Source organism: Lepeophtheirus salmonis, chromosome 2 (assembly GCF_016086655.4).
Source record: "Lepeophtheirus salmonis chromosome 2, UVic_Lsal_1.4, whole genome shotgun sequence".
Lineage (NCBI taxonomy): Eukaryota > Metazoa > Arthropoda > Copepoda > Siphonostomatoida > Caligidae > Lepeophtheirus > Lepeophtheirus salmonis.
In genome coordinates, this window is record NC_052132.2 from 33424951 (window position 1) to 33497039 (window position 72089).

Sequence of the window (72089 nt, forward strand, 5' to 3'; positions counted from 1 at the left end):
TCAAAGATTTTATCATTGGGCTTTCAAGTGAAGGGACCCATTTCCTTTCCAACCATATTTTTGGCCCGGATGTTTTGATCTGAAATGCTCTGGAATTCTCCAGGTGACGCTGCTATAAATTTGTAGTTTCTGCGGTTCAAAACATATTCGACTGTGAAGATCTTCTTGCCTAAGGAGATCTTCACATAAGACAGATGGCTCTTCCAGTAATTGAGCACTTTTTTTGCACCTCTAATGCATTAAGGCCTTCATCCTATCGGTGAGGAGATGTCTTGAAGTCCTGATAAAGCTTTAAAGGCCGAGGTCATCATGAACATCCATCCTGATGGATCTTCCTTGATCTTTGACTCCAGGGACTTGAGAAATGTTTTATCTCGCTTCAATCCATTTCCCCCACTTCCTGTCTTCCTTTTGACTTCTTCCCATTCTCCTTGGCCGCACTTATGTTCCAGAATGTCCTTAGGGTCACACCAACAATGTCTGAAATTATTTTTGGATCAAAATACACCTGATATTAACCAAGCCCAAACTTCTGTAGAAATATGGGGATCAATCAAATTGATTGAATGAGCTACATTAAGGATGTACTTCAAACAGAGCTCAAAAAAGAAGATTGGTTGGTGGGTATGCTACTGACAACTGGAACTCACTTAAAAACAGACACACTCATAACTAATTTATAACTAAATTATACTTTATCCGGACTATGGCCCGACAATAAAGATGCCAGGACTCGAGGATTTCGTTGACAGACAGTTGATAGTACTTCTACAGTTGACTATAATATTTACAAACAATTATTTATCAAAAAAATTTAAGAAATTATCTATTCTTGGCTATGTTCAACCACAATAGTAACTTTTTTATCAGAACTCTAGCCAGCCGGTCTACCAGTTTTGTTTTCCCTCTTTTGTATGTCTTTTCGTTTCTTTTTGTCTTTTTTTTTTAATCAGTTATAGATGTATTTGATAATGGTATGTTATATTAATATTAAGTTGAATTTTTCCGTCGTGTGTTTAGTTAAAAAAAAAAAAACTAAATGGATCCCTTTTTCAACAAAAATTTTTATTGAAAAAAAATATTGTCAAATCTCTTAATAATTTATAAGGATTAATAAGTAATGAAGGGAATTAATTAGAAACAAAGATGTACAAGATTTTATACAGGTACAGTGAGTTTCTTTTTCATCAATGAAGTATCTGAAATTAGTTTTAAGTAACATTTGAAACATTCAAAATGTATTACATCTATTCCAGTGATACCTACATTTTTAGAAAACTGAATTTTGAGGAAAGTTTTTGCAAATATGTGTTATTAGTAAAAAAATAAAATAATAAACTAAAAATGTGTTGAGTAATTTTTTCAGAGTAAGCATAGATGAAGATTTTGATTTGGCAATTTGTTCTTTTTCAAAGGCAATATTTTCATATTTCAGAAGCAACAGTATGCCTACTTCAATCTGCTATATTTATTCAGTGTAAAGTAATACTACGCGAATTTAAAATCCTATCTGCAATGCAGTGTTGCATTCATTGAGATAAATTGTGACTATTTTACAATGACTATTAGCTGCAATGATTTCCAATCCATATTTTGGGCATTGGCAAGGGTGTTCCTTGCCAGGTTGGCCATAGTCTCCTTCATGGAGGTAATCAGAGAGTCCTTGATGGTATGATATGTTTTACATTGAATATAGAGGTCCAGATAAAATAATCCATCAGATTAAAATCTAGAATGCTGGATTGGGGGTGGGGGGGGGCATATTTCTCCCAAATGAAATCTTAGCGACCTGTGGTGTCATCAGTCTCCAGAAGAGCCTTAAAAATCTATTGCACGATCTGCATTGGGGTGCAGTCTCATTTCAAACCTCCAAATTTGAAATATCCATGTTGTTGTGAACAAAAATCATCGTTATAGTACAACAGAGTTCCTTCTCTATAAAATTAATTTCTTTATAACTGGAGCAGCTGTCACTATGATGCCCAAAACTTCCCTTAAGTTTGTTTATAGAACATCGTATCAGCCAACTAAAAAAGACGGCAGCAGACATCGGCATCATAACAAAATCGCCGGTGCACGCAAGTACGGATTTGATCTTAACGCCCTGTATAATATTTGAGACAAAACTAGGAAAATGAAGAAGGTATTTTCGTTGTTGAATGAGCAGCACAAAATTCAAGAAGGTAGCTCAATGTTAATTGTAGGGATGTGTTTTAGTTTATTACTCAGGAAAAATGGGTTTATTTTTTTATTCTCAATATTGGGTTGTTTAGGAACAAGAAAACTAGTTCCATCATTGTACAAGGTACACATATTTAGATCTAGGTTATTTAACTTAATGTACATTGAAAGTTAATCATTCCAAGATTTAGTTATATTCTGCTCAAAAATTAGGTTTAGAAAAAGTAATTTCGTTATTTCGCTTTATTTTAATTATTTGTAAGAAGTGTTCCAATCATGCAATTTAACCCAAGTATGCCCAGTTCTGTTAAATAACTTGTTTCCAAAGAGAGTCAAACTTCATACTGCCTTCCTTATGAAGTCTGAAAATAGTTGAAAACGATTTTATGATCGATGTTCAGCTCCTGAGCGACACTATGACTACTAAAATGATGGTCTATCTCAATATTTCCCATAAAATTATCGACATTTTCGACGATATACCTGCCATTTTGTGGTACATCATTCATTTCAACTATACCAGAAGAAAATTACTTCAGCCACTGTTGTGCAATATGAATTGAAAGAACAGCATCCCCTTTACACATCGCTAATTCGACGTGTTTTTTCCTTCAAGTACTGAAAATATAAAATATGGCGAGTTTCTTTCTTTGAGGGCTCCATACTCGACAAAAATAATTGTGACTGAACCAACCAATTGCAATAGTTTCCTAAAAGCGTTTATAGTATATATTCACATCTGTACAACACGTATCGTATGATCTGTTGAGACCAATAATGAATAAAATATACTTAGTTTAAAAAAAGGCGGGAAAGCACAAAATTACTTTTTCAACAAACTATTATTACGGGTCCAATTTTCTTCATTTCCACCTCAAATTAGAATTTTTTTACTATATAGTTATATTATTTACCATATTGTATTCAGGTTTAGTTTATGGTAAAGCTATATACTGGTATCATCTCTAAATATATTCAAATAATAGCAGAAAGATGTAGAAATTTTGATTTAAAGTGTTTATATGTTAAACCAACCCTCAGCAATTAAGAAGTGATGCTACCGCACCATATCTTCCCTTCCAACAAATGACTTGAATACATTAAAAAAAGTGAGCATGTGCATGTATATATTTGAAAGGATGGTAATAGAGATACTCAAACGAAAAGGGACTAAAATAATTGAACAACTGAGATAAAATATAATAATTAAATTCTTTCTAATATGCATACAGGGGTATCCAGAATTATAAACTCTCGAAAAAAGGCTTAATATTGTCCCATAGATAAAGGTTAATAAAAATAGAAAGTTGAAGGGGTTTTCCAGATTTTATCATCTGAACATGATTTTTTCTTAGGTTGTTGTTATAGTCCTTTAATTCTTTAGGATAGAACATCTAAGTATAAAGTAATAACAAGTGTCTATGCTGATGAAAGACGGAGAGTAATTTGTCCTTGTTTTTAAAGGGTTGGATTTGTGATTATTTCCATCCTCTAACAGCTCCTTGCAGCTGATATAACAAAATGCCATGACTGCTAACCGTTCATTTTCTGTTTCTTTTATTTTTATTTAGCAGTGATACATATATTATGTATCACCGCTAAAGGAAGGGATCTATGTAAAGAAAAACTTGAGTATACCAATTAGAAAAGGAAAAACGGTTTATACGTGAGCTCTTTCTTCTTTATTATCTCTGCCTAATAAGTTGAACAGAAGTTATGTTTTTGCCTCTGTTTGATTGTTCGTCCCGAGGATTACGGCAAATGTCACGGATTGATTTTGATCAAACTTAGTACGAAGATTACATATGGTCTCAGTAAGATGTCATTACATTATGAAAGGTCAAGGTAACACAAAACGCTCAAAAAATCATAATCGACCATAACTTTGGAACAAACTGACATACAACATTTTGACTTTAGGTGGAGGTTTTGTGATATAAAATACTTCATTCTAGTTGTTCATGATCTAATAGATCGTAGGGGTGTTAACATCTTTCTCTAAAAGAATAATTATTGCATATTCTTTTCTAAATTGATTTAAAAAGGCATAATATATAACTATACTCTTATTTCAATATAATAATGATATTTTTCCGTATACAAATTATATTTTAAATGTGGAAGGTTCTTTTCGTTTAATTAATTTTATCCCTCCAAAATTATATAAGAGGCAGCCAACCTTAACAAGGCTCTTGATTCAGTAGTAACATATGTATTGCTCCCGCCTTCTCCTCGCGCTCTTAGAATAAAAAGGGAAAAAAAATCGTATTACAACTAAGTCGTTTCCCTTCCTCTCAATCTCTTCTATTATTATAACCCCCGTTTTGAATATAAGAAGTAGTCTTTGTACTCACCTATAAATGTCCTGGCAGACGAGTTACTCTCAGTAACTATTTTCTGAGTCTCCTCCATCTGTTTTCTCTATCTCTTGGACTGATTTGGAATCCTTTAATACATGTTGTTGAACTCGGACTTGTCATGTCACAACAAAACCAGCTCTATGCACCACAGCCTATGGGCCAATATCTAATTTAATATACTTCTCCTTGTTCTGAACAACTTGGAATATGACACTCAAGCGGTTATCATCAGTGAGTCCTTGCTGAGCCTGAAAACTGATTCCCCTCCCCCCTTATTTTGTAAAGTCTACAGAGTTAAGATGAGGGGAGGGCCAAAAGTGCTTCAAATTGTCTTTGAACTATTCTTGCACACCAATTGTAGTGTGGTGGGGGTCTCATGCTGTTGTTGCAATATTTCTGACTTGAGTAATGACATCTGTATCCACAATACTCATGGCGTTAGAGTTAATGAGACTTTAATTCTGGACCACCATGTATATCGTTTCATATTTATAAGAAAAAAGAAGTGTTTTCACAATTGACTGTATAGTTGTGTTAATAGGGATCATTCAAATTCATTATTTATTGACTCCTGCGCTCATACTCTTTTGTCAGTAATAAAGCTCTCTAAAACGATAGATCTCCCCAATGTTATTATAGGGAGATTTATGATTATAGTCCTCAATATTTGAAAAAGGTGGGAAGCATAATTATATGCTTGTACATGATCAATCAAAGAAAAAGCAAACATTGAACACACTAATAATAGGGGGAAAAAATCGTCAATATAAGTAGAAAGTAGAAATTATAAACCCAAAAATACTTTTTACTCGTTTTTAAATGCCTTTCGTTACTTCCTTGACGGTGTTTACCCAACCCAGAGACTCAAATATCACGTTAATATCTTGTGTGTTGTGTGTGGGGACGTTACTAGCTTTCATACTTTGGGAGGGGTGTGGGCCTTAGTACCAAAAATTATCAACACCGCTTTATATATAGGTTTTTTTCTTTTAACACAATTCCAATTCGAGTCTCAAGTTATTGTTCAGAAGTCCTTGAATAATTCATTCGAGTCCTCGAATATTTGCATGGAATCCAATTCAAATTCTCAGGGAATAAATGATACTCTAAATAGTACTTTTTATCCAGTGATTGTGTGTTCAAATTGAGTTGCAAGCCTCATGAGTAAGTTCCACCCTCTTATACATACTTAATTGATCATATACTTACTGTGTCCCATTTTTAAGGGAGGGTGCTTCATTCATTTTTTAGTTAGGTTTCAATAAATTGTGGAATTAATTTTGAAAGTTTCAAAGAATGTATAATAATCTAAAAATAAAATCAGTGAATCCTCCTTGAGAAAGGATTATTTGAACTAATATTAGTTCTGTAAAACCTTAATTATCTTTCATATGTAATAACTACTTAGGCAGAGACAGATTTATGATGCTAGAATATCAATCATTTGCGTTAGGATTTGAAGGGAAGTAACGGAGGCTTACAGAAGGATTCTTTGTCATATCATGAAGGATTCTCCTTTCTTCTCATCATAACCTAAATTTTGTTCTTCTGATCCCTCAAGCCAGGGTACACCATTTACATAGGAATAATAAACTATTTGAAATATATATATATATATATATGTAAATTGTGCATCATTTCAACTGCCTACATACATGACGTTATGCAAGGTTTGGTACATATATTTAAGGCATAGATAGAGCATTGTTCACTAGGCTTTTGGTTGACATGATATCTCTTGAATAACTTGAATCTTTCTCGTGTTTTATTCAAGTCATAGTTTGATATGACTTAAAGGCAAGTGGAGTAAAATAACTGAGATAAAACTGGACTTAAAGCATTCAAGTATTACTCTTTATACATCATCACATCAACTTTAGCATCTAAGAGATCTGAGATGTGCTTCCTTTTTTCTTGTTGTTCGCTCATGATGATGAAATGGCTGTATGATTAGTATAGTTTGTTTATGTTAAAAGGAGAGGGAAAAATAAATTCAAAAAATGATCACTAAGGCTTTTTACAGCCAACATTAATTAAGAGTCCACGTTTTGCTGTCCTACCCTGTATATAAATATTGGTCATTATATATATTTCTATAAAGAAATATTAGCTATAATATACAAATGGGTATTGGAAAATTCCCACTTGGAGAATCCCCCCCTGCTGAATTCTCACCTATATTAATAAACCAATTTCTACTAAAAGGATAAAAAATAAAGTAAGTCGATTTTTTGCAATTTTATTTCCTATTTAGTGTATTTTATATATATTTTCTAACTTAACAGCAAATATAAACATGAGATAATAAAAAAGATGCTCGTAAATAATCAAAATTTTAACGATTCTCACAATCATGTAAAATAGTAGCAATACTTTGGTTACAATCCCGATATATTCTTCTTTGAACAAACGAAGAATTTATTGAACAAATCAACGATCATTCACGGGTTCCATTGTAAAGTGAGGCACAAGTGACCACCATTATGGCATTCAATATTTAAAAGAAAGAAACGATCTACAGCAAATTTATAAAACATTGAAATAACAGCAAATTATATTCAAAGAATTAAGAAATGTAGATGAAGATGTTGCTCCTAATCTTACCTCAATTGAAACTATTGGGAGAAATACCCAAAAGTTAGGGAAAGAAATGATCTACCCCCAAATCCATTGAATAGGTAATATGTAATTGAAATTGGTTTATTAATATAGGTGGGAATTCAGTGTGGGGAATGCATAGGTGGAGGAATTTTCCGGGAATTATAGCTACGCTTTTAATAGTATAAACTGAAAATGAAGAGATAATGGTCCCAATGTTATGTTCCATCTTTTCAAAAACTCCCTTAAATTCTTTAAAATTAAACTGTGGACCTTGACCCGTCCTCAACTTTGTAGGAATTCCAGTCTCTGAAAATATATTCCTCCACACTACAATTACATCCTTAGAATTAGGAATTCTCTTAAATTCTTCTATGTATGGCTTACATCATAAACTATATCAGGTTTATAATGAACCCTATAATAAATCTCTTTCCGGTTACCTTTTGGAATTATCAAACGATTTTTATATAACACAAGTCCTCCCTCACTGCTCAATTCAGGTAAGATTTTCATCTAAGGCTTCCCTCCATCTCCAATGACATTACTTTCAATTCTATTTACTAGGTTAATATACTCTTAAAGTCTCTTCACAAATATCTTCTACTAATGGATCAACTATTTTCTTTTCTTCTTCCGATTGACTTACTCTAATCATTGCAATGCGTATTACTTTGTCTATTCAGCTTCAAAAATTTCATTAATTTCTGCAGATGACACAGGTGCCCTTATTATGCGTCCAGGATCTCAGGACCCTTTCCTTTCCTCCATTTCGCCTTATATTGATACATGGACATCTTAAGTTTATACAGGATCAATCCCGCATTTTGAACCATATCTATAGTGTAACTATTTAAAATAGAGATAATAGGTTTATGAATAGTTATAACCATAAATGTATGTAATCCAGACAAAAATATATGGCACTTTTTAATAGCCCGTAAAATTCCAAAGCTCTTCAATTCGATTATAGCATACCTTGTCTCTGCACTAAACAAAAATCGAGATCCACAATTTATTAACTTCCATCGCTTTGTATGCTTTTGACGTAACACATATTCTAAACCATTAATTTCTTATGCATCTGTCTCAATGCCTGTTCCTAATTTCGATCCTTATGGTGCTAATACAGATGGCAAAGTCAACATTTTGGTTAATTTATCCATGGATAAGGTATGGTTAGTAGTCCATTTCAATTCAACTTTTGAGAGATAATGACTTATCTTTGATAAAAATGGACTCAATTGATTGACTAAGGCCAAGAAACTCCTTAGATCCTTCCTATTTTGGAATACCTTTTTATGATTTGTTTTTATACTTGATATCGAACTTGATTGTTATGCTAAAGCCTCCTCATGGAATTTACCCTTTTTTTCGCTTCGGTAAATGGATATAGCTTCTTAAAGTGACAACTCAGGTGATTTAGACAACATGTTTTTTTATATTGCATCACAATTTATCCTTATTATAATTGGTGTTGATATCAAGTCTTCAAATGGCATCTCCCTTAATCCAGTATTTCTTGGTTGGCAAAATAAAGCCGTTTAAAATTAATCAAATCACTCATCTTCACTCTCCGTCTTTCCCACTAAAGTGACCCGTTCGAATGCCACATTAATTTGTTTTAAAAGTTATTTTCCATAATATCCATGATTTCTTTTAAAAATATTTTGAATTCAAGAAACATTACAATTTTTCTTGCATAAATAAATTCATACAGTAGGTCTCAAAATATGGTACTTGAGGTCCCTCAAGATTTACATGAAGGGGCATTATAAATTGATTAAGCATTTGCTATTTTGTATTCAGTATGCTCATAATATTTCTACTTGGAGAAATTAAAAATGCTGAGGATTTACAATTCTAGTGATAAATACTCGAATTACTACACGAGCAAATACATAATAAACATTCATTAATTCAATTTTACAATATCAATATTTTAGTATCGGTTCTGGGATCCAAATTGTTATTGGTTTTCGATACTACATTTAATGGAGCTTCAAAGATCGGGTTCTACAAGATCTAACAGATAAGTCATAATCAAGATCAATAAGGAGGGTAATATGCTCAATGTCTACGGCCTTTATTGAACAATATAAACATGAACGTAACATTTTATTTGATTCAGCCGCAGTCACTCCTAATCACGGGTTTGGTACTGTACTTGTGGCTGGCATAGGTGTTTGTGATATTTAAGAGGATTCAGCTTCATGGCTTCACGCACGATACTGTCCTTCAGGACTTCACAGAGGGATGGGACTTGGCAAAATGGTTGCCCTCTCATTCTCCTCTAGGACAAGAAGTCTGAGGGGTTCATATCAGGGGAGCTGGTTTTGAGGTCTCGGCGGTCAAGAAAACTGGAACATTATCTCGGATAATTTTGAAACAAATTCAGGCCCCACCTAGACCATTTACATTGATGTGACGACAATATTCTTGAGGAGGTCAAAGTAGTCCTTCTTGGTGAGCCTTTGTTTTAGCGGAAATTAGAAAGGCGAAATGAACTCGCCTCACTAGAAAAACATTTTTGGAGGAAGAATTTTGCCAGTTTTCAAAAGCCTCGAGATCTTGGTGAAACACTGCAGGTGCTTATCTGTGAGGCGGCCAAGAAGAATGAGCCTAGTCATGGAAATATATCGTTGACGGCCTTATTCGCCTTCATCATTATCACAGAACAGTCCTAGACAAGCTTTGACATGGGCTTTGTTAAATTCGTCTAAATGGATACCCTCCCCTCCCCCATCCTTCTAAGAACGTTGGGGTCCTCTTTTTGTTGCTTTGAAGCTTTTGGGCTCCTGGTGACGTCGTCCGAATCTTTAAAACAGTTTCAACTTTGTAAAAGATTGTTCCGGGGTATCTAGTAAAGTCGTTGATAACCATGAAACCGTTTTCTATTTCAGCAATAGTCACTCTTCGCGTCGCTTACAAAGTTGCTGTCGATATTCTTCTGTTAAAATTATAACCAAATGGTGGCTAGGACTTTAACTTCTCATATATGGCCGTTAATTTGAGCATAATCCCTTCGTTATTCATCTTGATAAAGTCAAAATTTGCCCATATATATCTGTTAGATCGTGTATAACTATTTTATTTATATATCATGTGCAGTAACGTTTATCCTAGTTTTCTGATTTCTTGAAAGTAACTAATTGAGACACTGTACTAGGCTAGGGAAGTGCTGCCGAAGAGATTTTACAATATTGTTAGTATTACTGCCATTTACAAAACTGGAGAGTTAATAAAACATCACCCAATGAACAACTACTGATTCATTGGTAATCCGAAAATTCCTTTACGACGTATTTCTATTTTCGGTAATATTTTAAGAGAAGGAGTAGTCCTACCTGGTAATTGAAAGACAAGACTAGTTTATTCCTCATGAAATCATTTACATTTGTTTCTTTATAGCCTCACCATATCGATAAAGTATATTTTATCATTAATCAAACAAATGTAACAAGTACTCTGTAATATTTTTAGAGAGAACATCCAAACAAACAGATATATGAATAAAACGAATTGGAAGGTCCTATGTGGTGAAGTTCCTCCTCCCTAGAATAATGGTAATGATATGATTATTAATTAGTTATAATCGGAGCAATGTAAGTGAATGAAAAAGGCTTCTTATAAATTGCACATGATTTCTATGGATTCTGTACGACAAATCCTACAAAAGCAATACAAAATAATTTTGTTATACGATGAATATACATGGGTAGGTAGTAGTGTTGCTCAGTCTATACAAGTCCGTTTCACACTTGTCTGGTTCAGTCTAAAAAGTTTTTCTTGAGAATAATATTTCCATTTAAAAAAATTAAAAAAATGTCAGATGTAAAGTTTTTTTTTCCATCTTTTGTACGTAAAAACAGTCATTTTTATTTCTACAAATATATTTTCAAACAAACAAAAAAAAAAGCAGATGAGAGACGAGATAAAAATTAATTTTTTATAGACGCAATTTTACTAAAAGAACCGGTTCAGATTAGTGGAAAATATAACATCTTAGACCGATCTAAGATTTTTAGTTTGAAACACTATACTAGTATATATAGTGATTAAAATCGAGTGTATTTTGGGAATACTAAAGAAAAAGAAACTAAAAATCAACATGGTAACCCTGACAATTTCAAGATTTTTTGGAGAGAGGAGCTTAGCTATCATGACGTTTCATTAGATCAGATCCAATCAGCTGTGACGAGGGGGAGGGGGAGAAGGGAATAAACAAGGACATCGACAGGAATGATTCCTATGTTGATCCTCAGTTCTACTCTGAGTCAAACAAGGACTTATACTCATAACTCTGAAAATAATCCTCAAGGATACTCTCTGTCTTTAATGAGCGCTCACAAATGTTCAATAAGGTTTAGAATATTATTGTTGAACGTACTACCCAGGAGTTAAATAATAATGACCGCAAATGAATAATAGGAAAAAAAATCTTCAGTTTGCTTATTCCAAATAAAAAACAAGCGAGCTCAAAAATACACCAGATTTTCATTACTAAGTATATACTAGAGTCATACCGATCTACTCACGCATTTAGAACGGTACTCTACTAAATAACTATGTAAGTTGATAGTTGTAGCTTCACTAAGGTATAAAAAAATGACCTACCGGTGACGTAATACCTCAAATGTCCAACCCTTTGAACCAAATTGTCCTTTACAAAATAGGAAGATTAAAAAGTTTTATATAATAATTTTTTTTTCTAAAATTGCTCCACCATCAAACAAAAAATCTGTGGACGGTCCTGTGAATGCATGTCAATTGTCCTCCCCGACAAGAGGGAAATATATATATATTGGTGTCATGACAGCACTGATAGGTAGAGTTGTTTAAAATATGAGGGGCTGGTATGCTAAAAAGAAACCGAAAATGGACGTGATGACCCTTACAATAATTCAAAGAAGGTTTGGGAGTTTAGCTGTCATGACGTCTTATTAGATTAGCTGTGAGTAATTATGAGAGGAAGTAAATAATCCCATTCCATTATTTCCATCGAGGATATAGGGAGGGAATACTCCGATGTTAATCTTCAATTCTACTCTGAGTCCAACATTGACTTATATGTACTTATAAGCACGTAAAAAATCATGTATATTATTATCTGTTTTGAATGAGTACAGACACGGGTTTACGTATTTAACTCCTTCCAAAAGAGGAGAAAGACAAATATTGTTGGTAAATAGGCCTATACATACTCCCCAACGGTTGACCTACTCTTAAAGCACTCCTTAACAAAAAATCATTTGAGTTTAACATATCAATTTTCAGTTTTTCGGATAAAATGAATTACTGCTATAAAGAGGATACCTTTCTTCATTTAAAGTAGTTTTACTGCAGGTAAAATATCCTAATTATAAATAAATTCATATAAAGGCAGCGGGGATCAAATTGTCGCCAAAATATTTTTCCACAAAAAACAAAACAAAATATACATTTTTTAACTTTTTTATTGAAAATCAAAACTATGACGAGCATGTAGGTATAGAGTAGCCATTCATTCGATATAATCACCATTGGCATCAATACCGGCCTCAATACGGCCTCTGAACCGGCTGCAGGCTCTTCTAACCATCTCATTGTCCATGTTGCCGAATACCTCCTTGATGGAGTTCATCAGGATGGCCTTGGTGCTATGGGGATGTCTGTTGGTATGTCTCTTGACATAGTCCAAACAAAATAGTCCAAATGATTAAGGTCGGGAGAGTTAGGAGGCCACAAATCCTTGGTTACGACGTCATAACAGTTCTCGGTTAACCACTGCATGGATATTTTGGACACATGGCAGGGTGCTGAGTCCTGTTGCCACACCCAGGGCCTGTCTCCGGCCTTCATGGACCTGGTAGGGTCATCCTCAACCATCTTCTTCACCTTGTCGACAAAGTCGGTGTCCCTGACCTTCCTGTCGGCGCCCTCCTCCTTGAGTGCCTTCTTTATGGTGGCATCAACATCCCAGGTGTCCTCTAGCTTCTTACGGATACGCTGAACAGTCCGTAAATTCACTCCTAAGGTTGAAGCAATCGTTGAATTTCACCTCCATTATTAACCAATGCCATGACTACGGCGGACCTCGAAAGCTCCTCGTTACACTTATAGCTCTTTATCCCCTCATATGATGACGGCATGATGCTAACTGAACTACGTATGGTCAGCTGACGAGAATAAATTTCCTATTTGGTAACCGGTTTTTTATTTGATAATGTCGTCTTCAAGTTATCAAGGTTTAAAGTAGGCGACAATTTGATCCCCGCTCCCTGTATATTTATTTGACTGTATATTTTATATACCAAACATAAGTAAGAATTCTTAATTCAACCGAAGAAAAAAAAACCATTTCAAATATAGTCCCTTCCATTTTTAAAGTAGCACTCAATTCATTTTATGGATATGCCACAAATTTTCTTCCAAAAGAAATGAAGAATATTCGTTTCAACTTTGACCCTCAAAAATACACCGTTTTACTATTCATATTTAATTGAAAAAAATAAATTATTATTCATAATTGTAAAATGTTGATACGAAAATAAACATATGAAATGAAACAGAAAACAATAACTTATATAACTTTATTACAATTTTCAATTTTGCAAAGTGGCATCTATGCATGGTGTACATAGTTTATCACTTATTATTTTAATTTTTATTACATATAATGCATTGAAAACTTTAATTGCTATTAAAAAAGATAACCTTAAAAAAATTGTGAGTTTTTTTTCAATAGTTATTACTCCATTTTTGAATATATAATTTATACCCTTTTTCCTTTTAAATCCAATGAAATACGACCGATAAAAAGTCTATGAGCTACATTCATTTTTAGTTAAAAACTTTGGAAGTGAGAAAATTTCGTCAAAATTTCCTAAATGGGACTAAAATCTCAAACACTTTGGTTATTATGCTTAGTATTTTGTCCCCGTTTTTGTGTAATGATTCTTCTTTACTATGGCAGGACACTTTAATACCCAACAGTGACGTAGAGTCAACGTATGAATACGAAAGAAACTCTTTGATAAGTTGATTTTCCATGGATGTACATATTTGTGTCATTGATAGGTTGACATTTAATCCATATTTTTTATAATCATAGTTTTTCTTTATCAGCGTTTTTTTATGAGCTATAAATTTTTTGATATACCTCACTTTATTTCAGATTCAAAACCTTTTAATATACATATTTCAAGGCATCATAATAAATCTCCTAAAACCATTTTTATAATGTCTGTCATGTTTAAAACTCTTTTCATCTTTGTTTAGAATTATAGTACTTTATTCCTTTCGTACATAGCTCCAAGAATCGTTAATTAAATTACTAGGTATAAGAATATCTCATTTAATGGGAAAAAGTTTAAACTTTAAGATAAAATAACGGCTTCCTTCAAAAACGCCATATTGTTGTCAATTTAATATATATGGCCTGTCAATACCAATGCAACCTAGAATATATTTTTTCAATATGTAATATGAACTAAATTTGTATTCTTCCACAAATTATCGATAAATTACTTTTAAAAAATAGTTCAAATATATGCCTCACTAATCAAGGTTAAAAACTATAAATGAAATTATTTACTATCTTAACTTATACCTCAAATTTGAATACAAAAGCCTGTTATTGACTTGAATATGTCTATGAATTATTGGCCAGTTTGGATTCTCTCATTTTCTCTATTAATGTTCAAAATTGCTTTTATGTTGAGCCACAAAATATATATAGTCATTACAATATTTCATGAATAGTGTGTCTTCATAAACTAACTCATTAGAGACGAGAGGTTAATTAATTGACCACAAAATATATGTATAAATTTTTCAATCTACATAAAACATTTATTTACGTGTATCTGTCGTCCGGTGTACTTTACCTAATATTATATATAAGTCAATTATTTATAGAATACCACATCACTCAAGAGTCTAGCTGGAATCGAAACTGCTACTCATTCTAAAATTATGACATTTAAAATCAGGGATACATCAAGTAATCATAAGTTCAACATATAGAGTTCTCACTGAAAATATTTTTGTAATCTTTCATGGTCCTCAGGATCCGCTTTAAACCATTACTATTTATTTTTCAAATTTTATTTCCTATTGAAATGTGCTGATTAAAAATTTAAACCCATGCCAGTAGGGTAAACAAAGTGATTTATAGCAAGATATTGCTTTCATATGAAATATCTTACTGCTAACAAAATTACATAATGTTGTCGAAAGTGTTTGATAAACAATTAATGGGTCTTATTACATAGCTAGCAACAGTTTCAAAGACATTCTATATTCCATGGCAAGAGAATGGACTAGAGTTGAAAAGAAATATGTGAACCAGAGAGTTCCTGAAAGCATTTCTTAGTATAACAAGGGCTTAGAAGAAGGTGCTCTATTGGATGCAATTGAAGCTGTCTATCAAAAAAGAATTCATATGAACGAAAGGGCAGTGAATGGCCTATATTTAACTGGTCTGTAGTGTTCATCCGAACAACACATGAAAAGCTAGAATAAATTTATGTATTACTCATAATTCTTGTGTCATATTTTACAAAGCTAATCTTTTTGCATCTAAAATGCTACTGAAATATAACCGAATAAGTGAATCAAGCATACATCACATAGATTAAGGGCACAGTCTTTATCTATTTTTAAAAGGAATAACGAGTGAAAGCCTAAGAGACAAAATGGGCTCCACTTTATCACTTCTATCACTTAATTAAGAGGATGCAAGGCCCCAATGTGTAAGAGAAAGGCGAAATTTGAGTGCTCCACAAAAGTGGAAGCCCGTGATCTTTTGTCCCTTCGATTCTAAAGGGGACAATTGATGTTGTTTTTTCATTAGATTAACTGCCGTCAACTATCAGATGAAGGAAATAAAAACAAGGTCTACTCCGTATCAAGCAAGGCATTAATTACTTCGTTTTCGATCCTCAATTCTTCTCTGAGTCCAACAAGAACTAACACTTATTCTTCCCCCCCACAGTTCCTCAGCGATACTCTCCGTCTTTCATGAGCAGACACTTGTAGTTTAACTTTATACTTATATGTTCTCTCCTCAAGAATGAAAGAATATTGATAATATTTTTTGAAAATAAAAAGTACTTCCAAGAATGAAAGAATATTGATAATATTTTTTGAAAATAAAAAGTACTTCCCCAGTTTGCCTACAAGAAAAAAAGAAGCACACTAAAAAATAGTTTACAAGCCTTTTTTTAGGGCCGACCGTGTAGTGAACCTATGCACATAGAGGTCAAGAGTACAATTTATCCCCTGTTACCCAGTAAGCTACGCCGCTTCATCACATATTTGGAGAAAGGTTCTTTTCGTAACCTACTTTTTTTAGTTTTTGTAGTTGGCAACCCGGCAATAATCCATCACAAGTATTCCCGCATGCAAAAAGCTTGATTGTTTAAAGTCTATTCACCTTCACAAATAGTCTACCAACTATACAATACATAAATAGGTATTCATGCATGAATGTAATTAGAGTCTTTGATAGTAATGAATTATTTGTAGTACAATAAACAAGGCTTAGCTTAATAAATCACCGAAAGAATATTTTCTTTTTAATCCGTCGTTCCTACTTTTGCATATAACTTTATCCACAAAAAAACCGCTTTTGATTATTTATTGCTAACAGCTTTCAAACTACTTCCCTTTTCATTGTTAAGGATCCTACATTTAATTTATAAAAAAATGCACATTTCAATAAGAAAGAGTCCATAGAAGGGCTGCTCTTTGATGTGTTCACGCATTAGAATCTTCTTCGTGCCCGTCTAAGTTCAGTTTGGAAAAAAATATTCAAAAATGAATAGCTATGCACAGAATTTTTTTATTTTTGAAAAAAAAAATCGACAACATTAATAGAAGTAAAAGGTTATACCCTAACGTGTGTACGACAGATGTTTGACTTCCACCACGCTTTTAATATTGACGTCATAGTAGATGAGTGGTTATTTGTTTTGTCAAAATCTGTTTTTCATACCCAGCAGTCGGTACTATACATTTAATTGAAAATTCTATCATTAGTAACGTCATAGACTATGATTGGTTGCGTCTTTTGTCAAAATCTGTCTGTCTTACCTTGAGGTCAGTACAATACATTCTGTTTCTGATCTGCAAGATCGATTATATGAGGGTCTTAACTTGTATTTCTAATAATCTTGCTCTAACCCACCACTTGAGATCGCTTCTGTTCTAATACCAATTTAGAACAGTACTGTTTCTATAAGCTTCAGCACTCTAGTATCACTATCAACAACACTAACATGACATAAAACTATAAATGTGGCATTTGTTTAAAACTTATATTCAGGGCGGTTTTTATGTTAACTCATTACATATGTCATAGTAAAAGTGATCAGTGCACAAACATTGAGCTTATCCAATAACTAGAATTAAGGTTATTGTTAGAAAATAAAGACTGCAAAGAAGAGACAGGAGGAAGACATACATAAGTTATACCTACAGGGAGCAGGGATCAAATTGTCGCCAAAATATTTTTACACAAAAAACAAAACAAAATATATATTTTTTAACTTTTTTATTGAAAATCAAAACCATGACGAGCATATAGGTATAGAGTAGCCAGTCATTCGATATAATCACCGTTGGCATTAATAACGGCCTCAATACGGCCTCTGAACCGGCCGCAGGCTCTTCTGACTATCTCATTTTCCATGTTGCCGAATACCTCCTTGATGGACTCCATCAGGCTGGCCTTGGTGCTATGGGGATATCTGTTGGTATGTCGAGAGACAAAAAAGGATTAAGGTCGGGAGAGTTAAGAGGCAACAAATCCTTGGTTACGACGTCATAACAGTTCTCGGTTAACCACTGCATGGAGATTTTGGACACATGGCAGGGTGCTAAGTCCTGTTGCTACACCCAGGGTAGCCCAGATCCCTCGCAATGGCCTTTATGGACCTGGTAGAGTCATCCTCAACCATCTTCTTCACCTTGTCGACAAAGTCGGTGTCCCTGACCTTCCTGTTGGCGCCCTCCTCCTTGGGTGCCCTCTTTATGGTGGCATCAACATCCCAGGTGCCCTCTAGCTTCCTACAGATACGCTGAACAGTCCGTAAATTCACTCCTAAGGTTGAAACAATCGTTGAATTGGAGATTTCACCTCCATTATTAACCAATGCCATGACTACGGCGGACCTCGAAAGCTCCTCGTTACACTTATAGCTCTTTATCTCCTCATATGATAACGGCATGATGCTAACTGAACTACGTATCGTCAGCTGACAAGAATAGCTTTCCTATTTGGTAACCGGTTTTTTATTTGATAATGTCGTCTTCAAGTTATTAAGGTTTAAAGTAGGCGACAATCTGATCCCTGCTCCCTGTAAATTAAGATGGTTGTTAATATCAGCTGTTTGTTATATGATAGAGGTGGGGGAGGATGAAATGAATTACTACTATCAGGAGGAAGACATTGTACATTTAAAATGGTATTAGTGCAGTAAAATATCCTAATTATATGTAATTTCACATATATTTATTTTCAATTGTATTTTTAAATCCATTTACACCAAAAATAGGCGATAATTCTTCGATTAGGGGAGATGTTAATTTACTAAATAATCAACAAAGAAAAAAAAAAGAACAACCCTCCACCATTTTTCCTTTTGTTATCGCTATACTTAATTTTTCTTTGTACAGAACCCTTCTTTGTTCATTAGTTCAAAAAACTCGTCAGTCAAAGCATTTTTATCCCTTAAAAAAATAACGAAAAAAGCTAATATATTTCAGTCATAAGAACTAACTTAACTAAGCTTAGACTAATATTTGTGATGCAAGATTCGGAGAGCTACGAAATATGCTTAGTCACCTACTGGTAGCATCTTGAAATTAAATTGCATTAGACATCTTCTTAAGTGCAAATAAAACGCCTCTCTCTTGTGTATTATGTCGCCAAAAATTGACCACCCTTGTATCACAATAAAAGCTCGTACGGCTATGCAATTTGTTCCTCGGAATACACCTTATATATAAAAAACCTACTATGTTGGGTATCTGATACTCAATGTATCTTTAATGCATCTCTCAACCTTTCCTTTTCTACAGAAGGCACGAAATGAATTAGTACTATCCAAATACATCATTCTTTACGACTATTTGGCACAATCATTAGCTTAGAGCAGTGGTTCTCAAATGGAAGTACTTGGAGATACTCTAAGGGATTCTAAAGATTATAGTAGAATATTTTACAAATAGTATATAACTCAAGGTGTAGCAGGGGTGGGCTCAATGGGCTGTTGTCCATTTATTTTGTTGTTATTTGAATTTTTGTAACAAAAAAATTTAATTTTTGCAATTTTATATTATTTCCAGCGGTATAATTGAAATTTTTTTCGAAAAAAATTAATTTTTTTATGAACAACGGTGGATTGTTAATTTTTTTTCCAAAAACTTAACTTTTATCTGAAAAAATATAGATTTTTGAATTTTTTTCTAAGAAATATAATTTTTTGTGAATAATTAAGGATTATTTAAATTTTTTTCCGAAAAATTAAATATTGTGAGAATAATACTGGATTTTTGAAAAAAAAAAATTCAAAAAATTTCAATTTTTGAATTTCTTTAAAAAAAAAACCAAAAACTAAGACTTCCGCCCCTATCACTGAGAGGAAATATGCATTTTGTTGTGCACTAAAAAAAAGGTTGAGAATCCCTGGTTTAGAGCCTGCCTGCATATATATAGGGCAGTTTTTTATTGATCCCTGTGCACGCCAGGCACGTTATCTAAAATGCTTCTCATTAGAGCTGGAAATATAAGATTTACAGTAGTGCGTGTAAAAAAATAATAATAGTAATATCAGTTACCAGCTAATTCCGTAGGAATTTTATTATCTTCTTTTTCGTATTTGTCAATCCTGTCATATGATTGCTGCACATAGAACCAATAAGAAAAGGAGGATGTGTTTGAAGGCTAAGGCGGGAGCCCTCTAAAATTCTACATGTTATGTTGAAGGGCTGCAAAAATATGAACTACAAGTTGCATATAACCAGAAAGGAACCAAAATGACGGCATGAATACAAATCTTATGTTACATAGGTTGTTATGATGCCCTTTACTTATATTTCCCCTAACGGCACCGCTAATGGTTTAAAACTCTTGAGTGAGGGAGATAAATGAGATCTGTATCAATATTGTACACTCATCGCTATTCAGTTTAATAAATTACTGGAGATGTGAAAAAAAATCAAAGGAGCGTAAGTTTAAATGAGTAAATATGTTGGTAGCCTGGACAACATTTGTGCTTTTATTTATTCATCCCCAGTGCTATAAAATCAAGTAACGAAACGACGGTATCTGATTTGTTCAAACTTAGTTAACAACGTTAATATTTTTTTACTTTTGCTGACTTATGATTAAGGGTGATAATTTTGGCAAGAATAGAAAAGCGTGCGAGGAGAAGAGAAGAAATACTTATGGCATCATTGATTAAATAATATACATCTTCTTCTATCAATCAAGAACGTCATCATTCCCGCCTTTATTATTCAATATTAATATAATATTAGATGATGATAGTCGATCGAGAACTGAATAAGATTCCTAAAATAACGTCGCCTTCTATCTGGATTTCTGAAAATGGAGGCCCAGGAATTTGGAAAATACTTACCAGATGAGAAACAGATGGTTTGTCAGATTTGTCGATATAAATGTGCCTTTAGTTCCCTGTCTAGAATTACACGCCACTCATTATCCTCATCTCATATCAAGAGCATGGATATTCATCTAAAAAATCAAGTTAATGATGAATACATCAAGTCAGACATTAACTCTGATCTCACAAAGATGCTTATTGCATTTAATATAACCTTATCCATTGCTAATCATCTAAGTTCTATGAAAATATGACAGTCATATAAGTAGGAATTCTTGAGAATCTTTGATATGTTTGAATATTTTCCTTGTGCACACTTTTCTTCTTATAGAAACAGTTTTTGGAAGTGTCTAAATTTGTGCAACAATTTTGCAAAAACTATTAAAGTTTAATCATTTTATTTGTATACATTATGTATAAGTATACCCACATATATTTTTTGCTTTCTATTCTCAGAATTTGTCTTCTTTCTTTTTTTGCAATACTTAATAACATATTAATAAAAACATTTTTTTTTTTTTTCTGTTTCTTTAAGAAAATATAAATATTATATCATACATTGCCGAAATATAAATGTAATTTTTCATTTTTTTATCGGTGCCCTTTGTGGTTTGTTTATTTTTATTCCTCAAAGCTTTAGGATAACCTCATTAGACTTTTTAGTTGAGAAATCAAATCAAATCAGAAAGGAGCTTTCACTTCTGAAATTTACTGTCCATATACACGGTGTGCAAGCAATCTTTGCCACAAAAATAATCATCATACGCAACCAACCAGCTATCAAATTAAACAGATAAAACCAGATTCTGAAAGCTTGATGGATTCTAATTTATTTTACTTAACATAATTACATATTCCCTAAATTATCGAATGATAATTTTGTCTTTGGTGATGCATGAGATTCGGTTGATTTGTAGTTCGATTCTACCTGCACAAAAAAATCATATACATTAAGATACGGGGTGTTTGGAGAGCAGATGAAGCAGTCAAATTGTCTTGAAGCCATTTGAGATTTTTTTTTATTTGCTTTGAAGATCACCTTTAGAGGCCTCAAATTCCCTCTTAACCATGTAAACGAACGTCTCACTGAGTCCCAGAGTTTGAACAGTTGTTATGTTGTCGCTCAGGGTCTAGATTCCAAGGAGAGCTAAGTATGAGATTTAGCAAAAGGATGTACTAATTAATCTGTGAAATGGCGGGAATATGTAGAACAATTGAAGAATAATGAAAAAGTTGATAGAGAATAACAGTTGCGAGCTGCGAAACAAGATGATCCACAATAAGATTATCTAGATAGCAATGGATATAAGATTGGCGAGGGATTGGCAAATGGAGCTGTATCTATGGGGTCTGATTCAGGTTGACTACATATTTACGCTGAATCTTCTTTTAGATAAAGACTGTAGTCCTCATCTCAAGTTAAAATCACAGAAACTCATGAAACCTAAGAAGCCTTCATTAAACATTGGTTACTTCTTGGAATCACATACTAGATCCGGATCTATATCTAATATATCTCGCTCTGATACGGGATTGTCTCCTAATAGTAATGAAACTCCGATTAAAGCTCACAAAAAAATTGTAATTGACTACTGCTAGTTTCTATTTATATTAACCTAACATACAGTATGACTCCTACTACATTATTTAATAATTCGATTCAACCAACTTTGGATGATTTTTATGATAGAGCCTATAATGCGGATCTACGAAGAAACATGGAAATGAGAAGAATTATATCAATAAATGCAATAGGTCGATGAGGGAGGAAACCCATACATGGATTCCTGAAAACAATTTTGGATTTGAAACTTGATATAATTTGTGTACAAGATATTCGATCAAGAGTCTCGTCTACTTGGAACAAATCATATCCTTTCTCCCTGCCAGGTGATTATTATTGTTATTACACCGGGTCAATTAAAATTCAAGGAATTATGACTTTTGTATCCAATTCTAAAGGAATTTCCATGTCTGTCAAAGAATATTCTTTCAAAAGCGACTGACACAAAATAAAAGTATCTACTGGAAGTCTTGAATTTTATGTCATTAACTTTGTGGCCTTAATATCAAGTGATTTGCTTTTCTTTTTCACGCTATTATAAATAATTAAAGAGGTGATTTAATTTATCTTATCGTAATTGATCACTGACACGTCGATTTTGACAAAAATACTTACCCAAATTTCCCTACTCTTTTGAAGTTAATATAAGAACTAAAGTTGATTGATGCTATTGAAATGTCATGTCCAAACGGGGATTTAGTTTCATGGAGGATGGGTCTCTGTTCTTCATGGATAGAACATGCTTCAATATCGTAGTTTCTTTTTTCGTATTTAAGGACAGCTTTTTACTGATTAGAACCATTCCTTGGTCCCTAATTGGTGGAATTATAATTTTTTCTGCCCCAACAAGAAAGGTTTTTAAAAATCCGAAGTGGATCATGGATTTGAAAGAGTAGAAATCGTATTTCAGGAACAAATTAAAAATTTTCTTTGATTCAGATTTCTCCTGCAATAAGTTCGCAAAAATATTCCCAAAAATTAGACCAAACTGGAGCGAGAAGCAGTTCCAAGAAGATGATGAATTCCGAAAATAGGGAATACAATAAACTCAGCTGTGGGAGACCATTGACGATTCTGAACTATCCTTTTAGGATATTGGTAGGTACCACATCCAGGCAAATATAACTTATTCCAAATGAGATGTTAGATCCTTAACAGAATTATCTTTTCTTAACAGCAGAAAAATTGCAGATATTTTCTAGAAATATTCAAACTTCTATGGGTTTTTTTTTGTTTTTTTAAGTATAGGAAAAAATATGGTGGACTCATTGCTGTTGATTTACAATGTTCGGGACAATTTCACATTTATTTATCCTTAGAGCTGTGAAAAAATACTTACATAGATATTTTTTTCAACCCGATGCGTCCTTTTCAGTATAATTGAGCCTCTACCATCTCCATCAATGGAGTACAGAGCACACCCGTTGCGTCAGGAAAAAGTTGTAGAAAGGGCTGCACAGTATCTTCTCTCTTACTTGTTTCAGCTATGGAATTATTGATTCTAATTTATTACAAAAGGACGGAAGTTTTGATATCTTCCTCGATGAGAAACACCAAAAGTGGATTTGTAGATAGATGATCTTATCGTCATGTTAGAGACAAATCCAGAAGTTCAACTGGTTAAAAGAATAGATATCCTCCTTGCTTTCTTCAGTAAGTTTTCCATGAAATTAGGATTGAAAATATATGAGGACAAGGCTTCAATGATCCTTTTGTGCCAATGAAAACCGGTACGACTTATGGTTATCAACACATGTAAAATGAACATCAAGGTGAAGTTTTGATGGGATAGTATGAAACACTGAAAGATGCTATCTCTCCCATTCATCGAACTTAACCTCTTTTGCACCAGGATTTTAATATGAAAAAAAGTAACTTGAAAAAAAGTGTTGATCGATATAATGCCAAGCTTGTTTCGCCCTATCCAGACTTTTATATACAAACTGTTATGAAATAATATTGAGCCCTGGTGTGATCAATTGCTTGTCTTTTATACTAAATATTATTGAGAGTCCCTTAATTATTGTCTTAAAGTCCGTTGTATTAATTACTTCTAGCATAAATTTGAGTATCTATTAATTGTATAGAGGAAATATAATTTAACCCAATTTTCGAGTAAGAAAATTTGCTCCAATGTAGACTAGATAACGTCTTCAAAAACCTTATCATATGAGGCAGGAGTACGATTGATAGTCAGGATAAAAAGGTGTATACATTATAATTGGTAATAGTTAATTAAAGGCATTTCACCGGAGAAATATATGTTCTTTTTATAACCGTTTTTACATTAGTTTCATAGACAATTGGCGATTTGTTGATTGATTTAAAATAAATTTAGGCCATTAATTATCCACTTTTCTTTCATCATGACATTTTGGAGTTGAAATGCTCAATATCATTGATAAATCAACTATGCATAATCCATTTTTAATCAAGAATGTCTCGTTTAAAATTTATCTTACTTACTCAAGGAGAACATCCAATTCCATGAACTCTAGGTTGCTCAAGTATAAACTAAGTATTATAAGGCAAATAAGATTGCATCATTGCAAGGCAATTATTAAGTTTATTTTATAATAATAACAATAAAAAACTACAAACATCAACAGTAAAAAAATATTTCTCAATAAAAAAAACTGAGGACTTTGTTGAAAATTTTCTAAAATTAGAAGGTATACATGGATGTCGTGAAAAAAAAAAAAAATCAACAGATGCAGGGAACAAATTGGGTTTTGCTGCAAATTTGTCGAAATTTTATCCATCAGGCTCTGCAAGGCATTTCAAAACCTTAAGTTTCATCATAGAAAACATTACGTAGAAAAAAAGTAAGTTTAAGTGCTTAATACATGTAAAACGCTTGTTTGTTTTTTATGATTGTTATTTTTTCATGTCTTATACCATTAAGAAAAGGTTTCTTTATCAATAAATATGTGAAGCTTTGTAGTGATTAGTTTATGATAGTTTGATTGTTTTTGATTTTTAGGTCTTCAAAAAGAAATTAATTTTTAATTATACTATTGAGTGATGTTTTGATACAAATCCAATTTTCCATTGATGTATATATTATTATACATCCAACCATTAATTATAAAGAAAGACCTTATCTTCCAAGTGACCATTCTAGTTATGATCATTTTTAAAACAAATACTCCAGATTAATGTAAGTGTATCGATGAACAACTTTGTAAATTATCTATTGTACAATAAAATAATTTTTGTATTGATTGTCATAATGCCCTTGAATTAAAAATATTTGTGTCTTTTTGATTTATTAAATCAATATTTTTCAAGACAATATATTTAACTTTCATTTATATTCCCACAAATATGCAAAAATGATCAGCCCATTAATTATTTTTTAATTAAAAATTAATTCTTAAAAAATATTTTTTTGTCATTATCTCCTTTGTGTATATAATTCCTCTCACTTTTTCCCACTTTTTCTTTTGAATTCATCACACGATGTCAATTTTAATGCAATACGTCAGTTTTACAAAACTTCAAATAGCATGAGCCAAAATATTAAATAATTAATTACAATGACACCTAGAATATTCAATATAACTCAAAGAAAAATAAGATACATAATAATAAAGATGACCCAGAATTTTTTATAGAAGAAGGAACAGAAAAAAACGTGAAAATAGAAAAAGTATTGAAAGTTTAAACACCAAATATTTTTTTTACCTATATTTTGTACATATCTATAAATACTATGAAATTTTATCTGAGAAGTACAGAATATAGATTACCTATATATATATCGAACAAAATATATCTTGAAGTACATACTTTACTTTAGTTTTAATGTAAATGATACACTAAAGAGCGTATTAATCTACCGATCAAATTTCATTTATAAAGTTATTTAGGTATGAAGGAGAACTAAAATTATTATATATATATTTATAATGGAGCTTTTTCTTCACTCAACAGCAAGATCTTTAAGCATGGAAGATGAAATAATTGGATATATGATACTGTTTAACTCCCTTTACCGGGTGGGAATTTGAAACGTACACACTTGTACATATTGTATTGATCTGAGAGATTCTGTGTGAGCAAATTAGAACCGTCTGTAAATGTATAGATAGCCTTGTACCTCCAGCGCCTGGATCTCTTTGATTTGTTTTAAATCGGGCACGAGAAATCTCATCTCAGCAATATTCATGTCTTTGTGCGGGTCACACTACAACAGAGGTGCTCAGCTGATAGGAACGGCTCTTCAGACCATATTGGATATTAAGAAGAGGCTAGACAACAACGAAACCATAGAAAGGAAGGAGTGATCGTGAAAATTACTCATCATCAAGGTGGATGCCGTAAAGTACGCCCTTGATCTGACTCCCGGAGAGCTATAGACTCACGGAAGCCATGAACATCGACGTTTTCAAGGATTCCTGATGACAACACCGTCTTTAAGTAAAAATTGATCCTACCTTCTTAGCTAACAACATCGCTTTCTGGGACACGAGAATATGGTGACCATACAGTGGGGTTATCAATCACTTCTACTTTTATTCTGGATGCACATCCAGAGGAGGTCAAGTAGCATATGTCACCTGAACGTAAAAGCCATGAAGACCTCCGTCGACGAGGCGTAAGCTGTCATTGATCCGAACATCATTCACAATACTTGCAACTCTTTTGGTAAGAGGCTTCTTTATTTAAAACAAAAATCAAATAAATATACTAGTTAATTTGTTTGGATGATAATAATTTTATTTGTAGACAACTAAATTTCTCTGCTAACTCAAATTTCATGTCTAAGGGATAAGTAGACAACATTGTCTAAAAAGAAAATTGCCCTGTGTGTATCAAATTATTTTTATACTGCTAAATAACTACGTGAGTAAGTGACATTTTTGCAAATCACAAACTGTTTAAAAGTCACGTTAGTTAGATAAGATTTTGAAGTTTTTTTCAAGGTAAGAGGGAAATTTTTCTCGCCATTGGTCGTCAATCCCCGAATATTTTGAGAACTCAGTATGTAGTTAAGTTCTGGAGTTAAAATATATTTTAATTTGAACTGGCTTATCAGAATTTTTCTGATCTTAGTTCATCGGAGACATGTGTATGACATTCAAAAGCCTTTTTCCTTGCTTGGTTGATGAGCTTGGTCCATTTCTTGGATTTTACCCTTTATAATATTTTTAGTTTTTTAAGATGTAGACTATTGTGTCAAGAAAATGAGGATACTTATGAAAAAATCATTAGAAGCTTGGAAGTTTGGAAAATAATATATATAGGGATTCCATTAATTTGATGATTTTCCTCGACAACAACTTATCTGTAGATCCTAGGACCATCAGGATGTTTATAAAGCATTTGGGATTAACTTCTTTAACAAACACACCACACCACCTTCTGACTGAGGGTATGAAAGCCAGGAAGCTTGAGAGATCCAAGAAAATCATCACATGGATCAAGGCAAATGGTTTGGACAAAGAAGGGACAAGAAGATCTTCATAGTTGATCAACTGCCAGAATGGTATGGCCCCCTTCCACACCAGATTTGAATCCACTTAACTTTTTTATATGGGGCACTTTGTAGTGGGGAATCAACAGGATCTCACACCTAAATGTGATCTAACTAAAGTCCTCTAAAATGGCTGCATGAGACAACCAACTTATCAGATGAGTTTATCATCAACTCCTGCATGGGCTTCTAGCAACGTGTAAAGTCTTTGATTGATAATGAAGGTATTCATTGAGTGAAAAAAGTTTTGCAAAAACTTTATCTGCAAGTTTTGTTTAAATTATTTTTTTGCAAATTAATGAAAATCTAAAATTATTGATGTATTTCTAAATCCATCTCTCGAATCCACATTTTTCTACCCTACCCTGTATGGATTAGCTGGAATGACGTGTTGTCATGATGAAGGAGCAAAATTTAAACTCTCACAACAAGGCTGTTGGTTGTTAGAGGATGGCAAGACAAAAAAAGAAGTTGCCAGGTATATGGGAGTATCTGTAATTACTTTGAAAAAGTGTTGGGCTAAACACAAGACTGTTTAGGAACTCCAAAACAAACCTGTAGAGGGAAAAATAATAAATTTTCAAGAAACAATCACCATTGCAAAATCCCTTAGTAATAAAATCAATCTACAAGGAAATTATCCTCAAAAATCAAGGTGAATGCTCGTCAGGTGTTGTATAAAGCTTTGAGAAAATACTTAAAAGAATATCTCAAGTATCTTCCTTACAAGCCCCAGATCTACCCAAAATTAATCCAAATTCAAAAGGAAAAACACCTAAAATTATAAAAAGGGAGAAGACATTGGGCATTTTGGAGTGGAGGAAAGTTTTATTTTCTGATTAGTCGCCATTACGGTTGAATGATCGAGTATGGGTTTGTAGTAAGTAAGACGTTGAGTTCACTCAAACTATGAAATTTAAAATTTAAATCTTATTATGGGGACTTATGAGATACATAGGACTGAGTAAATTGCATATTGCCCTATGGTGGCAAACTGTTACAGCCAAAATCTTTGTTGAGAACATTCTAGAGAAGTCTCCTCGCCCATAGTACGAAGGAAGATAGAAATTTGATCAACTTTGTAAAGGAAACTTTTACCTGACATGTACAAGGATACTTTTAAGCAGGATATGGCTCCTGTTAATCACTAATAATTGGAACAGGATTAGCTTCGAACGACTTTGGAGTAATTTTGGCCAAATTAATCATTACATTATTTTTTTTAAGGCTATGAACTCGTATCTTTGAATAAAGGCATCAGTGACAAATCTTGGATTAAAAATTTTAAATTGGTCTAGTTAAAAGAAAAGTCCAAATATTTTAGATAATTTAATTTAATGAATGTCAGAGCGTATAAAAAAGTGTTTAAAACTCAAGAGTGTTTACATAAGCAATTAATTCATCGGTTATTTTAAGCCTTTACTGAATCATTTATTATTTCTTAAGGTATCATCATCTTAATATACATGTACATGGAATTTTACGGCTGTACTAATTCTGTCTATTTTATCATGTCTACCTACTTTCACTCTTAACTAAAGCTAGAGTTCAGCAAGATAGCTTATTTTTTATAATGTGTACCACTCAAGCTGTAGACGTAGTAAGGTAGTGTGGTATCATTTAATAGAGGCGAGACTCTAAGGTTTTCTACACAGTCAATTACTATGATACATTGGAGTAGTAAGCAACACCCTTTTACTGTCGAATTAATTCCTTAACTATTAAATAAAATAAGTTTTGAATAATATTGGGCATATTTTTGTATTGCAACACTATCCTTTTTAACCCTCTTATTGAAAAGTATTTGAAAGAGACACAACGACATGAAAAAAACATTGGTATCAAAATACCAATGTTTTATGAATGGGCAATAAAGACAGTCATCTTTGATATGATTTTCAAAACTGTCCATGAATAATAAAGCCTTACTATGACTATGAATTAAAAAACAGCTTATTTTGTGTTGTTGCACCTTGTACAAAGCCAAGCGGCTAAATGACGAGTACGTATTTCATCTTTATCCAAATAATTTGTTTGTCCATTAGAGGGCACTGAGTGTAGCATGAATTATTCTATAAATAACATTGCAATCTGCCTAAATTCAGCCTTTTTATTGAATTCAAAAATGAATTCGGCAAAGCAAAGGGAAAATCCTTTGTTTTCAAAGTTTTATACAGTATATATATACAACCCCCTTAGCTTAACATTTTTGCCACAAAACAGAGCATATCATTACGACCCCTCCTAATGAGAATCCATTGTCGTCTCATAAATAAATTAGTATTTCATTTCTCGAGAAACCTTCTAATAAATATAAAGTAGCTGAGTAAATATCAAATTGCAAGTAAGATACATACAGCTGTCACCTTTGTATCTAATAAGATACAGCATTAATTATTGTTTCACCTTTATTGTCAGACTTTTTTACTTACCTGACATTTATATATGCAATAACATACAATATATACAACAATTTACTCGTATATTTTAAGTGCATGTAATGGGAAGACCTTATTCATTTAAGGGCCCCTCCATGATATTTTTTCGGTGATTATTCTTACTAAATATAAGGGTTTAATTTATTAAAAGAAGCCATGCATAACGTTGATATGATCTCATATGGGCTTAGCAAAATATAATAAGATTAAAAGTACTTTCATTTGATTCTGTTGACTCTGCCTAGTTACATACTTATACTCCACTTAAATACTTGCTTTATATGCCCTATATAAAATTTCCCCGATTAAAAAAAAATAACTAAGGCCCTGCCATTTAAAAGTTATCATTTGGTTTAAAACAAAATAAGCGTTTGGGAGTTGCGTAACAGTTCTAAGACCTGCAATATCAATACTTCTAAGATTATATTTACTAGAACGTCAGACCTTTGAAAATACATTGAAACTCCGTTATGGATTCATTATTTTAAATAGCTTGAGAGAAGGGCAATCAATTACCATATAAAGGAAAGCTTGAGGGTTCGGACAAATGTTTTACTATCTTCATCAGAAAAATAAAGAAGGCATAGAAACCTTTTAGGTACTTTGGAAGTAAATGCGATCTTTTTTCTGGAGAAAAACGTAAATCCGGCTTTGGTTGGATCAATAACAAGACGAGCGATTGTGAGACGCTCTGCCAATATTTAAAGCCATTGGCGAACTTTTACATGGGCATTCTGTTTTTAATAACTTGAAGAAAGATGATTTCTAACCCTTTTATTCTACAAAAAAAAAAGGAGAAGATTACTAACATGTTGCCGAATACCTCCTTGATGGAGTCCATCAGGCTGGCCGTGGTGCTATAGGAATGTCGAGAGACATAGCCCCAGACAGGATTAAGGTCGGGAGAGTTAAGAGGCCACAAATCCTTGGTTACGACGTCATAACAGTTCTCGGTTAACCACTGCATGGAGATTTTGGACAGATGGCAGGGTGCTGAGTCCTGTTGCCACACCCACGGCCTGTCTCCGGCCTTCATGGACCTGGTAGGGTCATCCTCAACCATCTGCTTCACCTTGCTGACAAAGTAGGTGTCCCTGACCTTCCTGTCGGCGCCCTCCTCCTTGGGTGCCCTCTTTATGGTGGCATCAACATCCCAGGTGTCCTCGAGCTTGTTACGGATTCGCTGAACACTCCGTAAATTCACTCCTAAGGTTAAAGCAATCGTTGAATTGGAGATTTCACCTCCATTATTAACCAATGCCATGACTACGGCGGACCTCGAAAGCTCCTCGTTCCACTTATAGCTCTTTATCCCCTCATATGATGACGGCATGATGATAACTGAACTAAGTATCGTCAGCTGACAAGAATAGCTTTCCTATTTGGTAACCGGTTTTTTATTTGATAATGTCGTCTTCAAGTTATCAAGGCTTAAAGTAGGCGACAACTTGATCCCCGCTCCCTGTATATACAAATATTGTTTTGAAGAATGCATTTGTGCTAACTATTAAATTGAAATAAAGATAAACCTTGTTTGCGAAAATAAAATAATAATTGTAATAATGACAATTTGAAATAACATTTGGGAGCAGAGAGCAGGTTAGTTGTAAGAAATAAACAGAAATACCACTTTGTATCTTTGGTATAATTATTCAAATGTCGATTCTAAATTATACTCTGATTCCATTCATGGTGTGGTTTCTTAATACTTAAAAGTAAAAAAAAATGGTTTTATTCCTCTGTGACATTTCAGTTCCCCTTCACCCACCCCATCATATTTACATATGTGAAGGCAGTCATGCAATATTTGTTGAAGTCCTGGGCATGCCCTCAATTTTGTTTTGGTTCCTCTGTTTCATTCGAACAACTGTTTTTTATTGATAAAAATGAACAATATACATTAACTGATGGAAATAATTTAATCGAAGACACCAACTCCCTTAGGGTAGAATAAAAAACGGAGCGCTTGAAGCAATTTAAGTATTCTTCATGAACGGATATGAAAGAAATTGAATGAGTCACCGCTTCAAGGATACAAAAAAAATGAATAAATTTATTTATCAGAGTAGTGCTACCAACTGTAATCTTTCTTTCTTTCCTTCAATTTAATCAGGTTTCCTCATTTTTTGCATTTGTATCAATATGTTACCTTGTTAAGAAAAATATTGTACATTTTGTTGTTGTCTGTCGATGTTTTGGATTCTTTTTCGCCTAATCAATTTTCTAAACGAGGATTAGTTAACATAGAAATCGTTTCTTTAAACTTTTAGCTATTATCAACAATTACAGAGATCAACATAGAATTTTCCTTATAAATTATTTCGGGTATATAAATTTATTTTTGTATCTAGCGTCTTTAAGATGAAGCTAATTTTGTTCTTTATAAGTATCCCTAATTATTTATGGTAAAACAATAAATTCATAAAGCCTCCTTATATTAAAAAAAAAAAATAGATTTACGAGTCTCAAAATTTGTACACATATCCTTTTGTTATTCTTCTAAAACATATAAAATATACTTTCTTCTGCATAATGGTAAGAACATCCTTACCCACTCCTTATTTTGTCCATTTAAGAGAGATATATGACAATATGGAGATACTTCTAAAAGCAATTAAATACGACAGTTATTTATGGGAAATCTGTGGATATCTCAAAGTTGTATGAATGTTTATGGGTATACAATCAAGATAAACATATATATTTTTTGTATTCTATGTCGGTGGGACAGTTTTGCCACTATGGAACATACACGTAAAGTAACTTGGATCTTAGATCTACCTATATGCAATAGGAATAAGAAACACTTTGAAGTAGATTTTGTATACTTAAATAATTCAAATTTAATATTGGCAAAATCAAATACTGCTTCATATCTTTTCAGCCATCCATGTATACAAAAAATAGTTGCCTCTTTTAATCTATGATATTTTGGCTACTAGTGAGACGCTTGACATCGGTAATTGATTTTTCGATGATGGCTTCCCTCGACTTTAACAGAGAAGTAGTTCCATAAATTGAATTTTATTTTTGGGATGACAAGGGGGATTATTTATTATCTATGTAATATTCATAGTTTTTCAAAATCCATTTTGATTTTTTTTAAATCAATCGACAACCTTCATCCTTTTAAAAAAATAATGATCAATTAATTTAATTAGTCATAAATTTATCTAAGGAGAGATACAAGGCCTTAGATATACCGTAGGCAATACTGTAAAATATTTAGGATGACAACCAAGTGGAAGGGGCATCCGGCAGGGTGGGCTGAAGGGACTTTAGTCCCCCCAAAAATTATCTAAATTTCCAAATAGAATCAATTCTTAAATAAAAATATCAAATAAATAAAAATTCTAATTTTTGTAAATAGTTATGGATTTTTGAATTTTTTTCTTGAACAGCTCTGTGGATTTAAGTAACCTTATTAAAAATTTAATTTTTTCTGTATAGCTATGATTTTTGAATTTTTTTTTCCAAAAAATTACAAATTTGAAATTTTTTATTAAAATTTAACTTGTTTAAAATATTGAACTAAAGGATCTAAATTTTCAATTTTTTTTGTGAACAGCTGTGGATTTTTGAATTTTTTTCCAAAAAATTCCATATTTTAATTAAATTTTTGAATTTTTTTTTCAAACAAAAATTGGACGCCCCGTAATCGATACAGCTTAAGATTTTACAAATGTTGCCACATTGATTAGAACCAACTATGGGAAGTTTCTCATCTAAAGGGGGACATGCTCTGGTGGAAAATGTCCGTTTGTTACCTCTTCAAAGACAAAGAGATTTAAAAAAATTGCAAAATTTTGAAAAAAAATCATAATTTCTTTACATTAGCTGCTCCTAAAAAAAAAGTTCAGTACAAAGAGGTTTGTTGCACTGTTTGTAATTAATTTTTTTACCTCTTCTTCCCCTTAATAGTTCATCAATATATGAAAATAAGTAAATTTATTTACTTAAACAAGAAGTAATTATCTGAAATACAAATAATGATCATATTACAAATTTGTTTATAGTTTATCCAATATATTTACTAGATGATCCATTGAAATCTCAACACTTACTAATTCAATGATTAATGTAGTTCCAGGTATTGAAATTAATTCATATTTCGGAGTATTAAAGTATAACCAATAGGTTACAAAACAAAACAAATCTGAGCTCTGTAGCTTAAATAAAAGTCGAGAAAATGACACTTGAACGTGATTTCCCTTCGCTTACCCGAAGCAGTTGGTCGTCTGTAGGACTTGCGTCTACGCTGTCAGCAAGTTTGCAACTTTGGAGAGGAAGAAGGCTCTATCAAGAATGCCAAACTGAATCCGGGTGAGTTAAAGAAAACAACCTATCTATCCCATGAATCCCCATGCAAGAGATCTCGGATTTCACACCAGACTGTCTAAAGAGCTACCAAACAAATGGATGGGAAGATCCTTGTGAGGGTAAAGAGACCACTTTATACAGCAGCAATGAAAATATCCCATCTCCTTCGTTGCACAACTCTTTTTAATGAGTATTTTGATTCCTATTGAACTCTTTTTTGACCCTTTTTCACTCTATAGCCCTGATGGCAACAGGTCTGGGTGCGTGTATATATATATATATATTAAAGGGGGATAGGGGCAGGATATGATTAATTTTTATCGTATTGTTTTTATGAGAATCATTTGTTATTGTGACTAGTGAAGTGTCGAATCGACTCAACTTGAGTCGATTTAAAAACTGAGTCGACTTCATATTTTATAGAGACGTTTAAGTTATATTTACCATTAAACCACAACAAAGTTTTGAGCTTAATGGCTCCGTCCTTTCTATGTGATTTTCTAAGGAAACTCAATTTTAAATTGTATTACTTGAATTTTTAAAGAGATACATATTCCGTAGTTTTAGTAATAAATTAGACGATCTCAAAATTTTAAATATTCTCTAAAATATTTAATTTAGTAAAAATCAGTGAATGAGCATTGATCATACGTAGCTCCTTAATGTTTTCTTCTTTATCTTTTCCTATTTATCGATTCAAGATTATCCTTAACGACTCGACTCGGTTTGACTCGACTCAAGGAGAAGCAACATTAATTGAGACTGCCTCATAAAGACGACTTCAGCTACAGGTATGAATGTTGATCCTATAGAGAAATAACTACTTAGAGAAAAGAAAGGCATTTTAGTTCGTCATGGTAGAATAAAATCTTAAATCTACTGCAATGATTATCAGCTATGGCAACGGGTAAAAACAGAGATACAGTCATCCTTGACATAGAAGTTTTGTTATTGATACAAGCTAGCTTAGTGTTAGCAACAGGATGTGAGGGTCTATTCAACCTATTTTTTTTCTTATGAGATAAATTTCTGTGACTGAACCCTCCGGTCCAGGTAAGAAATTCAACTCGTTTGTTAAGATTATGTAATGTATCTGGGAATAGATTTTAATTTGAACGTTAGCTAGAAAAAATAAGTTGATTGATGAACTTTATATTAAACCATCAGAGTTGAATATCATTTCTCTAGTAGGAATTGACGATTATTCTTAGCCCGTTCACTTAAGTGTGATGTCATGATATCCTGTATTTGCTCAACTATTCGAGTATCTTATCAACTCTAAAGAGAATAATAATGTATTTTTTACTTTATCTAATATAAACAGTTTCCATTATGATCGGTACCCAACAGTGTGTTCATTTGATTTTGAAAATCCACATTCATGGATTTATGTTTTTGTAGCTAATTTTAATTTTTTCAACCGAAAATCCTTCCACGATATTAAGGCAATAAAAAAAGAAAAATTGAATTTACTCCTTTCAACTCCCCTACTCTATGCAAGTATTTCTTTCTCTGTGGTAAGTCCTTATTTAGAGCAAATTAACAAGCAATGAGAAGGAAAAAGGATTGATTATATTTTTATATAAAAAATGCCTTAATTAAAAAAAGGATTAACAATTATAGTTGTTTTGCAAGGTGTTTAAAAAAACCTTCAGGATTTTTACAACTAAGGGTTTTTTTTATTTTCAAAACTAAATATACTTGAATGTATACAAAAAGGTGCACACTCTTACAGCATGATACATGAACAAATAATAAGTTGGAAGCAATTAATTCCATACTGTGCAATCAGGAGAATCAATCAATACAGTTCTCTTATTCTGGATCACCTTGTATTGTAGATGTATTGAACATGGAACGTAGAAAGTAAGTACATATATTATAGTCGCATTAACTTTGACGTCATTTTTATAAGTATTTTATGTATGTAGTTATTCAAGTAAGAAATATTGTAATATCAGTTTAGGAGCCCAGTTTTTCTGATAATATAACCTATGATAAAGGAGAAAAACAGAGACTAGTTTTGGATTCTGAAATCAAATTCAATCATTACCTTTAATTCATATGAAGAAAATTTGTGTTCCTACGTGTAATCTGTGAGTCATTTAATTTTTTGATTAGACATTAATTCTAGACCACCCTGTAAATGTCATGTACACGTTGTAACTTGTAAAAACAGCAATTAGTGTCGGTACTAATCTAGGAAAATAATTTCGTCTAGTATATTTTGTCAATACTTAAAAAAAAGTAAAACAGATCCATTAAGACTTTTTTTTTTACTTTTAAATTATTGAGTTATACATAATAGAATAAATTATTTGTATTTGCTATAACAAATTATGATAAAAACTGGAATAAATTTTTGCAAGATATTTGAAATGTTCTTAGTACAAATCATATTTCATTTAATACTTAATATTGATCTTTTTTAGGAACAATACATGAACTAACAGTTGTAATGAACACGATTCTAAGGAGTGAGTTGAATAGTTTAAGACCGATACAACACTACATAATTTTATTTTGATCTATTTTAATGACAAAATTTATTAAATATTTACAACTGATAGAAATTTGAATAATTATTGAATGTATCACAGAGGGCTTATCAATTAGTACTGATAGGAAAATGAGCGCATTCGACTAGTAAAACTTTACTACTCTACTCAATGACATCAACATATGGTATGGTAGCCATGGAAGTCAGCTGATTTACTATGAATGTAAGGCTGCTAATTTGAAAAAGGTTTTGTATGAGAGAATCTTAGCTGTCGTGACGTCTCATTAGATCATCTTCAATCAGCTTAGACGAGAGAGGTTGCGGAGAAGGACATTGACAATAATTAATCAAATGGCAATCCTCAATTTCACTCAGAGTCCAACAAGGACTTGCAATTATAATTCTGCAAAAAATCACCAGGGTTACTCTCTGTCTTTTATATGCACACACAAATGTTCAATCAAGTATTGAATATAATTGAATGTAGTAGAAAGGGAAGTACAAACTCCAAAAAAACGGCCGAGCTAAAAAATACAACGGATTTTCATCACATTATTCATGATGTATGCAATTTTTTGTTCCCTTTGCAAAACTCATCTTCTTAATTTAGTTAAAAGGGTAAATTCGTGGAGATTGTATGGTTAGTTATGGAGATATTTTAAGTTTACTCGACGCCCTTAGCGGAAAGAAAAGTAGAAGGGTAGGCAACTCCATTTTGACAAATATTGTTTATACATATTGTGTATTAATTTGTAGTAAAAATGGAAGTTGACCCCCTCTGGAATTAATCAATAATGATAACAGGTTATGAAAAGAAAATACCCTTTTCAGATAGTCAACTAAAAAATAACAAAAAACAAGCAAGCTAAAAAATGCTAACAATTTGTATCAATGGTCATACATGCTCCTACTAAAAACAAAGTGGGGAATTACAACAGATTTGTGGACGAATTTTAGTTTTAAGGTTTCCCTTCACGCGTAAAAATCCGTGTATTTTCAAAATTTTGTACCAATAAATAATTTTCATTTTAAAAAGGTCAAATATTACACACATAAAAATATATCAAATATTTAATGCAATTGAGACCATTACATTTGACATGTTACAAGTATTTTGTCTATAAATTATGCATTTAATATGTTTTATCTCATTGTTTTCCTTTGCAATTTGTATCATTTAGTTAACCAACTTACAACTTTTTTATAAAAGTTTGCAAGTTGTGCCCAAGATATATAACATATAAATATACAGATCTTATCTAGTGGTGCACTTAATTTGAAATTATGAATAAATTGGAAATTTATTAGTCGATTGTCTTCAAACTCTGCAAAAGATAGGTTTTGTGACTAAAGATTCCTTATTCAAAGTTACGACTCAATTAAAAACAAAACAAATGAATTGACGTAGCTCATGAACAACGCGCCCGGGAGAAATTATTCTCTTGAACTCTTGATAAGAAAGTGCTACATTGGGCCAGGGAAAAGTTCGGGGAGAACTTTGTTTTAACTCAAGACGGAGCTTCGTGGCATTGCCCCACCAAGACCCATGCCTTCCTGAGAGACAACTTTACCTACATTTGATACCTGAACATGGGGCCTCCCTCCTTTCCAGACGAAAATCCCTTGACCTACTCAAAGCACTTCAGGAGGAAAGGGTGTGTTCTATTCCTCTCAGGAGTGCCAGTCTCTAGAGGTTTCCATCAAGAAGGATTGGAACCAGTTTGAATCTGACTACATACTCCAGCCCTGCAATGAACTTAGACCTCGTATTGAGGTATTTATTAGAGCTGTGGGCTCATTTATGGAATAAAAGTTGTGTCCAACACTATTTTCAGATGATTTTGTTAAATAAATATCCTCACAAAACCTCTCATTTAATTTTTACTCTTGAAATAATTTAAAAATATATAAAATGTGTCAACCCTGTCTATGTTGGCTACAAGTTACGATGTACGTACGTACGATTTACAATCTAACCGTCTCAATAAGCTTTATTTAACTATAACCTATGTCCTCTAAAATTACTAACTATCCATTGATATCAATTCATTTTGATCTATTAAAATTATATATTTACAGATGGGTATTTGAAATTATAAATTAACAGAGGTGGGGATAAGTTCTTATACTGCAAGTCCAAGACGAGTCTCACGTCTTGGCTCACAAGTCCAAGCCCTTCAATACTTTCATGGAGTCAAATTCCACTCTTTAGACAGTTTAATATACTTTCAATAGTACAATGTATCCAGTGAAGAAATTGAAATGACTTTCGAGTCCATGCTGAGTCACGAGTCTTAGCTTTCAAGTCCTTAATTGTCTGATCAAAATTAGTCACAAGTCTTCAAGTATGGACTCAAATTCAAGTCCTTACCAATGTCCATCAGTATTTTTCAATAAAATAATAGTCAAAGATGATATCATAATAAATATGGATCATTTATTAATATTGAATTATTGCCATTATCCACAACACAAGTCCTCTAAATTAAATATCTCATTTTGAGTTGCAAATTATATAATCTGTATTTATAAGTTACAACTTATACAAAATTTTGCAGCTTGTACAAACATATATAGATAATAAGAAAATTAATAAGTCCTTCTTATGAAGTCCCTTTGAATTTCATGGTCAAATGCATTGGTTGTCTCCCCGTTTTTTTTATTTTCTTCTTCTTCTTCATTGTTGAAATATGGTTTTTCATGTATGTAAATGAAGTGAATTAAAGAGGAAGGGAGAGAGAAAGAACGATAGAAATAAAAAAGAGAGCCAAAAGGCTTTCACTTTTCAATTCTCTCTCTTTGCTTGCTCTCCATCCTTTCTTTTCGCTCTCCCTTGTTGTTCCTGAAAAAGGTCTGAGTAAAAACGAGGACAACAGAGATGCCTCAAAACGAGAGAAAACAGAATAATAATAAAAACAGCAAAAATAATAATACTTATAACGGTTAACTTCAGTAGCTGACTTGTCAATCCTCCACGAACTAGAAGGGAGTACATAACATCAGAGCTCCGTTTTCCCCTCCCATCCAAAACCCTCTTTCAAGAGACTAGTAGTAGTAGTAGCATGCTGCTACTCTAAGAAGACGTCGACAACAACATACAAACTACGAATCCACGCCATTAATTCAGACCCCTCAAAATGGCCGGTAGATCCGGTGGAAAAAGGTAAGGGAACAAATTAATTTTTTTTTTCTTACTTATACGCGTGTCTGCGTGACCCAATTTCTTTAACCCAGTAATAACCTATTTATGTCTTGACCTTGAAGACTCAACATATATGATATTTGTATTTTGAAGGCCTCATTTTTTGTCTTTGTGCAAAATATATATTATGAATGCTCGAGGAGAAATTGACACAATTATAATTATATATTTTCTTCTTTGATGTACCAGTTATACATCATATTTTTTTATAGGCTCATTTATATTAGGGTAGCTTAACTTATGAGCTAAGTAATTAGGTAAATGCGAAATCTCGCGTTTTTTATTTTCTATTAAAATTATTGTTGATCTAAAGCCCACAAAAATACAGGGAAATCCACTCTAATGAGTAATAGGATTTATCTCTTGGGATCTGGTTTTCGTGAAATTATAGGAGTACAACTCCTAAAAAAACGGAGAAAAAACCCACAAAGAGTCAAGTATTTACTCACAAGATTCACTAAATTAGTTCATTCATTAAAAGTTAAGTAAATAGCGAAGATTCATATTGATAAAAAGTGTTTTAGAGATGTATCCTTTGCAAATGATTTGCTAATGTTGAGGATAGGCATACAACTATTTGCAACAAAGGACTTATAGTAAACCTTGAAAAAAAAAAATATGATTATCACAATTGTCCTTTTAATGTACAAAAAACATTGATTAATTTTTTATCCTTAACAAATTTATGGGGAAAAAGTTGCATTAAATTTATGTTTTCTATTAATATAGTTTGAAAGATACTTAAATTTTAAAATATTTATTATCTTTAAATGTATTTCCCAGGGTCTTGCTCAAGTACAATTTTTCGAGGAGTAAAAAGTCCTTAATATACATCAACTTCTCAAATGAAGATAAATAATTGTACGTGAGCATATCCACTGATTCTGAAGAACGGAATATTTGGGGTATTGCTCTAATTGACCAATTGTCCTTAGATCCCAAAATTTACAAATCTGTTTGTCGGGATTAATGCTACAATGATGTACATTGATCAAAAACTGATTTCCAACGAAGGACCTAAATATAAATAACCGACAAATCATCATTTGCACGTAATATAATTAATCCAGAGATATACATTTCTAATTTTTGGGATCCCAAGAGAATCCAACAATTACAAAAACACACCAAACATTCCTTTCCACAGATTTATTGGACTATTTGACGTATAAAACATAGAGTATATTATTCAGAAGGATTTTTTCGCTTGATACCCCTTCTCTCCAACTGAAGAAAATCTATAGTTGTTTCTATTTCCGAGGTTGAATGGATAAATTATAGTATTACATGTCCACTTGTTATACTTAATTGACCAATAAGAGGAATGTAAATTACCAACAAAGGAATATTTATTGATAACTTAACCTTCTTATGTTAAAAACATGTATTATAAATGTTTTATTCTTCACGAATGGTAGCTTAAAATATATTTGTTCTTCATCTCTAAATTTTATAGAATCAAAGTAAAAAACAATTTAAAGAGGCAAGATAAAAAATCTTATACACCAAAATATACGTATAATTTTTAAAATATTCATTGAGCCAATTAAAGTGTTATACTTCCTTTAATACTACTAATTCTTAGTGTAAGTTTTTTTCGTGATTAAATAGTTTTTTAATAGACAAATTGTTTGAGAATGTTCTGACTTTTTAAAAGCCCATATAAATAACGAAGTCTGAAACAAAAATAATGTTTAAATCCTTGTTCAAAGACTATATACGTGATATAAATATATCAAAAAATATCATCATCTTTTTTTCAGTGACTTATTTGATCTTTTGTCAAATGGAATCCCAAACGAGATCCAAACAATTAGTTACTGGTCTTTTCTTTTTGTTTTGTTCTTGTTGACTTTTTGAACGTTTTATACGTATATATGAGGCCCCCATATCTGTGTTGTAGGATGGAAAACTAATTTATTTACAAATGAGATGTCATTTTAGTCCGTATTTTTTTATTAGTATTGTGTATATTAGAGATTAGAAAGTGAGAAAAGTTACTTTGATGTCATAATCCCATTTCTTTGCAGATATTTAATCCTATTTTACCTTTTATATACGTATAAAAAAAATAGTAGTTTAATCTAAAATGTTGCTCAATACAATTGAAATAAACTTTAGCCCCATTCAGATTCGGACAAATACATTTTGATGAATTTTTAAGTTTTATTTAAACGTATATTCATTTTCAATATCAACTTCATTTCCCTCATTTCTCCTACGGAGTAACCATTTTACTCCATACAGAAAAATGTTAATCTTGCATAAATGATTCTAGAGTTAGTAAAATGGATTTTATAGTCAAATTATGACTTTACAATTAATATATATATTCAGAATATACACAGTTTTGAATAAAAAAGGTTAGCTTTCCATTTTTATTTGCACTTTTTCAAGGAATAGACACTTGATGACATAATTTCAAAACTGTATTAGGTAGTGTGGAACTATATGAAACGGGTGATATTACTAGCATTTTATCCTATTTAACTCTTACAAGGGTCAATTTTTGCATTTATATGAATTTATGAACTAAAAACGATCGGAATCATTTTATTTCATTAAGAAAAAAAAATTAATTTTCGTACTCAAAGTGAAAACAAACGGAAATTTATTTTATTAGTTACATAACGTCTTAAATGAGCATAGGGGGGAAACTTCGGAGTGAAACACTCATACAGCATCTGAATTTGGTCAAAGCTTGTTCTACTTACTTGTAGTGTTGAGTCTTAGCTTTCGAGTTTAAGTCAATTTGTAAGTCATTGATTGCGTGATCAAGTTCCGTAGAAAGTCTTCCACATATAGGATCAGTTTTGATTCTAGTCCCAAGTCCACAACTCCGGAAGAAACGTAGCAAAGTTGAAGACTAGTAAAATTGATAGTTGTTATACAAAAAGTCCAAGGGTCATCATCTTTGTTAAAACCTGGGAAACAGGAAATCTTTGAGCACAACTTATACTTTTAAAATATTTAAAACAAGTTGCATAATATTCTTTACTGTTGAACCAAATATTAAAATAATCATATAAATATTACATTTTTGACTGAAGGCTAAAAAATGCCCAATATCGACTCCAAAATCTCCTTGTTTTGAATTAAAATGTCCTGTATGCCAACAAAAATTGCTGGATAAGCCTCAAACTTTGTCAAAATTGGATTTTTAAATGTCTTCAGCAGAAAAAAAAATTGATTTTTATAACTCGAAAGTAATTCTATTCTATCCCGTTTTAATAAAGATCAGTCATTTTCTACAACGTTTTTGTGCTTTCTAAAAGTCAGAACGAATTAATAAATCTAATATAATATGTACAACACATATGTGTGTCTTCATATTAAAGATTCGATTTACATAAAAAATGTTTTTAAAGTACAATTTGTCATCATTCAAAAAAAATATACTTTTAAAAAAATTTGAATATATTCATGAAAGTAATTGTCGAATTTTTATATTGATATTTGATTGTAAAAATGAAATATATCATTTATGAGATATTCATGTTTATAATATAAATAAGTGTAAGGCTCAACATCATTTTTACATATTAGTACTAATAGAATATAACTAGAGTTGTAAATTATAAGAATTTTCTAGCGTGCTATATTTTTTTTGTAGTTGGAAAGCAGAACAATGTTTGTTTTGTTTTTTCAAATATGTTATAATTATAATTTTATTTTCGATTAGAGAACATCCAAATATAAAGTAGCCCCCTTGTGTGTGCTAGTGAAGGACGGAGAGTAATCTGAGGGTTTGTTAAAGGTCCTTGTTGAACTCAAGGTAGAATTTGAGTATCGACATCGCCGTAATTTCTGTGTATGGCCTTCCTAGGTGCAAAGTGGTAATTGCCTTTATTTTATTCCTCTGATAGCTGTTTGCAGCTAATCTAATAAAATTCATGACAGCTAAACTGCTGAACTCTCAAACATTTTTCAAATTGTTAGGACTACCATTCAATTACAAGTTTTTTACACTAGTTCTAAGATTGGACTAAACGTAATGTATTTGCTATTTAAGACCTTGTTTCATAACAAATACAATTTTTTTCGTCTATATAATTGTATTTATATATATATATGTGTGTTACATAGCGGATTAGCACCTAGATGCTTTAAACTAAAGATATTTAGACCAATCTACCTTTACACCCATGATTGTGTACAATTTGCAATTATGTAATTCGTATAAAACAACTGTTCATTTTATAGTTTGTACGTCTCTGAACACTTTATTTGGTTACAACATCAATCGTTTAAATTAACAACTACTAATTGATGTTACCATTTAAATTTATTCAAAGTACTTTGTATTTATGGTTATACTACGAGTAAATAACTCTGAACATTTGATATTTACTCTGTGCCACATGATACTTATCGACCCTTAATTTTCAATAAAAAATGCAATCCATTGAATATTCAATTATTAGCTAGTGTTGTTCGATATACCGGTACAAGAGGCAATTAAAACGATACTATACTAAATTGGTAAGTTAACAAACATTTGTAGGACCATATCGTCTAAAAAATATGTACCCACACCAATTATGTAAGCCCCCATGTTTTCTGCTCTAGCTTTTCCTCACCATCCCAAACGAATGCTACAGAAATTCATGTCAACTGCATTAAATGACATGCGTGTTTGTTATGTTTGGTTGAAAAAGGATCAAAAAACTGGGACGGGTACAAAATCTTTGTTATCATGGCATCAAGTTCTGAAAATTATTCAAAAGAGATTATTATATCTCTCATTTTAATTTGTAACTTATTCGATTTTCATAAACGAGTACCAACCAGAATTAATTCGCAAATTGAACATAATAAAGTATATATTTTTTGCAATTATTACATACGAGATGTGTTCAAAAGTTAGGGCATCAATAATTTTGGTGTCCCTTTCAAATAATCCCATCAGGTACAATATACTGATGCCAACGCTTTTAACGAACCTTGAAGTATATTTCATAAGTACTTTTCAGTATAGCCTTGAGCTCTTCGAGAGATACAATATTTATCTCTTCAATCGTTCTCCGTCCTTTCATTGGTCTCTTGAGTTTTGACCACAATAACAAATAACATGAGGCCAAATAGGGCGGCTGAGGGAGACTGTGGTATTATTTTTGGCCAAATAATCTCGACTATTCTTTTGGTCAAGATTCAGTAGTTTTAGAACAAACTTCTCAGACGCTCGTCTCATGCTCAAAACGTTCGAAAAATTTATGGCACGAGCCAACCGATATGTCAATATCCTCAGCAACTTCTTTGATAGTGATTTGACGGTGTTCATCTGTTGTTGACGTACTTGGGCTCTTCCTGGCCATTTGGGAGAGTTTGTAATACTTGTAAACCTTTTTCTTTTTCTTTTTACTCAGAACAGTTTCACTGATTACCACGGTTAACATTTCAAGTGTTGTGGATAGATTAATTCCATTTTCTTTTAACCTTGTAATCAATAGCAAAAAAACCTTTAACAGTTTTTCCACTCACAAAGAAACTAAGGATATTATATAGCTAAAATAGTCAATATATATTCTTGGCAAGTGTACCAACAAAAAAAAAAATTCAAGCATACCAAATGTACCATGCCTGAAGAATTTGTAAAGTTACCTTACTTTTTGAAGATTTGTCAGTTGCAAAAACAACCTTTTAATGAGGTAGCAAATGCTGATTCATCAATAACCCTTTATTTGATTATTGAAACATTATTAAAACGTTTCTCCCATTACAGAGTGCGTAGAATAAACCCTGGCGTTGCACAAAGAAGAAATTTTATGCATTTAAGAGCTTTTAAAATGCACAAAAACACAAAATAAAAGAATATATGAATATTGATTGATTTACAGTTATTTATATAAAAAGCAATTATTTCTAAAAGGAGGATAATACTTCAGTAATATCAACCTTAACAGTGTTATTTTTATATGGTTTTTTATCTCGGAAAGAAGAATTTCCCCTTACCTTGAGCATAAATTATCAAAAAAACTCATAATAACAAAATGTAAAATTACAAGAAGTCTAATCCGGCTTTTCCTTGCGCTCCTCAAAAATATCCTACATAAATATAAGTATTAGGCTTGGAGTAGAATCAAGGATTGACAACGGATTAATTAATATCTATGCATTTACTAGAAAAGGATCGGGATTTTTGTTTATTTCACATTCATCTCATAGCTAAGTTGTTCTCCTTTAGTGCAGGGGTTCTCCAATGGGGGTACGCATACCCCTTAGTGTACTTGGAGAACTTTAAGGGGTACTTGAGATTTTGAAACAATATTTTTCAGGTGGTAAATAACTCAGGGGCGTCTGCAAGGGATGGGCTGGAGGGGCTGTAGGACCCCCTCATTAAGGAATTTTTGTTTTTACTAGAAAAATTAAACATTTCAAATTTTTCTTCTAAAAATTTAATTTTGATTTAAAAAAAAATTAAAAATTTTTTTTTTTAAATAGATATGGATTTTTGAAATTTTTTCAAAAATGATTATTTTCTTGTGAATAGCTGTGGATTTTTTGATTTTTTGTCGAAAAATATAATTTTTGGATTAATCTATAAAAATTAAACATTTTCAAATTTTTCTTCTAAAAATTTAATTTTGATTTAAAAAAAAATATTTAAAAATTTTTTTTTAAAAATAAATATGGATTTTTGAAATGTTTTTCAAAAAAGATTATTTTCTTGTGAATAGCTGTGGATTTTTTGATTTTTTGTCAAAAAATATAATTTTTGGATTTCACTTTAACAAAATCATTAAAGCATTTTTAGCTTCAATGACAGGGGCTGTCATTGAAGCTAAAAATGCTTTGTGCTGGGTGGGTTGGATACATATTTTACTAGTGGTACATTGCTAAAAAAAAAAAAGGTTGAGAATCCCTGTTCTAGAACAGGGATTCAAATTGTCCTGGTTATCATGTTATTTTTTTTATTATTACATATTGAGATGTAAGCATTTGTAAAACTCTATTTATTATTACAGGCCGAGCCTAACCCGGGCTGAAACAATTGATAGTTGCAACTCTGAAGACTTAGTTACAGTATTAGAAGTACCAGAGCGTCGTCCCTATAAAATCATGGATCGAAGTCGAGAGATGAAAAAAGGTGTTATGGCCGAGTCTCTGATTGAGCTCATAGAGAGAGGTGAGTACATTAAATGAGAACTAGGCTTTGTTTAGGAAAAATATACTAACGCCAAAAATGAAGAGATGGCACTCCTACACTGAAGGGAATGTATGTACCAGTGGTACTAGATATACATAGTAGTAACAGTGTTAATCCATTTTATACTAAATAACTAATTAAAATAGTAATTGGAGCTCCATTAGTTGACTAAAAAAATTGTAACCCCCTCGAGTTTCAGGATCCAACAAACTAAATGTTTATTTGTACAAAAAACAAGAATAATATCCCATCCCAAAAAGTAATTATCCGGTCATCTCTGTAATTACATATGAATTGCTCTTAAGAACATGGTTTTTTTTTTTTTTAATTTTAGTCGAAAAAGTATAGAAAATTACCAAAGTATTGGCATCAAACCCCGTATGTAAAAGGTGAAATCGTGGACATAACTTAAAATCAGTCTGGATTACTTTTGGGGGAAGGAAAGATGTTAAAATCAAATCAATTTTAGCCTAACTTTTTGGATGCAAGAGCATCTTTTAAGTAATCTAGAAAATAATAATTTATAATTTTCGGCCCCCCCCTCCCCTCAAAGCCCTAAAATTCCTTTTTCATCCATGAATGCGTATTTTTTTAATCTATTTTCAAAGTAACAAGAATAAATTCGCAAATGCCGTGATCATTAAAGCCTTTTATTGCTGAAAGCAATAGTTATATAAAATTTTAAATTTATGAGGTACAGTTTTATGGTTATATAAAAGGTCAAAGGTTACACAAAAAGGTCAAATTCTAATAAAGTGTACCCTAAGGTTTCTAACTTTAAAGGGTGACATCTTAATGTAATCTTCCATTTTATTTTAATGAAAAAGTTTTGTATGTTTAAACCTTCAAAGGGCGTTTTTTTTACCTCTATAGCCATTTAGAAATACATTTGTACCAACATTCTCTATTTGTAAAGGGATTCAGACGTTTGCATTTTAATATTATTTTGCTCCATTTTAAAAGTTTCATTCAAGTTTATTTTCTCATTTTTTCGACATTTTGAATATAATACTTATGATGTAGACAACAACTGTTTTTATGACCATTATCAGCCATAATATGAATACAGAACCGCTACAAAAAAATATTGATATAATGACAATACCAGTATGTACAATTTTTTTTGCTATTAAACCTTCACTTTGGGAGCATTATCAGGTGAAAAGGCTCTATTGAAAATATAATGTATATTATACTACTTTGAATAATTAAAAGGGTTTGTTTCATTTTCAAAAGTGTATTCATTCTTATTTTTAGTAGGAAATATAAAAACCAATCACAAGTTATTTTGATTTAATTTGGTGCAAATAGAATTTAATTAATTTATTAAAATGTTCACACAAACATTTAATTATGAGTTATACATGGAATTATGCATATTATTAGATAGTAATAAAGTGTATAGGTAACTTTATAACAAAGAAATGTTTCTACTCTTGAATGCAAAAGTGCATTAATTTATGACTCTAAGATATCCCTCTTTAATCATCCTCCCAGGTAAAAAAATGCTCAATTATCCGCAAGAGAAAAAAGTTTATGTCGTTTTAGAAGAGGATGGAACGGAAGTGGATGAAGAAGAATATTTCCAAACTCTTCCTGAAAACACATTACTTATGATTCTTCATGTGGGTGATAAGTGGTCTCCTTTTGGTCCGCCTTTTACGTAAGTATTTGAGCTTTGGAATGTACTGCATATTTATTTTACCTCTTCTTAAAAAAATCATACATGTAAAACAAAAACTAAAAAGACAAGGTTTTTTTTTTTTTTTTGCATAAAGCTAATGTTTAGAAAGGAAGGGAAATTTTATATTTTCTGCTCAATTAAACCTTGATTTGATTAAATTACTGATTTTCAATAGTTTACTGCTATAACATCTCGCTCACTCATATTTCTAAGACTTGTTTTCTTCTTGAATTGCAAGGATTTAAAATGAATATCCTTTCTCAGTATTTATTTAAAAATAAGAGACAAAATAAATCATTATTACTTAAAAGTTTATTAATGACCAACGTTAAATTTTTCTTCATGAGCCAGTCAAACATTACTTGAAAAGGGTTGCTTTTAATATTACATTTTAGAAGGTGTCTTAATATATAAATATTTGCAAGGAATACTCTATTGATGGAAGCACACTCTCCTTTTCTCTTCCAAGTTTCGACCAATTTAAGGCTATTCTGAAGTGAGAAAGGGAATTGAATTAATTGTGCACTAAGTGTTTGAGAGGATAACATTTCTTCAGGTGCTCGATTAACTCAAATTATATTAACATATAAATACTAAACCCCCTCTGTGGCATATTTGAAACATGAGTTTTGGAATCAAAAAAGTGGAATTTCGGCTCAAAACTTCATGGATGCAATTGCAAATATATAATCAATGGATCATTGAATAGAAAAAAATTGAAATCCTTACTTAAGTCCTTTTAGTGTTGCAAAACCTATTTGCTTAACTGAAAAAGCGCTAAAACACTTGATTTTTCGAAAAATTACAGAATTAATTGAGATAAAGAGAAAATAATTTTAACCAAATACAAAAAAAAATACCGATTTTGACCAATTTTCAATTAAAAAAATTTTTGTAGCTAGAAATGGATCAGGATTATAATTTATAAATCTTATTTAATGTTGGTTATAGATTATATTAATAGAAAACATATTTTCTTATTATATTATCTTACTATATGAAAAAATAGCCTAACGTTGGTCAAGAAAAGGAAGTGACAAATTGGTTGAGTGTTAAATATATAAAGTATTCACAGATATACATATAATTTTAAGAATAAAAAAATAGTCAACCAAAGTATTACAGATTTCTTTTAGAAATTTGCAATTCAATTTTATTTTAAAATGTTCGCTGTTTCATCAATACATTGGATCAGGTATAGAAAAAATACTTTTGTATCAACTACACATTTTGAATACCATCATCCCTGCGTAAGCTTTCAAAATGGCTCACAGCCTAGGGTATCCAGTCAGCAAATATTTGACATAATAACACTTTTATATTGTTTTTTACTAGTGATACTCAATTAATGAGCCACCCTAGCTCAGATGCAGTAATTATAATACTATAATGTATAGTTATATTTAATTAGTTTAACTCCATCTGACCAATTAAATAAAATTAGAAAAAGTTTATCTATTATTATTTCAAAATAATATAAACTTAGATTTTTAAATGTAATTTATAAGTCAAGAAATTGGACGAAAAGAACCCTTTCTGCCCGAAAAGCATTGACCAAACATAAATTGTGCCCAAAGATATAAAAATAACGCATAGATCTGAAAAGTGAAGATCCCAGTGAATTCAAACACTACACCTGAGAGAATGTCATAAAAATACATTGAGTCAATACATCTCTGGAGACATAGATAATGATTTACTTTAGTACTCCTTGATTGCAAATAATAAGTTTTGATTGTCAAAATGAGGATAAATAATTTATGGGAGCACTAATATTTTGAATGAGAAGAACAGAAACTTTTTATTTAAATTTACGCTCGCCGGGATTTCGTCCGTTTTAACTTCTCTAGACATTGAACTAATGTTAAATGAAATCAGGAACAACTGCCTTGAGAGATAAATCAAAAACTTTATCACACCCTCCCCCATTACTTTAGACCCCAAAGTCAAAAACTGATGTACAGTTTTTCAGGGTTACCAAATTTTTATGACATCAAAACAAACCTTATGTTTTTCTTGTGGCAAACACGGGAATACTTTTTTTTTCAGATATCTATGTTTAACTTTCATTAGAAGCTCTTTGGCAAGCCGCATAAAAATTATTTACTCTGTCGTAGTTTATGACAGGTTGTGATATTTAATCATCTTTACAGAAGTGAATATTTGTTAAATTGCGGTGAGGGTAAATTTAAAAAAAAAGTACATGTTAGTAAGAGCAAGCAAGATACGAATGTTTTTATTAATTATTTCTCCCTATTTTGAAAATTTATAAGGTATCAGTATAATTTAAAATAATTTCTAGCAACAGATAGGTCGTCTCTCAATGTGATCATATATCAGCCATGCTTTTTATTTTTCTACTAATATTTAATCGTTTCCTTTGATATTTTGTTTGACTGACTCGTGGAAAAACGTTTTAAATATGAGGTGAAGAGAATCAAGCGCTTTAATGTTATAATTTGATTTACTTAGAAGAGTTTTTCATTGTTTTGTTTTTTGAGTGCTTCTGTAAAAAAGGTTATTTATTTTACTTTTTTGTTTTTAAGGGATCTTTGAAGTTTGATTAGTCCTTGTTAGTTTTTTTTTGTTTTTTTCATTTGATAGGAAGTTCTTTAATTCTATTTTATTTATTTTTATTGTTTACTGCTTGAGAGAATTTGGCATAAAATTCATTTGATGATTTTTTTCTCTCTCTCTTTTTCTTTATTTCTTCTCTTCATTAGATTATCTGAACTTCTGGAGAACGAAATCCAGGTGTAGAGATCCTCTACTTAAAATAAAACAATAACAAATCAAACTAAACCAAACTTAATATAAATAAGTTGATCTATCTTGACAAGAGAAAAACTAGTATCTCAATTCAGTTAGAAATTGATCAATATTCTTATAATTATATAATTAATTGATGACGTAATAATTTTCTTCAATCCAAAAACAAACTAATTAAGAAATATAAACATTTTCTCAATAAAACAAACTTTAAAATCCGGTGAGTTTATCTCTCTCTCTCTCTCTCTTTTTTGTTATTTTTTTATTCATTCGGTCCCTTTTTCCATTTCTGTCTCTCTTCCTTTTTTTCTAAAATTTATGTAGGGTGAACCGTATATATTATCTCTATATATTATACCTCTATGTGTTTTAAAAATACACATAGCCTGACGCTGGCGTGTGTGCTCCAATTTCGTGTTTATTGCATGGTTTTTTCGGATTATGTATCTCTTCCCAGTTTCCCGAAATAGTTATGAATATAAAGAACCTCTTTTATGTTGTGAAATGAATGTCTGAGTCTCTGGTGTTATACATATGGCACGGAATACCTGTAAGGAAAGTCTCAAGCTCACCCTCTACAAAAGGAGTAGAAAAATTGATTTGTTAGCCATTTTGTATATTTTTATGAACAAAAAATTATTAGATTTAAATGGCAGAGTATATGCCCATATAAAAAAGGGACATGACATATACTTGGTACTGAAATTTAATAATTTCATAAGGTCTGTGATTTATGACTTTCATATAGGCATATATTCGGCTATTTAAATCTAATAAATACTTTTTGACAAATGACCCTTATAAACTAATGTAATGTTATTTTTAGAATGTGAAAATTGTCAAATGTTCGTGAGTGTAAATCGAAGGAAAAGTTTATACTAGCAAATTTGATGAGTCAGCATATTGTATGTTGACTGAAATCACTATGAAAACTATAGTTTTCCCCGATGATAATACGTTTTAATTTCCGTAATAGGGATGAATAATTAATAAGAGCATTGTAATTATCTTACAAGTTCTTGTTTTAACTTACATTTATCGGGATTCCGACAATTTTTACATCCGAGTTACTTTAGCAATTTCCCAGTATTTCAACTTGATTTATAGCGGGCGTGCTTGCGTCTTTACTTACAGGTGTCTAGTATTATATGTAAGTGAGGGAAAATGCTTGTATTTGTAAGCGTGCAAGGATACAAGAACACGTTGTACACTCTATACGCTAAATAATGTGGGTAGTTTCACATCTCTATTCATATGGTATGTGTGTTTGTCTTTATGTGGGTGTGCGGCCGCACCACCAAGATGTTGTTTGTGTATGATGAGGTTATGAGAGTATATTGCTATATACGAATGATATTTTACTGCCAACGCGCGCGCCTGTCCCCTCTCTGTCCTTGCCCCCCCCCCAAAGAACAGCAATTAACAACACACAAATATTATTATAATTCTTCCCCTTCCATGTCTGATTTTGCATGAATCTCTATCGTTTGCTGCTCTAAAGTATACTTCAAGTCATTTTTATTTATTTTTTATACTCATTTTGATTACAGGAATTTGATCGAGATTCAATATAATTTTTATTTTAGAATCTTTTTATAAGCAATGACAGTTATTACAAGGGCCATGTTTGTTTTTGTAGGTTGTACTCCGACAAGTTTGAGAATGAAATCTCCTCAAGTACATCCTCACTCCTCATGCTCACACTCAAGAAATTATGTGAGGATCCAAATTTCTTTTCCAAGTCTGAAATCCTCTCCTTCACTGGCTACGAGGATGACGATGCCATAAGCATTGGCAGTGGAAGTCGAGGGCCTTCAAGAGACGTTGGTGGAGATCATGGAAGAGGACACGAAGGACCAGATGAAGATAAGGATCCTTCATCAGGCATTGGGAATTGCTTTTGTGAAGGGAACTGTATAGCTGCAACTTAGGGGTCACTTTTTTTCTTTTTTTTACAATGAATTGGATTTCAAATTCATATCCTCTTTTACTTATTCATTTATATAGAAACAATACATATAGTTATTTAGGAATTTTCCAATACAAAGGGCAAATTTTCCAGCACCTAAGTGACGTCACATAAATCCTTCTTCTTCTTTTTTTTTTCAAATCATATTTTTCGTTTGTTTTTCGTTCATGAAAAGAAAAATGGTGGAAAAGAAAAAGAATGATGAGGATTTGAAGCGGCGTCAACTTCCCAATAGGCGTGGAAGAAAAGTTGTACTATCAAACCGAATAGGATTTTTATGTATGAACAAAGACGGAATAAGGATATAAACTGTTTTGCACCTCTTTTTACATTGTGTAACAAAAGATTTACAGAATCACTGCCAAAAAATTAAATGAAAATGAATTCCTCTTTAATCTTTCCAAAACTATTGATTTAAACAAAAAGAAAAGAAGAGATCAATTGTTGGCAATTATACCGTAACCTACATATACTCAACATATTGATGATTAATTAATTAATTATTGTAGATAATCAATGTGTATTTTATAGCTAGTTTAATTATATGGAATTGTATTATGAAAAAGTGGTTTTTTTCTGCTCATTTCATAAATTCTCTTATGAATTAATTATGATTTATAACTTTTTATACAATATTTGATTTTCCGTAACTTTTTCAATATTTTTACTAATATAACTGTACTGTATGTATTAAGTTAATCTATTCCATTATGTACTTTTTATTGATGTGATATGTCGTTTTAATTGCCATAATAATAATAAAGAAATTACACTTTTGGACTTCAATTATTTTGTATACAGCATCCTCACTAATCTTCCCGGATCAATGGATTACATTTACAAAATATAAGCAAAGATTCGGAATTGTACCTCCGTTTACCTGACTTATTTTATCAGTTGAGCACTCAATTTTTAGTTGGTTGAGTCAGAAGCTGACAGTCTGCTTTTGATATGATATACCATTTTTAAATGGGACAAAGGCAAGGGACAACATCAGGAACTACGAGAAAACAAACATTTCTTTAGACACTACTAAAAAAATTGACTCTATTGAAAGCGACTCCAGTTAATGCATCTCCCAAAGAATACGTACATCCCGGAAAATGTTGGACCTATTTTTTAGCAGTGTCGGATTACTCGTGCGCCAAAGAATCCCATTGGGAGAAGCTGCAAATTGGAATTGAGTGTGTGGAGGTACATGATTATTGAATCTAATATAAGACGCACACTTTTTTCCACCCGTTGCAGGTTTGCTGCAATTTTTTCCTTTATTTTCAGAAGATAACAATTGTTATTTACTAGAATGGGGGGGACTGAGTAAAGCGCAGAACCTCCGCCTAAAATCAAATATAGTTGTGTACCTTCAGTTATAGTCGATTAACCATTTTTTTAAGTTTTGTGTTACCCTGACCTCTCAAAATTTTATGGCCTCTTAGTGTGACCAATGACCATATATAATCTTCGTACAGATTTGATCAAACCTGTACCATATCTTTTAATCATGGTGAGTTACAAGCAAACAAACAAACAATGGGAACATAACCTACACTCACCTTCGTAGTACCCGGCATTGCCCGGAGTTTTATGGCGTCGATTAAGAGATTTTGTTTTTTTCAATAATATGGAAGATGATTACCCCACAAAATCCTCATTGTTACCTCCGTTTTTACGAGCAAATTAACACACAGCTACTCATTACTTTGTTGTTCCCTTTCCTGAAATGAAAGAAAAGTTAAAATGACGTCATGAGTCAGAGAGTACTTTAGTTTTGAGAGTGCTATCTGGCTGAGCCTTAGCTGCAAAAACTCGTAGTTAAAAATGAATCCTCAACTAATAGTAAAGATACACAAAAATGAGTATACAGTATACATAGTCCAAACATAAATTCAAACAGAAAAAAAAATTGTCTCATTAATATGGATGAGGATCGTCATTTTTTTATGTAATTCAACATGAAGATCCATCGCCTGTTTCGTTGATTCTGAAGGATAAAAGACTCAAAAACAAAATAAATAAGCAGCATTTTAAATAAGTCTAAATTTTATTGATTAGTAGATAAGTCAATATTTTTTTAAGACTTCGTACAATTTTTTTTGACTTCACAGGAAACCCTCTTTAAGTTTTTTGTCTTTTTTTAACTCAGAATAGTTAATAATTGAATAATATATTTAAACAAATAACAGAAAATAGGCGTCCTAAGTTTTGGCATTAGAAAAACCACGATTTTAATTGTTAATTTTTCCTAAATACACACACAATGTATATTTTAATAACCAGAAAAGAACATATGTCTTTAGGGGAGTATTTTATTTATTTGTTCAATAGTTGGACTTTGGTATTGACTATTGCTATTACCAGATTCAATGAAAGGTACTCAAGGAAGCACACCAAAAAAAAATAATTACAATTGAGCCATGATGTTTGTGACTTGACAATATATCCAGAAATAACAAAAAAAAAAAAAAAAAACTTGATACCTTTTTTTGAGCTCATAAATCCTTTGATGAATGCCAAAGTTGTACTTGCCTAAGAAAAACGTATTTAAAGTGACAATTTTTTAAAAGGTATTCGGAAAAACTTAATGCTGGACTAAAAGACTCTTGCGGTGAGCGTTTTTATTGTCATACAACCATTTTGTAATGTTCTGTTTCTTACTGTCAAAGGCTCAACCAGGTATTAAAACAAAATACTCAAAGTCAAAAATCCAATAAGTTTTAATAACAGAGAGAAAGCTTCCAGTTATTTTCTATGCTGCTCTCATGGAAAAAGCCCAAGAAACGTTGTTTTTTAAATATGTGTTGGATAAACAGAATTTGAGGTGAACTAGGGAACAATTTTTTATGATTTTCCATCACATAAAAGTCAATGATGTTTTGAAAGTTTGGAGATGATAGGTAGGAAACTAGGATATTTGATTTTTTATTTTTTCTATCCGAAACATTTATACAAGTTTTTGAAGTTATAAGTACTACCAAAGAGAGGAAAGTCTGAATCAGTTGGATTTCGTATACTTGGGGTTCAAGGTCATTTATAGTTCAGTTCGTTTGTTGCAACATAAATGTATTGTCTCGATAACTTTATAGATTCTGTACATTCGAACATGACTCAGCTGTTGCAAACAAATATTCTCTTGATAAAGATGATAGACCCACATTGATTGTAAACGTAGAAGAACATTTATGAATAGACAATAGACATCTGTCAATACAGTGTGGGGCTCATAATGTCCATATAAGACGAATTTTTCCGGAATATCTACATAAACTGGCGATTAAATTCTAGGGGACCTAGAAAAATTAAGCAGAGTGAGCTCTTCACAGCTGGAAATCATTTTTTCATTCCTGAGAGTCGAAATTAAATGACAAATTTTTAATAACCCTAATGAAATCATACAATGCATTGCGTGTAGCATCTCTCATTGACGGAGTCTTTAAAGATTCCGTCTATAGGAGAATATATCTTGAAACTTATTGATATTAACTTCTTAATTAATGTCTTGAATAATCTTAGCATTCACTTTGATATTTTTATGAAAGAGAATGAATGTAAAATCCAGTTGAATCAAGTAATTGAATGTAATTTTTTATATAAGCTTTCGGATTAACCTTCCAAAATGTCAATTATTTTCCTACCTGTTTTTGACGTATGCAATCGTATTCTCCATTCATAACAAAAATCAAGACAAGGGTAAATACCAATTAACTTTTTCCCCTCATGTACATAGAGGCTAATATTTCAAAGGCAACTTTGAGTCAATTATAAGCTTTGTATTCATATTTGCGGGATGAGCTGAGATAACAAATAATTGTAGCTATACTTTAAAACCTTTATTTGTTTTAAATGCATAAATTGCCCCTGATATGACCCTATTCCGCCATACATTCTTTGGCAACCCTCCTCACCCCACTACCCTCGGGTGCTATCTCTTCATTTGTGACGTAAGTGAACCTGCTCTATATTTTGGCTACACAAAACTTAGTTCTCTTTTTAATGTACTCACCTCTCTCTATGAACTCAATCAGAGACTCGGACATAAGACCTTTTTTCATCTCTTGACTTGGATACATAATTTTATTGGGGTGACGCTCTGGTAGTTTTAATACTGTAACAAAGTCTCCAGATTTGCAACTATCAATTGTTTCACCCAGGGTTAGGCTCGGCTAGTAATAATAAATAGAGTTTTAAAAATGGTGACCTCTCAATATATAAAATAAAAAACAAAAACAAAATTTGTAGAATGTTCTAGAGGGCAACAGCTTAGCTATGAGATTAAGGAAAAGTGTTACAAATCCTGATACTTTGTTAGTACTTTTGGCCCCCACAGCCCTGATGAAACCCCCGCCGTCCGTCACCAAGACCCTCAAGGCCACTGTCAGCCAGCACTGAGACACCTTGAGGGAGGACTACATCTGCCAGTGGATGCCAGGCCTTCCGGCGCCGCTATGAAGCCATCATTAAGGCTGTGGGCATCTGAATCAATTATTAGGAAAGCTCAGATACACATATATTTATAGTATTAATTTTGGCATTCAATTCTTTATTAATAATTGTTTTTTCTTGGGCCAGAGTTAGGGCGGTTTATTGTCCTCAAAGTAAACACATAAAAGTAACAGGAACATAACTACCCTCTAAAACAAACAAACACTCAAAATAACCAACATAAATATGTTTAAAATAACATAAATTATAAAATGCCTACATAAAATATTTACATATCTAAAACTAGTTTATCATTTAAAATAGACCATTCATAATCAATAACACTTCTATTCAGAGCTTTTGGTTTCGTTTCAATTGACTATAGTCTATAAACTGTAGACACAAATTTCAATGTAATAATATTAGGTTTCATTATGTCTGACGATAAGTAGAGATCCCCCTCATCAACAATTCCAACATATTGTTCGATTCTTATTCTTCCATTCTGTGAATAAGGACACTTCATGAATAAATGAATATCATCCTCCTCTTCCTTCTCACACAGTTTACAAATACTTGTACCGTTCTTTTGCACCCATTTATTTGTAGGCAGTGAATTTGTAAACAGCTTATAATTTACCCACCAAGTCAGAGGGGTTTGAATACTTTTTAAAATGACGTTGGCACATTTGTTGATCCCCATCTCTTCCTAAATGTTGTTTCGATAAGCCTCAAACCAGATGAGGTAGGTGGAGTTATGAAGTTCTTGATCCTCTCCTTCGAAACACTCCTTATTGATTAGAAAAATACATTCACAGGTCTTTCAGGACAAACCAACAACGTATTTATCAAAATGAGCCCATCATTTTGTAACTTCTCCAATTTTATATCCCCCACCACGTTCCATCCTCCTTGGGTCAGTTCCCTCTGACCGTGTTCCCCAAAGATCCGAAATACGCTTGGGTTTCGAACTAGAGGTTCCGCTCCTTTCATACCTAATAAAACTTCCTCAAGCAACTTCGAAAATGCAGCACCTATACCACACCAAAAGCTTCCCTTAATTTTAAATAATTTAATAAGGTCGGCATGACCATATTCAGGATGGGCATGAAGATCATAACCATATATTCTTTGCATATCCACTTTTATGATGCATGCACATGTACTTTGACTCCCATTTAATCTTCTAAACCATATGATTTGCTCATAATCCACCGGCAAAAGGCATTTGTTTCACTTGACTTTCTATTTCTTCAAAGTTTAGGTAGCTTGTTCTCCCGACCTCTATACCTAATAGATTAGTATGTGTAGTTTTTCTTAGTTGTGATTTTTTTCCTCGGTTTCCCTCCCCATAGTGATCACTTCAGTCTTCTTTTCATTTATTTTGAATCCACTTTTACTTACAAAGCCTTCTAACACTTCCATTAATTTAAAAATTGATTCATTTTTTTCTTGAAAAAGTAGAAAGACAGTAATGTCGTCCGCATAAATTTATGTCTTCATCATCTTCACGTCTCCGACCAATATCCCACATATTCGATCATTATTATATATTGTATCAATCAGATCTTCTTGTGCAATTATAAAAAGATAGGCAGATAAAGGGTCTCCTTGCCTACAAGACCGTTGGATCTTGAAATGTCTTAGTTGACCACTTCCACTTATGCAAGATTCTGCTCTCAATGTCCCCATATACCGAATAAAAACTTCTCCAAAATTCTTGCATTTCAATGATTTGATAATGTGCATGCGTGACACAGAGTCAAATGCTTTTTCAAAGGAAATTGCTATCGCAGTAGTTTCTCTTTCCTACAACAAGTCTTGCACACTGCTCACTGCGTCCTCTATAGATCTACCAGGGACAAACCCTTTGTGATCTCGATGTATAATTTTGCTTAATACCATTTTTAATGTTTCATTGAAAATTTCTGTCATTATTTGATAACTACTATTTAAAAGAGTAATCCGTCTAAGAGATTTTGTACATACCGGGGATCCTTTTTCCCTTTTGGTATTAAAGAAAATAAAAGTTAGAAGGTGTCCTTTCTCAAAACATTCCTCATATATCCTACTCAGTATTGGAGCCAGCAATTCCCTCAAGGTTATGTAGAGCTCCATCGGGAATCCTGAAATTCCAAGTGACTTTTTCTTCTTTTTATAATTTTTCAAATAAATCAAAATCTCCTCTGTCCTAATGTTGGTATCCATAAATTTTTTGTTGTCTTCCTCATTCAAAATTCGATCACTACTCATTGTATAGCTTATATTTTCAACAAAATCTGCTGTATTGTACTTACATTTGAGGCACAGATTATATTCATTACAATCTGTACACTTATAACACTTTCGTTGTAATCTTTCAGAGTTGCAGCAATTTCGTTTGGGTCTTGAGTGATCCTACCTTGTTTATTGAACAGAGTCTTCAAACTTTTTTTCTCTTGTTGTACATTCTCCATTTTCTGAAGAGGTATCTGCCCCTTAAAGTATACAGTTCCAATCTTTAACCTACAAAGGATTATCTTCCCTCTGGTGCCTTCTCCAACCAAGTCCTCAACTTCTTTATATATTTCCACTCCGGCCTTTTGCTTAGATATGAGGCTTTCGAGATACGCACGGCGTTGTTTTTTTTTTCTTGGATCTTCGAGCCATGATTACTAAGAAATCTCTGCATCTTTTGAGCATTTTTCCCAACTCATCGCCGGGAGCCACACTCACTTCTGATTCAAACAATTGTTCAGAGCGTTTTATTATAATTTTCAACTTGCTCTTCACACTATTTTCTAACAAATGGCTCACATTTAGTTTCCATATCTTTTTAATATTGGGCCTGTCGACACACAAGGTCAAAGAAGTCGGATAATGGTCAGAGTAAAATCTCGGCAGTAGCGAGTATTATTTAACATTTCCTCTCAAATCATCAGAGACCAAAAATCTGTCAAATCTTGCCAATTCTATAACCTTACCTTTAGATTTAATTTCAAATGTGTGCTGTGGCAATGCTTTCAAGTGATTTGCAACGTCCCACATTCCTAAAGTAGTAATCAATTCTTTTTCTTTTTTATTACAGCACCGCAATTATTTCCATGGATAGAATTTATTGTGCCCTTAACTAAGACATTCACAACATTAAAATCGCCCATTATGATGGTAGACATTCGTTCAGGCAGATCATATAGATATTTATTGACAATATTGTTGAAAAAATAGGGGTACTCAACATTTGGGCCCTAAAGGGCCACTGTTCTTATCAGGTGCCTTTCTTTTTTTACATCGTAAACAACAAAATTTCTACCCCTGCCTGTTCCACGGTCTTGTATTCAATACCTTTTCGGATCTGTAGTATGACACCTCTCGATGGATTTTTCTCTGTCTGGGTAGCATAGGAGTACACTATATTGTAATCCTCAGTAATAGGAAACAAGTTAGTGTTTTCCATAACTCTTATGTCAACTAGAGCCACTATGTCAGCATCAACATAAGATACCACATATTTCAATATTTTTCTTCTCCTCTCATAACTGGCAATCGAATTCTCATTAAGGGATACAATATTCATTGTATCTAAAAAAATAAATCAGTATCAGGTTCCATTCTTTCATTCATCTCTCCAATATCTGTTACATCTTCAATAAATTATTTGTTTTTCAAGTTTAAAATTCAGAGTGTTCAGATCTTAATGGACCACCCAGTACTGACTGATCATATTTCCTTATCCATCAAGAGTCTTTTAAACTTTTAATTTTCCATCGAGGCATGATACGATTCAATACGTGGACCTCTTGTCTCTTGTTTTGGTGTCACAATTGCGGAAAAAATGCATAAATGAGTATGTATAAAATGATTTAGAATCAGTACTTATAAACTAACATGAAAGAGATTAATACCTTTTCTTGGGTTTTTTTGTTATTGGATACTAAAATATAATTGTAGAACAGCTTCATTATATTTTATCCAATACTTTTTTTTTTTTTGTAATTTTAAGCGTTTAAGATTAAAAAAAAGAAATTTTACAAAGTTTTTAATAATTTAAATACACATATTAACATAAAATGATTAAAAGTAGGCATTAATTTCAGAGTTGCAATTTTATGTATATGTATCAAATAATATATGCAAAAATCTAATAACAATAGGAACAGACAATGTGTGTTTATTTGCGTTTACAATTGCAAAGAAATCTCTAATTAAATATATTTTTATGCAATATACATTGACTATTTTTATTTGAAAATAATTAGTAATAGAAGATTTGAAACTGTGGATACTTTGTCCACTTTTGAAAGCCCTATTTGTAGCACCAGAAGAATATTGGAACACCAGAAGCATCTTGGAACTGTGTTAGAACGTACTAGAAGTTGAAGTAGTTAAAGAAGGCCCAATTTGAGGTAAGATGTCAATTTTGAAGGAGGGACTGCAAAGTACTATCAAGTAACGATGTGAAAGGTAAATCTTCATTATAGTCTAGTAACACTTACTTATATGAAAAATATAATTATTGATGAATCATGCTATAGGTTATAATTTATTTTGATGGTTTTTTACGAGGGAAAAACTCGTAGAATCTGTTTTTTATTTGATTTAGATTATAAACTACTATTGACTTTTTTCCGTTCTCCAAGGTCTATAGAAACTATGTACATATACCAGTCATTTGGATTCTGGACCACATCTATGCCTGTCACAAGGGCCTTGAAAATTTATTGTTGGTGGCTATAAAAAAAGACAAAAAAGTGACTGTTTGTATTCTTTTGACTGTAGCTTCGCAATTTTTTATTGTATACCATGGATATGTGCATCAAATCAAAGCCAATAAACTGGGCTTTAATTTTTATAAATATATTATTGACCCTTTATTTGTGCCCATTCATAAATTTTACCAAAATATTAAAAATGTGGCTGTTGGTTTTATAATTTTTCCAAATTTTCAGAGTGTTTCTCAGGTAGTCTCCCAAGGTATTATTATCTTGACGTATATGTACACAAAAATAGAATAAAATAAAAAGACACCATTTTTCTTTCAAGAAAGCTAATAACTCTATACTAAAAAACAATTCAATATAACATACTAGAAATACATTGATTCTTAAAGGTTTAAATTAGATTTATTGAAACTAATATATTTATTTCTGTGGTATTCCACAACTTGGGATAAACAGTTCCTCTGCTCGGGAGTTGTTAATAGACTAACAGGAGCTAATTATAATATAATCAATTAACGTTAACTAACAGATTATAGGAAAATAAGCAGAAAAATTGACAGCTGATAAAAAAAAGTAATGTGTACATTTTTGTACCGGTGAGGTAACACCTTGTAATGTAAGAACGTGTGTACTAAATCAATAGAAGGAATACTAGAACTACTGGAAAGGAAAAATAAATAAATATCCCGCTCAACAAGAAGGTTGAATCTCTCTTTTCCTGTTACTACAAGAAGGAGAAATGACTAGTATGATTGATGAACATTGATAAATCATCCGATTCGTAACAATTTATCACAATCTTAAATTAATCAATTTCTTAACATATCCTAAATTATATTTTTCCTTTAACTTAATAACTTCATTTCATACCCAGACAAAATAAAACTTAATTTATATTACTTTCGACATTCATTTAGCATATATTTTTTTATATAAGTATAAAAATAGTTTAATAATATTGGAAGTACACTCATCTGTTAGTTTGAATGCAGTTTGGCAGTGCTTTCTGTTGGCAAATATTTTATCTTCAGTAAGCAACGCAGAATTCTTCACCAGAATCTAAGAATATAGATGTAAATGTTAACAGTGACCAGATTTGCAAGTTGTTCATGGTTTTTCATAAGATATTGGATAAAATACAGGGTAAATACTCAATTACTATTACATATTAAAAACTATAATAACACCCTCAACTAAAAGTAAAGCGATTCTAGAATATGACTACCTACCTAGTTTAAACAAAACTGAAGACATAATAGGAATCTCTTATCATTGCTAAAAGACTTGAACGTATCTCACTTCTACATAAGTTTCTAAAAAGTTCATTTGTAGTTTCAGGTATTATTATAACTAACGGTAGTTGAGTACTTAGTTTTATTATCTTTCTGAATTTTAATTACCTGATAAGAGTATAAGTATATCAGTATTTATTGCTTAGAACTATGTCCCTTTGATTTTTTCTACTATGAAAAAAGGAAAATTAGCTATTACAAATCAAAGACTTCAAAGAAATATGAGAAAACTCAAAAAAAACTTGTCAAAAGATGTTTCCAATAAGAAGAGTGACCTTGGCCTCTCTTCAAAACGACAATTTGCAAAATAATTTTTATAGTAAAAACGATATAAATAGTACAAACTATATGTGTGGTTATATTTTCAGGGTTCTAAGTTTATTTTGCCGAAGGGACATTTTATATTAGAAATTGGAATATTTTAAGGTTGAACTTTGGGGGGTAAATATTAGATTTATTTTTTGTTTTTTTAAAGTCAAAAACAACTCTTTGAAAAGTACAAAGACTTCAACTTTTTTATCATATCTTAGTTCAAAGTTATTTTTCAGATTCTTTAAGAGCAGAACTTTTGACTTTATAGTTTAATTATCTAGTTACATACAATTTTAGTAGTAGTATTTAAAGTTATTTAATTATTTAAAGAATTAAACACATCTTGTTTGAATAATAATCTTAATTTTTCTGAAACAAAAAATCCCTATCTCTATCATTCTATAAAAGTATGGACACCCTATATTCTTAGAATAGATGATGTTATATCTAAGGTTCAACATTAGTCAAGGACTGAAGCTCTCTCATTCCCTATCTCTTTTAGTTGATTTGGACGAAAAGTCATAAAAAATATCTACAACATCTCAAATAAATTAATATACTTTGAAAATAGAAAAAATATCCATTATTTGGTCAAAATAAGAAAGGAAAAAAAATGTGTGCATGTTCTATATATGTTGTAAAGAGTATTCCTTACACTATTAATTTTCCTTTCTTCTAATTATAGCTAATTTACAACATCAATAATGGTAAAATTATAACTTGAAGATGCGCGTATTTTTAAGGGTGGGAGGTTACATATCGTGTAATTGTATCCTTGCACGCTTAAAAAAGAGAGCATTTTCTCTTCTGTACTTTTTCTTGCAGAAAAAGATCCCTGCTGCAAAAAGATTTACCGTGAGTTTAACAAACAAGAACCTATTATGTACCTTCACAACAATCATTAATATTGTACAAAGGCAAGGATATTGGTTATTTTATTGGTGGAAATGATTTAACCAATGACAATCATTTTGAATCGGAAAATGAGTTGAACAAGAGTTATGACCCATGGGATAATTCTTTTGATTGTGATACTTATTTTCCATATGGGGCTTTGATAAGCTCAGGAACTATCCCTGCCAAGAAAATCTCACTTGTAATATTTTGTATCTTCAAATGATTTCATATTGGATTAATAGTATATTTTTTTAATGTTCCTTTAATTGGTTAGATGGAGTTGCACTGTGATTAAGTATTAGAAAACATTATAGTATTACATTTACTCCATCTAACCTAGGAATCTTTTGGTGAAATCCATATACAGAAAGTATATGTCTTTCTCCAGGAATCGCATGGGCACGAAGGCACATTGAATTCAAGAGAATAACTTCTCCTGAGTGCGTTGTCCATACGCTACGGCGACTCCATTTAATTGTTCCATTTGCCTGTCCAAAGGGTTACATTTATGATGACGAATATTGCTACATTGTACCCTATGAAGTACCTAGATATGAAGAAACAAGGTTACCATGTAGGAACCTGGACCCAAACAGTGGTTCAAAAATGTCATTAATAACAGATTCCAACCACTTAAATAAACTACACTCCGGCCCACATTAAATTGAATACTTTAGAAAATAGAACTTTTTTGTCCTTGGTAGTCGTTACATATGGTACTTAACAATAATTAGACTGTCCAACAGCAAAAATGGTACAAAAACAGTATATGCTCAGTTTAATAGAATTGGATTCCCTGACTTCAAATATGGCCTTATTTGTTCTCTGCTAGCCTCGTGGCCTTCAGAAAAAGACCATTTTTTTTTAAATTATTTTTAAAGTTCAAAGCTGTTTTAAGCCCTCGATGTTGAAGATAGGAATATATTATAACGGATATATTTTAAAGCCGAATATTACAAAATTCTAAAACTATTTTTAAAATGTCTTTGTTTAGCTAATATCTCAATTTATCTTTATTTAAAGTTAAAAATAGGTGATTTTTATTCAGAGGCTCATAGCTTCAAAACGAATTATATTCAAAAAGTTTAAAAGTATCTCATTTGATAGCTGAAAGTCTGAACTTTAATTTTTAGAAGAAGAGCCTCCCCAAAACGCTATATCTTGTTGTCAATTTCAGATAAGGTCATGATAACATTTCAAGGATAAAACTCATTTTTGAATTTATCTGATAAGAAAACCTCATAGACAAAGACATTTAGACTACCCTAGCTAGGAGAGCAGAAAAAGGGGAAAATAGATAGAAACAAAAAGAGAGAAAAAGGAGAGGGTAATAATCTTGTCAGAGTAGGAGCCGAATTCTAACTTGAGCAAATGTTGTTCTTGTGCATAAAAAAAAGTGTGATTTTGTTGGATTGTGGCATAAGGCAATAAATACTTTTTAAGCATTGTATTTTATGCCTTTGACATCGTAATCATAAATGATAGTTGTATACAAAAAAATATTAAATTTTGTAAACTAAATTAAGATATAAATTTATATCTAAATTTATTATTTATTATAAATCAAGACATGTTTTACATAGAATAAGACAGAAATAACTTTATGTTATAATACGGTACTTGGAAATAACGTCGAAAAACAAAACTTCGACCCTACACAACGTCGAATGTACATAATGTACAGAGTTGGACAGCCAGGCGTGGATATTTAATTTTCACATTAATATATAAAGGTTTAGTGAAGATTGAGGTTCAGCCCTCCTTTGTGCATAAACAAACTATTATAAACATTTTGTCATCTCGCCATCACGAATGAGGAAGAAGTCAAAAGACAGCGCACATCAAATTTTATTATTATTATTACTGAAGTTGAGTGTGTGAGGATTATGGACATTGTGAAGTACTCCAGGAGCCTGGTTTTCAAGGTGGCCGAAATGAGTAATGCAGAAAAGCAGAAAGTGGAGGGTAGAATTTAAAGAGGGATCCGGATCCCACCAAATCGATGAATCACCTTGCCAAAGATTTATCCGTGTCTGCTTGAACCACCAGGAGGGCCGTGAAGGGGGGCTTTTGGGGACTCATTATTTTGTAATTACTGAAATAAAAATATATTCAAGTATTTCTGAAAGCAATCTCTCGAGTCCACGTTTTTCTCAACAAACCTGTAAAACAGACAATATTTATGAGGATACATTGAAACAAAAATAGGACAAAGAGATCTGAGACCATGACTTTAGGTGATGCTGATTGAATTGTTGTTTTTAATGGTTCTGCCTCTACATGATATTTTTTCACGACATTTCCAATAGATGGAATTGCAATTTTCTTTATCAAGTAGATATGCATAGCCATCATGCAAAAGGCCCTTGCACCCAGTAGGAAACATAATTTTATGGTATAGCGAATAAGTCATTTTTTTAAAATCTAAATATACATTCATTGGTTGCAGTTTCATCATGCCCTCAGATCTCTTTTTTTTTTGTATTTTCTTTTTTTCATTTTTTTTTTTTTGGTTACGAAATATACTCATAAAATTATCTGTACTACGTTTTTTACGTTCAATGTTATGCCCTAGAAACCATATGATATACACAATATGTTGCTAGTATATTTCAGTATCTTTGAAGTAACAGAAGATTACTTACCATTATACATTATAAATACTTGAGCCAGAGCCGTAAATTTTGATGGGATTTAGTCATCTTGAGAATGAAGAAGAATATGTGAGCCTCAATAATGAATTTTATGAGGGCTACCTTGAGTGGTAAAGGCATAAAGACTGTTACTACTACCTCATGGCTTGGCAGTTATGGATTGTAACATGAAACAAAGATATATTTGTGAAACGCAAGCAGGTTAAAAATGCAGATAGTAATATAATCTAATTAAATAGCATGTGGCTAGTCAACATGAGAGTAAGCAAGAATGATTTTTCTCAGATTGTAGTCTAGATTAGATTTGTATTTTTTGATGAAGAATATTTGTCAGTTTTGATCAACAAATTAGCCTGATTAATCCTTTGGAGGCACTGTTAATTGCACTCAGGAAACATTTGTAAGTCACAATTAAATAATTAGAAATTGATATATCTTATTATTGGGGTAAATTAAGTATAATAAATCAAATGAGGTTTCCAAACTATGTGGGTGAGGTGAAAAGTTATCAGTCTGTCAATTTCTGCTAAAAACGTTATTCTAATTTTGTATATAATCTCCCTTGATTTTTATTTACTTGACCAGCAAAAAAAAAAAAATCCTTATTCACCATGTCTCATCTATGGTGACAAATAGCTGCACAAAATCAGTTGGATCCCTGTTAAATTTGTCCAAAAATTGCTGCAAAAAATCGCTTTTTAAGAAATCATTATTCAGCTAATGCAATGCCCATCTTGGTGTCCCTAATTCTTTGTACCAGATGTTTAACACTTTTTTTTTCAATCTCTTGTCTAACAAGATATCATCCACTTTTTCAATGATTTTTGATGTAGTTTCGGTTTTTGGCCGTCCATCAAGTGGGTTATCTTCTAGAGATATGAGACCATGTTAGAATTTGGCTCCCACTTTTTAACAGTTGGTATGGTAGGGACAGAATCGCCATAATCTTTTTTGGTAATATGTATGAATTACCTAAGAGGCGAATCCATTCAAAAAGAAGAATTTCATAATGCTCCATATTCAATTTTATCAATTTTAACAAAAAACAATACATATATTTACTAAAACAGTTCGTATAAAAAACTACTTGATCAAAGCAGTTGAAACTAGTCAAAAACAGGTATGGCCCTTGCACCCAATAGGAAACATAATTGTTTGCCGATTGCAGCCCCGTCTTTGTGTCAAGGTGATAACATTTCACTTTTCTCTAGTTTAGTTAGTATTCTTGGGTATCTCAAATGTCCTTTCTTATACACTTGAACCTCCAAAATTGTTCGAAATGGGTTATTGAAATGTTGGACTGTTCCAGAATTTTTTTGTGCTGACGAACCCCATATCTATTATTAGAAAGAAAAAGAAAAAAGCTGACAACATCCACCACCCTCAGTACATTGTCCATCCAGTTGGATTTACCATAAGGACAAACTAAAATGTTATCTAAACTCTTCAGCACTTGGATCCTACCAGGCACTGCGAAGCTCAAAGTTATGTTCTTGCATCCATTAATAACGAAACCATCCTTAAATTGGCTGGAGGTACATATGTATATAAGCGTAAGGTTGAAGATTATTTCTTATATTTTCAAAATCATGGGTCTTGAAGGTCTCAAAATGTTCCTTTTTGTCCAAAAGAAATCATTTGCAAATTTTGAGCCATTTGTCAAAAATATTTAAGAGTAGCTCAGCGGCCCCAAATTTTGAGAAAAAGTTGTAATTTTATTTGAATAGCATCTGTTTACTGCACATTACAGCGTTTTTGATTAAAATAATAAACTTAGCCAAATAAAACTTTTTATAAAATATATTTTACAAACTTTTATGAGATATAGTATAACAATAATAACTGGAGTTGCATTAATCGTAGTTTTTTGCTATCTATTTGTTTAATAGCTACTAGAAAATTGAAAAGTGTGAATTTTGGTTACCTTGATCTCCGCCCTATTGATTATATATTATGTAATCCCTTGCTAATTCTTGTTATTTTCTTTTTGTGGTTGTTGTTTGATATTCATTTGTTCTGTCAATTCAGACCCGGATTGAATCACATATGTAGGTCTCAATGATATAAAACAGGAAAGGATACTCGGATAAAAAATGGAGATAACATACAGGTATCAGATGACAGATGATATTTGATGACTTGGATTGTTTTGCCTGCATAATGCAAAATTCATAATTTGGGCGATGCATGTCAATCAAAAAAGGTAAAATTAAAAGGGTACTACTTTATAAACAATCAGGAAGGGTTAAACTAGAATGCATCTTCCATCATGGATAAGGATCAACATAACCCTACAATCAATGCCGGTTTTAAGTGGGCACCTGTACTTGGAGAACTGTTCTTTTTTTAATTTTTGAATCCAATCTCGAATTGAATTTTTATTTTTAAAATAAATTTTGAATCTTATTTTTTTTAAATATAATATAAAGTCCTTTGGAAGGTGCTTTTTTCAATAGCCCTTTGGATAAGAAAATAAATTTGACATTATTCTCAAATGAACTCTTTTTAGAATATATATTTCAAATTTTCCATTAATTTCTCCAATCAATTTTCTTATAGGGGCTCAGTTAAATTAATTGTTGACTTGAATAATCTACTCATTCCGAGGCTAAACCCCCTAAAAGTCAGCCCTGTGTACAATATACATACATATGATAAATACTTAATGACACTGGAATCTAAAAATATATATAAAATTCCTTTAGAATATTCTTACATTTAGACAAAACATATATTTTATTGTAAAAAGAATCTTTAATAATTTTAAAAGAAACAAGTTTGTTATTCTCAAAAAATTTAAAAAAAATGATTTGTGATATTATTGATGGTAGTCCTATTCATGAATTGAAAATTCAAGAATTAAATTTAAAATATTTCAAAATCCACAGCCATTCACAAAAAATTATATTTTAGAAAAAAATTCCAAAACCCCACAGATGTTAATCAAAAATTAAATTTCAAATATAACATTTTTTGGAAACAAATGTCAAAAATCCAGAGCTATTTACAAAATATTAATTTTTTCGGAAATAAATTTCAAAAATTATATAATTTTTCGAAAAAAAAATCGAATATAAAATTTTCTAGTAAAAAGCAAAAATTCCTTAAGAGGGGGAAGGTACACTCTCTCCAGCCGATTTACAGATTGAAAGCTAGAAAAAGGTAGGTAATACTGGGAAAATGGACACCCATTTCATCCTGGAAAGGAGGTAATGTTAAACAAGATCATGATTATGCTATCGCTAGTAAAACAAGGGATAAAATACAAGGAGACTGTGAGGAGAAAACATATTTGGCTTTCAAAATTATACCTCGTGAGTTATCTATATATAAAGGTATTTCACGAGAGTCATACAGTACATCATAATTAAAGCTGACGTCATATTTAGGGCCTAGAGTTGTATCTAAAAAAAAAAAAACTTTTTCAAAACAAACAATCTTGAATAAACTTAACGTGTATATTGAAATACTTCTTGATGCTAATGATTAAGACTAATATTATAATTATATCAAATTAACACGCATTGATAAATCCTATGAAATGATTTTCACGATAAGTATAGGTTTCGTTCTATTAGAAGCAATAGATTTTTAATAGACAGTAAAAACTTTCAGGCATTGTCATCCAAATAATCTCTTTATTGTTTACACTATCCCTTTGAATTTTTTTACTTTCCAGCAGAAGATAGATGCCTTTTCCACTCGACGACTAAAAGACTTTCCTTCATTGATGCAAGTCATAGATGTGGTTCTACGAGTCTTAAGAAAGGTTCACATCTTGTTGTGGTCAATGACAAAATCTATGATTAACCACCTCTTTGGCAAGTTTATTATTCACTATCATATAGGGTGTGAGTTAACCCAAGCCAACCTTAAGCAAAAATAAAGAATACAATGTAATCAACCAATTACTTTATATACATAATTAGGTTATCTATTCGAATTTCTAAGATGAGTTGTGCTACTCGAGAATGTTTTCTAAAGTTCAAAG

The 72089-nt window shown here is 31.8% G+C and overlaps 1 protein-coding gene across 1 annotated transcript; it reads left to right on the forward strand.

The window, feature by feature from the left end:
• The first annotated feature begins 39903 nt into the window (after nt 1-39903).
• Nucleotides 39904-54610, forward strand: LOC121113618 (uncharacterized). Its single transcript, XM_040707448.2, has 4 exons — nt 39904-40216; nt 47221-47381; nt 48900-49065; nt 53495-54610. Exons 1-4 carry the CDS (start codon nt 40191-40193, stop codon nt 53784-53786), a joined length of 645 nt encoding a protein of 214 aa, XP_040563382.1. The 5' UTR covers nt 39904-40190; the 3' UTR covers nt 53787-54610.
• The last annotated feature ends 17479 nt before the right edge of the window (nt 54611-72089 follow it).

What these genes read in the sequence shown, in the direction of transcription:
- LOC121113618 (XM_040707448.2), top strand. Translation starts at nt 40,191, where the DNA reads ATGGCCGGTAGATCCGGTGGAAAAAG. An exon ending in GATTGAGCTCATAGAGAGAG is followed by an intron (nt 47,382 to 48,899) that starts GTGAGTACATTA and finishes TCATCCTCCCAG; the next exon opens with GTAAAAAAATGCTCAATTAT. An exon ending in CCTTTTGGTCCGCCTTTTAC is followed by an intron (nt 49,066 to 53,494) that starts GTAAGTATTTGA and finishes TTGTTTTTGTAG; the next exon opens with GTTGTACTCCGACAAGTTTG.